Consider the following 72,089-nt stretch of genomic DNA (forward strand, 5'->3'; position numbering starts at 1 on the left):
TCCCACCACCATGCTTGACTGTAGACAAGACATACTTGTCTTTGTACTCCTCACCTGGTTGTACCACACACGCTTGACACCATCTGAACCAAATATGTTTATCTTGGTATCATCAGACCACAGGACTAAGGTTCCATGTCCTTAGTCTGCCTGTCTTCAGCAAACTGTTTGCGGGCTTTCCTGTGCATCATCTTTAGAAGAGGCTTCCTTCTGGAATGACTGCCATGCAGACCAATTTGATGCAGTGTGCGGCGTATGGTCTGAGTACTGACAGGCTGACCCCCCACCCCTTCAACCTCTGCAGCAATGCTGGCAGCACTCATAGGTTTATTTCACAAAGACAACCTCTGGATATGATAGTGGTGGTAATATACTGCGCCAACTTCAATACATTCACAATATAGTAACAGCAGCTGGCACAAATCCTGAATAACAGATGCAAAATAGAAAACAGTAGGTGCAGCACTCATGTAGATGGTGAACAGTTCATAAATTCCACAAGCAGGGGTGAAATAGGAGATCAATAATCAGCCAGTCCCAGCAAAGATGTTAATCCAGGGGCCACCACCAACAATCACCCAGGTGTCAAAGCCTCTTACCGGATATGACCGACCTCCATTACAAAGGTCAGTCAAACGCTTACATTCAAATCCCCAGGAGAATCCACAAGAAATCCCCACCGCGATCCTTGGTTCCCAGCCCGATATCAGACAGTACCAGACCTCAGATCAGATAGAGAAGGAAATACTCCTCATGGTGCAGCATGTTCAACAAACCGTTTTATTAAAGTAAAAGTGGCAACTTACAAAATACCAAATGTAAAATCGCACATCATGTGGTAGGCAGTAACCTTGATAACCTAGAAGATGGACGCCTTGTCCTCCGGTGTGTCGAGCGTCACGCCAGCCAGGTTCCTCCTCGAGGATATCATACTATACAGAGATGTGCATGAGAGCACCGGCTCCCCTGGGTCTCTCTGTCGTCATTGACTCACACAGCAACTGGAGCCATTGGCTCCTGTTTCTGTCAATCACATTCAGTGAGCCAAAGAGGAGAGAGCAAGGGCAGGGCCAAACCATGCTCAGTGTGTGAATGGGCACACAGAGCGCAGCTAACTAGTGAGCCTACTAGAATGCCTCTTTGCAAAAGGCTTGGATGAGGGGCCAGAACAGCTAGCAGGGGACTCAAAAAGAAGAGGATCAGGGCTGCTACATGCAAAGCCATTGCACAGAGCAGGTAAAAATAAAATTTTAATTTTATTAATAATTATTAATAATTTTATACATTTTTTCCTTTAGGATCACTTTAAACCATCAGTTTATAAGCACTTTCAGCAGTTGATTTAGTTACTTGTTGAGTATGCAGCTTCTTTATCTTTTAATTCTTGCTTATATTCCAATTGCTATGACCATTGCCCTAGGTTTCCTGTTTCAAGGTAGATCTTTTCTCTTGCAGCATCCTATGGAGCCCCCCTTGTATACAGGGTCTACAGTTGTGTCTCTCTGCACTCTGTGCCCCAATAGAAACACACAGCACATAGCCAGGATGGCAGAGCACTTCTCAGTTCCTCCTTTCACCTCTCTCTTCCTTCTTCAGACTAACAGACAAGCTTGAGACTGCAATGTCCACTCTCAACTCTTTCCTGTGTAAACCAGAAGTTCCAAAAAGGAGCCCTGAGAGGGCAGATACCAGCAACATTGTAACGTGGTTTGGTAAGAATTTTAGCAATTAGTTTACTGAGGAACGTTTATTTTATTATGCTTACTGTGTTAAAATAAAAATACAGAGGGTTAAATACTACTTTAGCATTTCCGACTGATGATACATGTAATTAAGTAAACATCTATAGATCCTTCATATAAACAATGTACAGAAATGTTGTCTAGAAGATTTTGAAGAGACTCTTTAGCTTGGAGCCAGGTTCGTCTACAAATGTACAGGCATACCCTGCTTTACGTATCCTCACTTTACGTACACTCGAGAGTAAAGACACATAGGCGTCTATGGGAAATCTTGGTAAGCTTGACATGGCACTGTTCCTGGTTTTTAACATTGGCGTCTATGGGAAATCTTGGTCAGCTAGACATGGCACTGCTCCCGAACCATAAGTGACAAAGACACCAAACTTAGGGAGCACTGAGAGGGGACCCAGGACTACAACATATCTGATTTTGGGGTTGGCCAGCTTGCCTAGGTAATCTACCATGTCATAGTCCAGAGTCCCCAAGTTTGGTGTCTCTGTCACTTATGGTTCGGAAGCAGTGCCATGTCAATTTGACCAAGATTTCCCATAGACGTCAATGTTAAATGTTAAAAACCGGGAGCGGTGCCATATCAAGCTTCACTTTAAGTACATTTTCGTTTTACATACATCCTCTGGTCCCATTGTGTACTAAAAATGGGGAATGCCTGTAGAGTGGTGAGCAAAGGAAAAATGTCCAATTGATTTTTATTTTGGTTTGGGTATTATCTGTTGCAGTCATTCAAATCAAATTCTAACGTTTCACCATTCCCACCAACAACAATAATGTCTATGTAGACCTTAAATAACAAAACAGAACTCTTTTAGTATAAGTGAATAGGTTGAGCCGAAACAAGGCAAGCAGACGAAAAAAAGGACTAGCTATCAATTTCCCCATTATTGACTTACCATGCCTTGTTCTGCACTGGTTATCTGTGTGGAGGCAGCCATCTTGAGTAACAAACAGGGCTTTGTTTCTTAGGTCAGAGCTGCAGATAATTGTTGAATTGATGTCTGTTAGACTAATATTCAAGAGGCAATTGGAGAGGTGGAGGAACACTGATCCACTGAATGAATGAAGCAGAGGCAGGGAGATCCTTCAACTACAGGTCATCAGGAACAGATTAGTCTCTAGCAAGGAGCACAAGAGTGACTTCGCAAATTCTCACTCCAAATCTTGTAAAACAAGTCACTGGTGGTAGTACAATTCACACAACACATATACAGCTATGAGGCTTTAGGCACAGGTGCATCTAAGCACACTCTCACGCCAGAAGGTTCCATGTTTCAGGGGGAACTCAAGACAAGAGTCACATTTTTAAGGGTACTAAATAGGTGCAATTAAAATTTCTAAATGTAACATAGCAAAAAAAGCATGTTTTTGCGCTCAAGTCCATATTATTACTCCTAGAAAGTGCTTTTTCTCTATGCCCTCTACATTTAGGACCCATTTAGGCCTGTCAGTTTCTGTGTGTCATGTTAATGCATGTGTTTTAACATAATAGAGTTAATGTGCTTTTTGTTGGGGCAGCCCATTCATTTTGAATGGGCTGTGAACACACAACAATGGACCAGAAAATAAACATAGTACTGTGCTACTGTGCATTGTGGTGCACTAGAACAGTGTTTCTCAACTCCGGTCCTCGGGGCACACTAACAGGCCAGATTTTAAGTATTATCTTGGGGAGATGCAGACTAGAATACTGCAATCACTGAGCAGCAAATTATATCACCTGTGATGTATTTCAGTTTTCTTGCAAACCTGGCCTGTTAGTGTGCCCTGAGGACCGGAGTTGAGAAACACTGCACTAGAATATATGTGTTGGAGCTGCGTCCCCTTAGTACACTAGTGTGTCTTCAACATGTTACTTATATGTTTTGCCCCCTAAAGAGCTAGATAACTCTGTAGGTTAGTAAGTAGGTTAGCAAAGAGAAATAGTAAATTACTTTCCTGAATGGAAGGTAATGTCGGTTACCATAACAACAAGAACAAATAATTGGACCATATACAGTGTCTCACAAAAGTGAGTACACCCCTCTTTTGTAAATATGTAAATATTTTATTATATCTTTTCATGTGGTGTATGGTCTTAGCACTGACAGGCTGACCCCCCCCACCCCTTCAACCTCTGCAGCAATGCTGGCAGCACTCATACGTCTATTTCCCAAAGACAACCTCTGGAAATGATGCTGAGCATGTGCACTCAACTTCTTTGGTCGACCAAGGCGTGTTCTGATGGTACCTGTCCTGTTAAACTGCTGTTTGGTCCTGGCCACAGTGCTGCAGCTCAGTTTCAGGGTCTTGGCAATCTTCTTATAGCCTAGGCCAGTGATGGCGAACCTTGGCACTCCAGATGTTTTGGAACTACATTTCCCATGATGCTCAACTATTCTGCAGAGTGCATGAGCATCATGGGAGATGCAGTTCCAAAACATCTGGAGTGCCAAGGTTCGCCATCACTGGCCTAGGCCATCTTTATGTAGAGCAACAATTCTTTTTTTCAGATCCTCAGAGAGTTCTTTGCCATGAGGTGCCATGTTGAACTTCCAGTGACCAGTATGAGAGAGTGAGAGCGATAACACCAAATTTAACACACTGGCTCCCCATTCACACCTGAGACCTTGTAACACTACGAGTCACATGACACCGGGGAGGGAAGATCTCTAAATGGGCCCAATTTGGACATTTTGACTTAGAGGTGTGCTCACTTTTGTTGCCAGTGGTTTAGACATTAATGGCTGTGTGTTGAGTTATTTTGAGGGGACAGCAAATTTACACTGTTATACAAGCTGTACACTCACTACTTTACATTGTAGCAAAGTCTCATTTCTTCATTGTTGTCACATGAAAAGATATAATAAAATATTTACAAAAATGTTAGGGGTATACTCACTTTTCTGAGATACTGTATACCATACAAGTTGATACACATGAAGGCTATCCATTATCAGGCAGGATGAATAGGCTGCCCTAGATCGAGTTAACATGCATTAAGGCTTGTGTGTTAAATGCAGCACACGCATATGAAATGGGCTCTCAAGGTTTTATACATTTGGCTGAGAACCATATTTTTTTGTCTAGAATGAAGGATATCTTTCAAAAGAGCCTTTTAACCACTTTACAACCGGAGGATTTTGCTGTCTTACGTCCAGACCACTTTTTGTGCTTCGGCACTGTGCGACTTTAACTGACAATTGTGCGGTCATGCAATGTGGTACCCAAACAAAATTTACGTCCTTTTTTTCCCACAAACAGAGCTTTCTTTTGGTGGTATTTGATCACCTCTGCGCTTTTTATTTTTTGCGATATTAATAAAAAAAGAGAGAAAATTTTGCAAAAAAATGAAATTTTCAACTTTGTCTTTTAAAAAATATCCAATATACTCAATTTATGTCATATTTTTTGGCCAAAATATATTTAGCTACATGTCTTTGACAAAAAAAAATTCAATGAGCGTATTTTTATTGGTTTGCGCAAAAGTTATAGCGTCTACAAACTATGGTGTAAATACTGAAATTTTACGCAGCTTTAATTTCTGACTGCCTATCTCAATTCATGAAGTGCTAAAATGGCAGGGCAGTACAAGACCCCCCCAAATTACCACTTTTTGGAAAGTAGACATCCTAAGGAATGTTCTGAGACGCATGTTGAGCTCATTGAATATTTAATTTTTTTGTCACAGGTGTTTGAAAAATGAATAAAAAAAAAAAAATTTTTTTTTTTAACACAAAGTTGTCACTAAAAGATAAATTTCTCACACATGCCATGGGTATATGTGTAATTACACCCCAAAATATATTCTGCTGCTTCTCCTGAGTACAGGGATACCACATATGTGAGACTTTTTGGGAGCCTAGCTGTGTACGGGACCCCGAAAATCAATCTCCATCTTTAGGTTTTCTAATGGCGTAAATTGCTGATTTTACTCCTCACTACCCATCACAGTTTCGGAGGCCCTGAAATTTCAAGATAGCACAAAACCCCCCAAATGACCCCATTTTGCAAAGTAGACACCCCAAGCTATTTGCTGAGAGGCATGGTGAGTCCATGGAATATTTTATATTTTGCCACAAGTTTTGGGAAAATTACAATTTTTTTTTTTTTTTTTTTTTTAACACAAAGTTGTCACTAAAAGATAAATTTCTCACACATGACATGGGTATATGTGGAATGACACCCCAAAATACATTCTGCCGCTTCTCCTCAGTATGGGGATACCCCATGTGTGAGACTTTTTGGGAGCCTAGCTGTGTACGGGACCCCGAAAATGAATCTCCATCTTTAGGTTTTCTAATGGCGTAAATTGTTGATTTCACTCCTGACTACCCATCACAGTTTCGGAGGCCCTGAAATTTCAACATAGCACAAAACCCCCCCAAATGACCCCATTTTGCAAAGTAGACACCCCAAGCTATTTGCTGAGAGGCATGGTGAGTCCATGGAATATTTTATATTTTGCCACAAGTTCCGGGAAATATATTATTATTATTTTTTTTTTGTTTTTTTACACAAAGTTGTCACTAAATGATATATTGCTCACACATGCCATGGGTATATGTGAAATGATACCCCAAAATACATTCTGCTGCTTCTCCTGAGTACAGGGATACCACATGTGTGAGACTTTTTTGCAGTCTAGCCGAGTACAGGTCCTCGAAAGCCAACCCCCACTTTCAGGCTTTCCAAGGGCGTAAATTGTTGATTTCACTCCTGACTACCTATCACAGTTTCGGAGGCCATGAAATGCCAAGACAGCACAACCCCCCTCCAAATGACCCCTTTTCGGAAAGTAGACACCCTAAGCTATTTGCAGAGAGGTATGTTGGATGTTTTGCAGATCTCACTTTTTGTCACAAAGTTTTGGAAATTGAAAAAAGAGGAAAAAAAATGCATTTTCCTGTTTTTTCTTCATTTTCCAAAAAAAATGAGAGATGCAAAATACTCACCATGCCTCTCAGCAAATAGATTAGAGTGTCTACTTTGCAAAATGGGGTCATTTTGGGGGGTTTTGTGCCATCTTGGCGTTTCATGGCCTTCAAAAGTGTGATAGGTAGTAAGGAGTGAGATCAACAATTTACGCCCTTAGAAAGCCTGAAGGTGGGGAGTGGTTTTCCGGGTCCTGTACGCGGCTAGACTGCAAAAAAGTCTCACACATGGGGTATCCTTGTACTCAGGAGAAGCAGCAGAATGTATTTTGGGGTGTCATTTCACATATACCCATGGCATGTGTGAGCATTATATCATTTACTGACAACTTTGTGTAAAAAAAAAAAAAAAAAAAAAAATAATAATTTTCCTGAAACTTGTGGCAAAATATAAAATATTCCATGGACTCATCATGCCTCTCATCTAATAGCTTGGAGTGTCTACTTTGCAAAATGGGGTCATTTGGGGGGGTTTTGTGCCATTTTGGCATTTCATGGCCTTCAAAAGTGTGATAGGTAGTAAGGAGTGAGATCAACAATTTACGCCCTTAGAAAGCCTGAAGGTGGGGAGTGGTTTTCCGGGTCCTGTACGCGGCTAGACTGCAAAAAAGTCTCACACATGGGGTATTCCTTGTACTCAGGAGAAGCAGCAGAATGTATTTTGGGGTGTCATTTCACATATACCCATGGCTTGTGTGAGCATTATATCATTTACTGACAACTTTGTGTAAAAAAAAAAAAAAAAAAAAAAAATAATAATTTTCCTGAAACTTGTGGCAAAATATAACATATTCCATGGACTCATCATGCCTCTCATCTAATAGCTTGGAGTGTCTACTTTGCAAAATGGGGTCATTTGGGGGGGTTTTGTGCCATTTTGGCATTTCATGGCCTTCAAAAGTGTGATAGGTAGTAAGGAGTGAGATCAACAATTTACGCCCTTAGAAAGCCAGAAGGTGCGGATTGGTTTTCCAGGTCCTGTATGCGGCTAGACTGACAAAAAGTCTCACACATGGGGTATCCCTGTACTCCGGAGAAGCAGCAGAATGTATTTTGGGGTGTCATTTCACATATACCCATGGCATGCATGAGCAATATATTATTTAGTGACAACTTTGTGTAAAAAAACAAAAAAAAAAAAACAAATTGTCATTTTCCTGAAACTTAGGGCAAAATATAAAATACTCCATGGACTCAATATGCCTCTCAGCAAATAGCTTTGGGTGTCTACTTTCCAAAAAGGGGTAATTTGGGGGGTGTTTGAACAGTCCTGGCATTTTATGCTCAATTTTAGCAACACATCACCCACTCTTCTAACCACTTGAAAACCAAGCCTTTTCTGTGAGTTTTTGTTTACATGAAAAAATATTTTTTTTTCACAAGAAAATTACTTTAAACCCCCAAACATTATATATTTTTTTAAAGCAGAGGCCCTACAGAACAAAATGGTGGATGTTGCAATTTTTTTTGTTACACGGTATTTGCGCACACATTTTCCAAACGCAATTTTTGCGTAAAAAAAACACTTTTTTTATTTTTAATGCAGAAATACACTATATAATTCCAAATTGTTTGATAAAATTTAAAAGATGATCTTATGCCGAGTTCATAGACACCTAACATGACATGCTTTAAAAATTGCGCACGCCCGTGCCGCGGCAACAAACTACGTACGGTTTTAAAAGCCTTTAAAAGTCTTTACAGGTTACCACTTTGGACTTACAGAGGAGGTCTACCACAACAATTACTGCCCTCGACCTGGCGTTCACGGCGATACCTCACATGCATGCTGAAATTGCGGTTTACATATGACACTAGACCAACGCTTGTGCGCGCATTTGCGCGCAAGCACGGGGGGACAGGGGGGCTTGATTTTTTTTTTTGTTTTTTTTTTTTTTTAATTTGCTTTCTTATGTTATTTTGACACCTTTTCTTTCATTTTTTTTTCTTTAATCATTTTTATTGTTATCACGGTGAATTTAAATTTCCTCTATGATAGCAATCTGTAGTGACAGGTACTCTTTTTAAAAAAAATTGGGGTCTTTTATACTCTAGATCTTTCCTCTGACCTTAACGCATCTGACCATACCAAAATTGGTGTGATAAAATACTTTCCCAATTTCCCAATGGCGCTGTTTATTTCTGGCGAAACAGAAGTCATGAAATGCTCGTAGCCTCCGGCATCTTAGGCCATAGAGATGATTGGAGCCATTCTCATCTCCAATCAGCTCTATGGTTAGATAATTGAACCACCGGCTGCACTCTCGGGTTAACCGGTGGGACAGGAGAGCCCGAGAAAAACCGTGGAAGGCAGCGGAAGGCGGCAGGAGGGGGGGGAGTCCCCTCCCACTGCATGTAAAAGCAGTCTAGCGGCCAATTATCCGCTAGGATTGCTTTTACATGTAAGCCGACCGCTTGCTGTAAAAAACGATACCAAGATGATGCCTAAATCTGCAGGCATCATCCTGGTATAACCACTCAAAGTCCAGCAACGTACCAGTACATTGCTGGTCTTTGTTTGGCATATAGGTTTTTTTTTTTTCATGCAGCCTGTGGGCTGAACGAAAAAAAAGAGAACCTATCAGAAATCAGCACAGGAATAATGCGTAGTATTACTCATCATTAACCGCCCAAACAACCACCCACTGAATTTAATGATGGGTATACACGACACTATCCACGTATACCAAAATAGGATTTTAACTGCAGTGCTGAAATCAGAAAATCACCACAGCTGCTATCAGCAAAGGTATCCATATATGCTGAGCGCAAACGCTGTTTGTGTCAGAATATATAAAATCAATGCATGGTAGCCGACGAGTACCTGCAAGAGAAACAGGTCACAAAAGAATGAAAAAACAAACAAAGTACATTAAAAAAAAGTACATTAGGAAGAGTAGGACATATAAAATGACTGACACAACAAAAGTTTTTGGATTCTCATCATTAACCGCCCAAACAACCACCCACTGAATTTAATGATGGGTATACACGGCGCTATCCACGTATACCAAAATAGGATTTTAACTGCAGTGCTGAAATCAGAAAATCACCACAGCTGCTATCAGCAAAGGTATCCATGTATGCTGAGCGCAAACACTGTTTGTGTCAGAATATATGAAATCAATGCGTGGTAGCCGACGAGTACCTGCAAGAGAAACAGGTCACAAAAGAATGAAAAACAAACAAAGTACATTAAAAGTACATAGGAAGTGTAGAAGAACATAAAAAATGACTGAGACGACAACTATTTTTGGCTTTTATGTATTTTTTTTTTTTTCTTCAAACGTCGAGTTCCAGGTTCCAGGTTCGGGTCTCTCAAAATGACGATAGCCATCGAACATCTTTTGAGACCCTGTGTAAATGTGCCCTAAACTGTGCCGTGCTGTACCCTATGCTAATAATCCACTAGTGTGTGGTAGCGACGGAAACAGTCACCGTGGCAAAGACCAGGTCGGTCAGGACAGTCGGGACAATAATTCCGGGTGTCACGCCTAAATCCGCGCTTGCTGCAGACACGGCATCTTTTTTGGGGGTATCGTTTGGTATCGGTACTCGGGAGGTATTGCGGAAAATGCCTCTCATGCATCCGCCTCACTGCATCTGGATGGGGAAGTTGGGCAGGAGCACCAGCTGAATACAGAAGGGCTCTGATTATCTCTTCTTGGAATTGAAAGAAGGATAATGTTCCAGCAGACGCTTTGTATAAGACAAAAGCGTTGTAAACAGCCAATTGAAATAGGTATACAGACACTTTTTTGTACCAGCGTCTGGCCTTACGGGCAATTAAGTACGGTCCCATCATCTGGTCGTTGAAGTCCACCCCTCCCATTTTACGGTTATAGTCGTGGACACAGAGGGGTTTCTCAACAACAACACCGGTGACCGTAGTAATTTGGACTGCCATGTCTGGGTGAATGGAGGACAGCACGTAAACGTTTCGTTTGTCCCTCCACTTCACTGCAAGCAATTCCTCGCACCTCAAGCAGGCTCTCTCCCCCTGAGCTCAGTGGGGCATTCACTAGCCGTTGGGGGAAGCCCCGGCGATTAGATCGCACGGTGCCACAAGCGCCAATTTGCAATTGATAGAGGTGTCTAAAAAGTGGCACGCTTGAATAGAAATTGTCCACGTACAAGTGGTACCCCTTTCCGAATAAGGGTGACACCAAGTCCCAAACTATCTTGCCGCTGCTCCCTATGTAGCCTGGGCAGTCGGGGGGCTCCACAGTGCTATCTTTTCCCTCATAGACACGGAAATTAACTGTATAGCCTGTGGCCCTGTCACAAAGCTTATACAACTTGACCCCGTATCTGGCACGCTTGCTGGGGAGGTACTGTTTGATAGCAAGGCGACCAGTAAACTTAATCAGGGACTCGTCAACGCAGACATCTTGTTGGGGGGTAAACAAGGCTGCGAACCGCTGATTGAAGTGGTCTATGAGGGGCCGAATTTTGTGGAGCCGATCATATTCAGGGTCTCCCCGAGGACGACAGAGTTCATTGTCGTTGAAATGCATGAACCGAAATATTTGTTGGTATCGAGCCCTGGACATAACAGCAGAGAACACGTACATTTGATGAATTGGGTCAGTGGACCAATATAACCGCAATTCATTCTTTCTTGTAATGCCCGTGTTGAAGGAAAGGCCCAGATAGGTTTTAAACTCCTGAATCGTAATAGGATTCCAGGCGAATGGTCTGGCAAGGGGTGAATTTGGGTTGGCGGCGATGAATTGTTGAGCGTACAAATTTGATTGGTCCACAATAGATCTGAAAAGATCTTCAGTGAAAAACAGCTCAAAAAAGTTTATGGGATTAAAACCAGCTGTTTCCACTTGGATTCCGGGTTGGGCGGTGAATGGGGGAAGTACTGGCGCTGTGGAATCTGTGGGCTGCCAATTAGGATATGCCAGCGCTTCAGGGAGGACACTATGGGCTCTACGGGCCTGTCTTCGGATACGCGGTGGCTGCGGGCCACTACTCGTGCTAGCCACCGCACCAGCTTCAACTGCACTCAGGTGACTCGCCACGTCACCAGGTGATACTGCAGTGCTGGTTGAAGGTCCAGGGTGTACTAGGCCGCTCGTGCTTGCCAGTTCACGAGAAGTGTGAGCGGCACTAGTACTGGCACTCTGCTGCATACCAGAAACCTCCAGTTCTTGCAAGTCAACAACTCCAGAATGGGGTCGGGTACGCCTGACCCTAGCAGGGACCCCTCTGTCGGAGCTATCTGTCAGGGAGCCGCTGCCGTCATCTGGTTCGTATATTGACCCTGATTCTGCCGGTGAGGCTTCCCCATCGCTCTCACTTGACATGGTCATTATACTGTATATAGCATCATCACTGAACGAACGTTTTGTCATTTTGGTAGCTAAATTTACTCGTACAGTGATGCGACTACTAGGTAATAAAAGCACCTGGTTGTCGAGGACTATTTGGTCGCTACAAAGAAAAACTGCTAGTGCTAACAGAGATCAGGCCTGACTCTGCTAACGCAGCGGTTTTGTGTGATGTGTTTTTTGGAAGTGTCAGTAATCTATTGATTACTACACTTGCCTGGGTAAGGTGGGCTGGGCAGGGGGGCTAAACGCAGGTGCTAGCAGGAATCAGTGCTGATTGTGCAAACACTGCGTTTGGGGAACACTAAATTATGAGGACGCTAGTATAGTTCTGATCAGATCAGATATTGATCTGTTCAAACACTATACTAGTAACGGTGGTGTGTGTGTGTTAGTGTACTTGACTCTAACTGACGCTAAGTAACGGTGGTGTAGTGGGACCCTGACGCTAACTAGCTAGCCTAAGTTGTGTCACCCGTGACGCTAATACAGTGATCGGTAATCACTGTATATAGTGAACACTGTGACAGGGAAGTGAAGGGGTTAAACTGGGGGAGATCAAGGGGTTAAACCTTTATAGAGGATAGATGGCGGGTGGCCTAAACCTATTCGGGCCTAGTGCAAGCGCAAATTAGGGTCACCAGTGACACTAAATACAGTGATCAGTAGTTATCTGATATACTGTATATATTAGTGCACTGTTTTATATGGAGTGAAGGGGTTAACTGGGGAAGATCAAGCGGTTAAAAGTTTATTAGGGAATAGGTGGCGGGTGCCCTAACCCTATATGGGCTTAGCGCAAGCGCAAATTAGGGTCACTAGTGACACTAAATACAGTGATCAGTATTTACCTATATACTGTATTTAGTGCACAGAGTAATAGGTAGTGAAGGGGTTAACTGGGGCTGATCAAGGGGTAAAAACTTTATTAGGGGATAGGTGGCGGGTACCCTAACCCTATTTGGGCCTAACGCAGGCGCAAACTACGCTCACAAGTGACACTTATACAGTGATCAGTAAAATATCTGTATACCACTGTATATAGTGTTCACTGTGAGGGGTTTTGGGGGTGATCAGGGGGTGATCAGAGGTGATGAAGGGGTTAAATGTACCTATGTGAGGTGTGTCAGTGTAGTGTTGGTGGAACTCACGTTTTTACTGTGTCTCTGTCTCTCTCCTGGAACCGAAAGGACTCCAGGAAGGACAGTGACATCACTTCCCCTGTCTGTGTTTACATTACACAGACAGGGGACAGATTGCCATTGGTGGGGACCGATCTACAGACACTGACCAAAAATCATTGGTCAGTATCTGATGACTGATCGGTTCCCTACCGAATGACATCGGGATCGGGACCCGCGGCGCGCGGGAGCGCGCTCTGGAGCCGTGATCGCGCATCACGTTAATACTACGTGGCTGAGCGGTATCGTGCCGCTCTGCCGCAGTAGTATTACCGTGCGCGGTATTAAAGTGGTTAAAATATAAATATAGAAGCTACCACTGCTCGCTTGTTGGTAAAGATGGGGCCAACAAACTATGTGGCCATGACCTTCTTCATCTTTACTACTTAGTCATTAAGTATGCATGTCAGGAGTTCAACTCCATTACCAGTACAGATGTTCCACTCAAAAATGAAGCAAAGATATGCACATATAACAATACTGGCACCTTTAAAAACAAGTCATTAGCATCAACTCACATGTTTCTATTTGGATGAAAACCACTAAATATTATAGTGAGTTGAGTAGGATTGTAACATACAGTGCATCCGGAAAGTATTTACTTCACTTTTTCCACATTTTGTTATGTTACAGCCTTATTCCAAAATGGAATAAATTCATTATTTTCCTCAAAATTCTAGGAACAATACCCCATAATGACAACGTGAAAGAAGTTTGTTAAAAATCTTTGCAAATGCATTAAAAAAAAAAAAATATCGCATGTACATAAGTATTCACAGCCTTTGCTAACACACTCAAAATTGAGCTCAGGTGCATCCTGTTTAAACTGATTATCCTTGAGATGTTTCTACAACTTGATTGGAGTCCACCTGTGGTAAATTCAGTTGATTGGACATGATTTGGAAAGGCACACACCTGTCTATATCAGGGCCCACAGTTAACAGTGCATGCCAGAGCACAAACCAAGCCATAAAATCCAAGGAATTGTCTGTAGACCTCCAAGACAGGATTGTATCAAGGCACAGTCCTGCAGCATTGAAGGTCCCAGTGAGCACAGTGGCCTCCTTTATCAATAAATGGAATAAGTTTGAAACTACCAGGACTTATCCTAGAGTGGGCCGCTTGGCAAAACTGAGCAGAGAAGGGCCTTAGTCAGGGAGATGACCAAGAACCCAATGGTCACTCTGACAAAGTTCCAGCATTTCTCTGTGGAGAGAGGAGGACCTTCAAGAAGAACAACCATCTCTGCAGCACTCCCTCGATCAGGCCTGTATGGTAGAGTGGCAAGATGGAAGGCACATAACCGCCCACCTGGCATTTGCCAAAAGGCCCCTAAAGGACTCTCAGAGCATGAGAAACAATATTTTCTGGTCTGATGAAACAAAGATTGAACTCTTTGGCCTGAATGGCAAATGCCTTGTCTGGAGGACACCAAGCACTGCTCATCTCCTGGCCAATACCATCACTACAGAGAAACATGGTGGTTACAGCATCATGATGTGGGGATGTTTTTTTTCAGTGGCAGGAACTTGGAGACTAGTCAGGATCGAAGGAAATAAGAATTCAGCAATATACAGACATCCTTGATGAAAACCTGCTTCAGAGCACTCTGGACCTCAGTCTGGGGGAAAGGTTCATCTTCCAACAGGACAAAGACCCTAAGCACAAAGCTAAGATAACAAAGGAGTGGCTACGGGACAACTCTGTGAATGTTCTTGAGTGGTCCAGCCAGAGACCTGACTTGATCCCGATTTAACATCTCTGGAGAGATCTGAAAATAGCTGTGCACCGACGTGCCCCATCCAATCTGATAAAGCTTGAAAAGGCCTGCAAAGAATAATGTGTAAAGGAAAAGGAATTGGCAGCACTCCAAGTTGAGTCAAAATCCAGATTTATTGACTGGACATCCAAATTATGACAATCGTGACAAGGTAGAAGCGTTACACACACTGACTGTGTGCTTAATCATTACAAAGAAAAATGGATATAACATCTCAATATATACACACACAAAAATCCAATCATCAATTAAAAAACAGGTGATACAAATAAGGGGTAAACCATATTCCTAATTACCAAGGACACGGATAGACCCATAAAACATCTATGTGAAACCAGTGGAAATGGAAAATCAAATGTGAATGCTGTGACACAATTGTGTATGAAAAAATATATAAATGCAAAAAATCTGATAAAATCTAAATATGTATAAACTATGTGTGAAAATTAGATGTATTGTGATTAAAGATATGGATAAAATTACCATTGTTTAATAATATGTGTCAATTATAAAATGAGAATAAAAGCGCACAAAAATGCACAAAAAATATACAAAAATACAAGCAATAGTGAATATATATATTGATATCTGTACAATCCGATTATGTGAATATAAAACTATGAAATAGTTTGTTATTAAATTTTCAATTTTAAAAAAATTGTCAAATATATAAATCTATTCGTGCATATTAGTTGTATTGGTCAGAAGAAAATCAATCGTATAACATACACAGACCAAACGATATATGTACAATAAAAACAATTATTTCAAACAATATGGTTTTTAGGACAAAATAAACACATATGATCCTGTGTATATATGCATCAACCGGTCACCCATAAAAACAATTACAATCATATTGGGGTGACCGGAGAGAGATATATAGTTCGAGGAGATCAAAGCTACATTCATCAGATCATAACACTAGATACCGAACAAGATAGGGGATCCATACATAGTAATATTTAATTGTAGAGAATCCATAATTGGAAGGATATATGGAGGGATAAGGGATCCATACATGGTAAGATCTAATTGTAGAGAATCCATAATTGGAAGGATATATGGAGGGATATAGGCCTGGGAGATGAACAACTACGCAGAGTATATTTAATATTGTGCAGGATGATGGCCAAACATTTAAGCTCATTATATAAATAGAATATAAAGTATATGTAATATAACATAAACTCTGCAGTGTTGGCCATATCATGCTATAAACTCTTAGGGACGGACATCGAGATCTAGTCAGAGTTCAAAGGATCCGAGGGACAAAGCTAAATACACCAGACTACAACACTAGATATCGTGCAAGACAGGGGGTCCATACATGGTAAGATCCAACTGCGGAGAATCCGCACATAAAAGGACATAAATATGGGAGATAAATAACTATGCAAAGTATCTTTAATATTATGTAAGATGATGGCCCAACCTCTAAGCTCATTATATAAATAAAATGTAAAGTATAAGTAATATAATATGAACTCTGCAGTGTTGGCCACGTCATGCTATGAACTCCCAGGAATGGACATCGAGATCCAGGCAGAATTCAAAGGATCCGAGGAACAAAGGATCAATTAATCAAAAGATCCAGAGATCCTGGCCCCCAATTGTGAAAAAACATGCGGCTATGTATATGGACAATTCCTTTTGTAATTGAATGTGGAAATGCAACAAGTTTGGAGGCAATTATGTATCTGGATTTGTTACCCGATGTCAAAGTCCAATCCCAAGCAATGTGTGAAATAAATCATATAGAATATATTTATTGTTATATCGTATCAACACTATTAACAGATTGACATGGGAACTGTAACACTGGAGGTGAGTGCTCCAATGTGTTACATTGGACGGACACTGGATATGGAGGATTCCAATCATAAACGGTTTAAATCCATTTTATGTGAAGGAAAAAAAATACCCTCAATATTTGTGAATATCCGTATGAACCACCATTTTCTATATAACATACAGAACACACATACCCAGTCTGCGAATAGGGCCAGAAATTATATAGAATATCATAAATATATATGTTTGCACAAGACCTAATGGAGGTGGTATCTACAAATAAGGAAATTATGGTTTGGCCTGACCCATTGTGCCGTATGTGTGCAGATCCAAATGAATCATGTCAATGATCGCCGACATCTCCCGATGTATGAACAAAAGAGATTATAATTGTGAATCATCAGTTTATTGTACATAGAGATACAAAACACTGACTCCCTAGATATAGGTCGCTATGGATCATTATCTTTTGGATATGCACACATGTGGCTGATGTTTGGAGATGTAAGAAGGCACCTATTCATAAAAATGGGTTACATCCCATTCAAAGTTCATGCTTTGTGGCAACCTAGTTCACAAGTGGAAGATCCAAAAGACCTCTCATTTGCATAGACGTCAATATGTCACCCCCCCCCCCCCCGTGGTGGTGTTTTAATTTTTTCAATAACTTGTATGTTCATAGCTGTGGTGTCTCCATTGTGGCACAAGTTAAAGGGTTTGGCTACATTAGTTTTTGATTTTTTATTGACACTATATAGGTGTTCGTTGAAGCGATCTCGTAGTCGCCTAATCGTTCTACCCACATATTGTACATGGCAGATTTTACATGTTAACAAATATATGATATAGTTGGTGTTACAGTTAAAGAATTCACTTATATTATATCTTTTGCCTGTACATGTGGAGACAAATTGGTCTCCCATGAGTATGTGGCTACAACATGGGCATCCATTACTGCCACATCTGTAGTTCCCTTTAAAATGTAGCCAGGTAGGGGTTTTTAAAGTATTTCTATGAAAAAAACTAGGGGAGAGTGATTGGCCAAGGGTAGGGGCACGTCTTGGGACTACATTAATGCCTCCCTTAAGTAATTTTGCACATGTTTCATCGGCACCTAACATAGGGAGGTGTTGATTAATAATGTCCCTAATTTCTCTAAATTCAGAACTGTATGGGGTAGAAAAGGTAAGTTTGGTTTGGTGCATGCTCCTGCTGTGTGATCTTTTTAACCCTATAAGATCCGATCTTTTTTTGTTTTTAGCTATATTCCAAGCCCTATTGATCATCCACTTTGGGTAGCCTCTGTCTAAAAACCTATGGAAAAGGGAGGAGGCTTCTCTGTCAAAGTCACCTTGAGCAGTGAGTCCTTGTCTGTTCAAAGAAGAATGTGTGCCAAGTTTGCAGCATCATACTCAAAAAGACTTGAGGCTGTAATTGGTGCCAAAGGTGCTTTAACAAAGTATTGAGCAAAGGTTGTGAACACTTATGTACATGTGATTTTTTTCATTTTTAATTTTTAATAAAGTTGCAAAGATTTTAAACAAACTTCATGCACTGTATCTTATCAGGAGTCAAAAGACATCTGTTTCAAAAAAAAAATTATTTGCTGTATTAAAAAAAATAAAGAACAACAGGCCATAAAATAACTGTAACCTATGGTATACTAAAACAACACTATAGCTGGATTTCCCATGAAAACATTTTGTGCCTGGAGAGTGTTTGGATAATTCCCACTCATACCGATTTGTGGATGTCTTTGAAAAGCCATCTACATGCAGAAACATGAAACATCTGATCATATTCTGTGCCTTAAATCCCCCCATAAAACGGTGCTTAGTGTTAAATGCAGATCAAGACTGCTGCACCCACTATATCCAAAAACAAAATAAGCAAAAATTAAAAAAACAAAACATGGCTCCTGCTCCCCCAAAAGACGTGGTCTGCCACGAAATGCATCACGGGGAGCCTATTTTGTGATGTCATCGTGAACGCCGCCATTGGGCTAGTGTTGTTTTTATACATGCTTGTAAATTTTTATGTTTGTAAGTACCGCACTATTTAATGAAATTATGTTGTGGTGGATATTGGGCAATGGTTTTTGTTTTTTCATTTTTTTGAGTACACTGGCACTTTCCCGGGAGCTGTATTTCTGGAAAGAGGTGAATCTTATTGCTGTCCATATGGGATCCTTTCGATGCAGACCAGGTACCCTGGGGATATCTCGTGCCTACTGTAGATGAGTGATATCATCTTGTTACTCCCACAAGGAAACCATAAAGGTCTTTGAATGGATGTTTTTTTTACCCGAGAGTCACGCAACCTTCATGTAAGATGCACCTTTTTTTTTTTTTTTTTTTTTAAAGTAAATTTCCTTGGAAATCTGTAATGATAATGTGTAATGATAATGATAAGTAGACCTATGCATCATATTAAGGGCTAACAAGCCAAATGTACACTCATGTTTTAAAGAATTAATGGCTGACTAATGATTTTTTATCTAGATTCACATGCAGAAGTGTTGTAGTTTCAAAGAATTCTAAATAATTTCCCTGCTACTACAATATTTTCTAAATGTGTTTATGTATGCTAACTGCTCTGGCCTAATGAGGTCTGAAGAATAAAGCAAAATAACACAGAGCATCTTATTAATTTTAAAAATAAAGCAGCTTGATGCACTTTGATCTTCCTGCACAAATAATAGTATAACAGAATGAAAAGGAAAATAGTTAAAAGTGATCATGAAGTCGTTTTTTTGTGCTGGAGTAGAAAATGCTTAAAGGTCAAGTTCACCTTTTGAATAAAATGGCCCATGCAGACAAGGAGCCCTTAGTAGGCTAAAATGCCTATTATGTATATTTGTGCATTTTGGTTTCATTCAATATAAACGGCACCCCAACGCAACTACCCAGTGCATCTGTGTTGCAGTGTACTATGTTGTGAGTTTATGCACTATAGTAGAGTAGTGTGCTGCATAGCCAAAAATGGTGCAGACGCCTATTATTGTGCATTTTAATTGAATGGGTACTTTTACACTAAGAGGGCCCATACATCTAAAGGGGGTTATTCACTGGCTGAAATTTAGTTAGTCCCAGTAGCCAGCCTTGAACACATTCTGACAATACATCAGTAGAAAAGCTGAGGTGTTGCAAATATATGATCCAGTTTTGGAAATGTTTTCCAAGATAACATTCTTGGGTTTCTATCTTTTAACTACTTGGGTTTCTATCTTTTAACTACCATATGTTTGTTCTTTAACATTCCTATCAAAAAATAAATAAGCACACTACTGTGCAAAAGTTTTAGGCAGGTGTGTGTAAATTAAGAATGCTTTCCAAGATAGATCCAAATCAAATCAATATCTGGTATGACCACCTTTTGCCTTCCAAACAGCATTGATTCTTCTAGGTACACTTGTATACAGTTTTTGAAGGAACTGGGCAGGTAGGTTGTAAAAAATAAAAAATGTTCTCACCACAAAGAAAAAAGGGGAAAATTAGCAGCTATCTTAATGTCTTGGTATAACAGACACAATTGTATTATCATAAAAAATCGTAAAGGCAGCGCTGTATCCCGAATTCTAGTGTAAAACAAATCCATCAAAATGTAAAATATGGGATAATCACTAATCCAAAACATTTTTTTTTTAACATGATGCACAAATGTCAGATATTAGTCCATATATAAAGTGCTTTCAGTTCATCAGATGCATAAATATTGCTCCAACAAAAAAAGGAAAGTGCCCTAGTAGAGGTGAAACAGAATGTGTCTCCCAGAAAAAAATGACCACTGTACACATCCACCACATGTGTAAAAGGGCTGCAGAGCAGCTTACCAAAGGGCTATTACCCTCTGATTAAGAGCGGTCAAGGTAAAAATGCGTGGGAGACTCTTTTTCAACTTTACTTGGACAATTTCCTTTCATTTGTTGGAGCACTATTTCTGCATCTAAAGAACTAAAAGCACTTTATATATGGACTGATATCTCAAATTTGTGTTTCATATGTGAGATTGGGGTGATTAAACTCAAGCGATAGGCTCGTATACAAAACCAAAAAAGAAAAAGATGGGGCTTTGGAAGGCCTTTTGGGAGAGAGAGGACCAAAAATTACAACAATTTAAAAATAAATAATATTATTTTATTAATACATATAAAACAACATATACAATTAGGGACAAAAAGAAAAGTCCCGTACAAAGGTTACAGACAAATAAAAACGCAGTGCAGAAATATATTCCCTAGATAGGGGAATTCTGATACTTATTGCAGATGTTGATGCAAGTCTCAGATGACATATGGTCCAGGGGTCCCAGCAAGCCAACGCGTTTCGCATAAGGCTTCGTCGGGGTCGGAGAGACCAGACAAGACCGATATTTCCCATTGCGTGCAGAGACAAGAATGGCAGGATAGACATAGGATCCCATACCAAGATGAAAGGTCCAGATATCATTTCCAAGAACAAGGTTCTTTTTGGTTATTCCTTAGAGGTGCATGTATATCTCCATTTACCAGTACCTTCTTAGCTTCAGTATTTGTCCTATTTATATCAGACCGGGTGCACAGTAGCTCATTAATTATAGAGCAGGCTATAATGGCCTTATAATGTGCACATCCGAATATACTTTTGCTTCTATGTCTGGTAGATGCCAAAGGTACAGATATAGTGTATGCTCAATAATGTCCCATATAGGATTGAGGCAAGAAAATCCGAGGCGTGCTGTGCAATCACAGACAGCACAGATCCATGGCTGGAGCCCTCATCAGTAGGGAGAGCCTTAACGATCGTGGTCCTATGCGTATCCTGTCCCCAGCGATAGGCTTGTTTACAATGAGTTGCACCAGTCCAAAAGTGTATTGTAGGGCATGGCAGCCCACTTTTATTCAATAAATGGAAAAGCTCATATGTACATCAGTTTCCCACACAGGGGTTTCTTCCACATAACATGCATAAACAAAAATACTGAATCACCTGGCTCACTTGTTGGCAGCACTACTGCTCCTCTTACCAGTCTCTTTGACTGTGTTGTCCAGCTCTTCTGGAAGCTTGGCTCTCTAGCCCTTTTGTCGCAGTGCCCCGCTGCACAGCCCAACTCTGGCCTATGATTGGGGTTCTCCTGACTCCCTGATAGGAGCTGATCTGACTCCTGGAACTGAGACCTGCTGTCTCCCGGCTTCTGGATGGGCCCTCTGACCCCTTGATGAGACCCTTTGTCTCTTGGCTTCTGGCTGGGTCCTCTGACCCCTCAATGAGACCTCTGTCCTTTGGCTTGTGAATGTGGCCCCCCAACCTCGGGTGGGACCTTCTGTCACCCACACTGGGAGCTGTCTCCAAACTGGGAGCCCTGAGCTATCCTCGGACCTGAGTATATAATGAGCCTGCACACCTGTGCAGTCAGTCAGGTTGCAGGCATCTAGCAAAACCCGGACACAGGATGGAATGTTCTGATCCAGAACTACAGAATCTGGAGAAAGCCAAAAACACAGCTTTCTCCACTCAGAAATGAGTGTTCTGAACCTCACACTAACCCTTAATGCAAATCATGTGTGTTTTTTTTTTTACTATTAGTAATTATTTCATATTTTAAATATTGGTGCATTTGCTTTACACTAGAGTTTGAAATATAGCACTGCCCTAACCTTTTCTTGTTCCAAATATCTAAGAGAACTAATCACAGATGTTCTGTGGATGTAGTCTGCCTCAAATCCTTCTATCTCTTCATGTGATCCAAGACGGACTCAAAGATGTTGAGATCAGGGCTTTGTGGGGGCCAAACCATCACTTCCGGGACTCCTTGTTTTTATTTACGCTGAAGATAGTTCTTATTGACATTTGCTGCATGTCTGATGCCATTGACCTGCTGAAAAACAAATTTGGGACCAATCACATGCCTCTCTGACAGTATGGCATGATGGGTAACTATCTGCCTGTATGTCTCAGCAAGGTGGACACCATTGATCCTGACCGACTCTCTAACTCCATTTTCAGAAATTAAGCCCCAAACATGCAAGAAACCTCCACCATGCCTCACTGTTGCTTGCAGACATTCATTATTATACTGCTCTCAAGCTCTCCAGGTGAAAAAACTGCCTCCTGCTACGGCAAAATATAAAAAATGTTGACTCATCAGTCTGGGCTACCAGCTGCCAGCACATCTTAAAAACCCCAGTCTGCTTTGAAATCTCTGTCTAGAAGAGACCTTGCTGATTTTACCCCCTTCCTGACCAGGGCCTATTTTGCGATTCGGCACTGCGTGATTTTAACGGACAATTGCGCGGCCGTGCGACGCTGTATCTAAATGAATTTGGCGTCCTTTTTTTCCCACAAACAGAACTTTCTTTTGGTGGTATTTGATCACCTGTGCGATTTTTTGATCATGCGCTATAAACAAAAAAAGAGCGTCAATTTTGCAAAAATAACAATATTTTTCACATTTTTTGATATGAAATTCCCCCAAAAAAAAATGTAAAATTCAAAATTTTTTAACATTTTAGGCCAATTTTTTTTTTACCATATGTTTGGTAAAAAAAATCTCAAAAAGCGTATTTTGATTGGTTTGCACAAAAGTTATTGCGTTTACTAACAAAGGGAAAGATTTTTGTCATTTTTGTTGTTTTTTTTTAACGCGTAATGGCGGCGATCTGCGATACTTGCTGCTGTTAGAAATCATTGAGCCCCATACAGCCTACCTGAGAGGCCAGCTGAAAGTGACTGAGGACAAAGATTTATCAGTCCCTTTCTCTACAGCCTCAGCTGTGCAGATGAATGAATAGGAAGCACTTTGAGGCTTCCTGCTTATTCACAAACTGATGCATAGAAAACATAGTTTACTATGCTTCAGTGATGAATGGACACAGGGGTGATTGGTACTGATCGTACACTGTGTTTATTTGGGGAAGAAATGGGCCAGTAAATGACATATTTACCAGCCCTTTCTTTCCCCTGCTCTCCATCCTGAAACATACCTGTGTGCCTGCAGGAGCTGCCAGCGGGAGAGGAGGGAAGCCGGCAGCACTGCTAAAGAAAGGGGCACACAGGGGGGCCCGGACAGCAGATGGAAGGGGCACGTGCCATAGACAATCCCCCTGCAGTGCAGCTGGATGAAGGGAGAGGGGGAGAAGCTGGCAGCGCTGCAGGGATCTTATTGTCGTTATTGTAAAGGAGGGATGGCTGTACTGTCTTATCAGTGGCCTTACATGTATTGCAGTGCATTTTTTGGCATTTACATGCATTTGTAGCTTTGAAAAATGCAGCATGCTGTACTTTTTTTTTTCAATGCAGTGCATTGCACTGCAATAGTGTGAACTATACTTATAGACTATTTTGCGCCCTAGGCAAGACCACTTACTTGCATCCCTACCCCCTAAAAAAATAAAACTTCAAAATGAATTAAATAAATCTAGCACCAGAACTCCTGCGTAACTCTAAACTGATGACCTGTAGGGGCTTTGCGTATTTGCGCCCATGAAACGACTAAAAACTTCAGTACCTTATATTTTTTCAAAGGCAACACTTTAAAAGCCACTACAGGTCATCAGTTTAGCATTATGCAGGGGTTCTGATGCTAGAATTATTGGTCTCATTCAGTTGTGCATGGTGATACATAACATTGGTAGGGCAATCGCAGGCGCCAAAGCAGAGTACCTAAGCTAGTGTCGTCTAGGTTCTCGGGTGCTATGCAATATGCGGCTATAATATCTGTTTTCTATGTTCAGACTCGAGGAAGCGGTATACTGATGGAAGCACTCCAGCGTGTTCAGCATACAGGTGGGGGGTGTACAGTATACAGGTGCGGGTGTACAGTTTACAGGTGGGGGGTGTTCAGTATTCATGTGGGGGGTGTACAGTATACAGGTGGGGGGAATGTACAATATACAAGTGGGGGGTGTACAGTACACAGGTGGGGGGAGAGTACAGTATACAGGTGGGGGGTTGTACAGAATATAGGTGGGGGAGTGTACAGTATACAGGCGGGGGGTGTTTAGTATACAGGTGGGGGAGTGTACAGTATACAGGTGGGGGGAGTGTACAGTATACAGGTGGGGGGTGTACAGTATGCACGTGGGGGGAGTGTACAGTATGCAGGTGGGGAGTGTACAGTATACAGGTGGAAGGGAACTGTAAACAGGTGGGGGGGAGTGTACAGTACACAGGTGGGGAGGTGTTTATTATACAGATGGGGAGTGTACAGTATGCAGGTGGGGGGTGTACAGTATACAGGTGGGGGTGTTCAGTATACAGGTGGGGGGTACAGTAAACAGGTGATGGGAGTGTACAGTACACAGGTGGGGAGCTTTCAGTATACAGGGGGTAGTGTATGGTATACAGGTTGGGGGTGTACAGTATACAGGTGGGAAGTGTACAGTACACAGGTGGAAGGGTGTTTAGTATACAGGTAGGGGTGTACAGTATACAGGTCGGGGGTGTACAGAATACAGGTAGGGGAGTGTACAGTATACAGGTGGGGGGTGTTTAGTATACAGGTGGGGGAGTGTACAGTATACAGGTGGGGGAGTGTACAGTATACAGGTGGAGGGTGTTTAGTATACAGGTGGGGGAGTGTACAGTATACAGGTGGGGGGTGTACAGTATACAGGTTGGGGAGGTGTACAGTATACATGTGGGGGGAGTGTACAGTATGCAGGTGGGGAGTGTACAGTATACAGGTGGGGGGTGTTCAGTATACAGGTGGAGGGGAACAGTAAACAAGTGGGGGGGGGAGTGTACAGTACACAGGTGGGGAGGTGTTTAGTATACAGGGGGGAATGTACAGTATACAGGTGGGGAGTGTACAGTAAACAGGTGGGGGGTGTACAGTATACAGGTTGGGAGGTGTACAGTATACATGTGGGGGTGTGTACAGTATGCACGTGGGAGGTGTACAGTATACAGGTGGGGTGTTCAGTATACAGGGGGGAGTGTACAGTATACAGGTCGGGGGTGTACAGTATACATGTTGGAAGTGTACAGTACACAGGTGGAAGGGTGTTTAGTATACAGGTAGGGGTGTACAGTATACAGGTGGGGGGGAGTGTACAGTACACATGTGGTGGGTGTACAGTATACAGGTGGGGGGCAGCATGGGGATTTACAATACACCCCTCCTGGGCACAGTCAGTATGCAGACAGCTGTGTAGGGAGGTCGGTGTCCCCCTGGCAGTAGGTCCTCTCACATACACAAGGCAGTCAGGCTGTGTGGAGAGGTGGCTCACCGTCAGGCAGAGGACGATCAGTGTGATGAGTACGGAGCTCCATACCGGTTCCTCACATCACCGAACACCGACTCCACTCTCCTCCATTACCAACTATACACTCCTCCCTCTTCCTAACCGTCCAACCCGACTCCTCCATAACGCCATACAAATCCGTCCTTCAGAGTTCCTCATTCATTTTCTAATTCAGACAGAACAGGACTCTGCCCCCCAAAGAGGAGTTTCTTACTGAGCAATCTGAGGGAACCTGCGAACGTGGGGGAGAGGGAGGGGGTGACTCTGACTGAAGGAGGGGTACGAAAGGATGTCAGGAGAGGCAGGGTGCGCCATTGATGCGCCGATTATTTTCAACACCCCTAGTGGCCATGGCTGTATCCTAGGTGGCAGTGCACCCTAGGCAGCTGCTTAGTTTGCCTAGTGGTAGCGCCGGCCCTGCCAATAGGGTAACCTGGATTTTAGACTGTCTATGCAGTTTGAGTGCAGTCAAAGATGCATTCCACCGCATCTGGTGTGAATGGGCCCTAAATTATCTTTATCTTCAAGCGTTTCTTGATGTAATTACTACAGTGGACAACCATCCAAGTCAAAATACCAACCTAATCGCTCTCTTCGTTCCTCTCAAAACCTCCTGCTCTCTAGCTCCCTTGTCACCTCCTCCCATGCTCGCCTCCAGGACTTTACCAGAGCCTCTCCAATCCTATGGAACTCCTTTCCCTTATCTGTCCGATTATCTCCTACTCTATTAGCTTTTAGGCGATCTCTGAAAACCCTCCTCTTCAGAGAAGCCTATCCTACCCACACCTAACAACCCTACCTCCATTTTATCCATCTGCCCATCACCCTCGGTTACTGCCTTTTGTTTCACTTGACCCTCCCTTCTAGATTGTAAGCTCTAACGAGCAGGGCCCTCTGATTCCTCCTGTATTGAATTCTACTGTAACTGTATTGTCTTCCCCAACATTGTAAAGCGCTGCGCAAACTGTTGGCGCTATATAAATCCTGTATAATAATAATAACAAGGACATGCACAGAACATGATGTAACTATTGTATGTTGGAAAGAAGATATAATCCAGGTGTGATAGTGGAATAGAAAGGGGAATGGGGAAGGGAAAAACCAGGGGAAGTATGTTTATCAGACCTGGACAGTGGGGATTTGAATGTGCCTCTTAACCACTTGCCGACTGCCTAACGTAGATCTACGTCGGCAGTCAGCCCCTCACAGGCAAAGCGATGTAGGTCTACGTCGCTAGCCTGTGAGGCTCTGGGGAGCGAGCGCGTGCCGCCGGAGGCGCGCTCCCGCTCGCTCACGGACCCCCCCCCACGCGTGAGCCCGGTGGACCCGATGTCCGCCGGGCACTCACGATCGTCCGTTAGAGCGGGAGAAAGGCAGGCGGCTAATGTAAACACAGCCGCCTGTCATTCTCCCCTGTGTAAGAATGAAGATCATACGGTTCTACTATGTAGGACCGTTGATCTTTGTTCTTACACAAGTAGCCACATCCAATCACAGTTAGAAACACGCCCCTAGGACACACTTAACCCCTCACTCTCAAATAAAGTTAACCCCTTCCCTCCCAGTGTAATTTTTACAGTAACAGTGCATATGTATAGCACTGATTACTGTAGTAATGTTACTGGTAACCCCAAAAGTGTCAAAAATGTCAGTCAAGGGTCCGATCTGTCCACAGTCCCGCAAAAAAAATCGCAGATCGCCGCCATTACTCATTAAAAAAAAAAAAACAACAAAAATGACAAAAATCTTTCCCTTAGTTAGTAAACGCAATAACTTTTGCGCAAACCAATCAAAATACGCTTTTTGCGATTTTTTTTACCAAACATATGTAGCATAAAACAAATTGGCCTAAAATGTTAAAAAATTTTGATTTTTACATTTTTTTGGGGGAATTTCATATAAAAAATGTGAAAAATATTGTTATTTTTGCAAAATTTACGCTATTTTTTTGTTTATAGCGCATGATCAAAAAATCGCACAGGTGATCAAATACCACCAAAAGAAAGCTCTGTTTGTTTGAAAAAAGGACGTGAAATTTGTTTAGGTACAGCGTCGCACGACTGCGCAATTGTCCGTTAAAGCAACGCAGTGCCGAATCGCAAAATAGGCCCTGGTCAGGAAGGGGGTAAAATCTTCCGGGGCTTAAGCGGTTAAATATTATGTATCCGCATGTAATATAAAGGAAAAAATAAATATTTTAATTAAATATACATACAATCACTAAATCGGATGCATTCAAAGTTGACAGTACATATACATAACAGGTCAAATGGCCCTAATGTGAATAATGTAATCTGCTGATGGATCAACGCGTTTCGCTGAAATAGCTTCTTCAGGATCCAAACATTGTATACATATCAGATAGATTTTCAAAATATCATAGTATCCATCGATAAAAACAAACGACAGACTTCTTACATAGTTTGTGTCACGTACCTGGAGATGGAGCCTGACGTGGAGAGGAAGGCGATCTCTTACACCCCCGGCCTAGTACCCCTTATAATGCAAACAGGAGGCACAGAAGCCTGGAGTGGCACGAGTGCCTAGAAGTTCAAATGGTAAAGGCTGCAGATGTGAGGTCCGTGCGTACTTGGATGCAGGCTGGATCGTGACGCAGACAGCAGGTACTTGGCAGACTGACTGGTCACAGGCAGCAAGTGCTTAGCAGGCTGGCAGATCACAGGCAGCAGACACTTGGCAGGCTGAAAGGAAGCAGACTGCAGGAATAAGGATGGCCGGCAAGCCGGGTCGTTTACTAGCAGGCACGTCAGTAACAGAGCAGAAGGCAGCAGAGTAGTCAGGTTCAGGCTGGAGTTGGCAAAGGCAGACAGGCATACAGCAGGATAAAGCGGAGACGTTGTCGAAGAGCAAGCTAGAGGTTGGTTCAGGCAGAGTTCAAGCATGGTCAGACAGATCAGGACAGCAACAGAGTTAAACACCAGGAACAGGAAACAGGAACCAGTAAGCTGTAGACCATAAGGCAAGGTCCTAGTGCAGCAGAGGTGTTTATATAGGCCATTTGGTGCCACTTAGTGGTGGGCGTGGAAAGTAAACAGGAATTCTCTATCCATAGGTTTGGCTAAATAGGCTTTCTCCTGGGCTTACTTCTTCCCTGACAGTTTGGTAACAAGTGATATCACCTTAGCACCACCTAGATCAAAAACAAGGGGGGAAATCCACTTAGAAAAAAGACAGTTCTTAAGATGGTCAGTGGGCTCAAGATAGGGAGGGAATATACTACTCCAAGGGCCTGGATATAAAAAACAGGAGATAGATAGAAAATCTCCAATAAATCAATAGGTTAAAGGGGGTAACCCAGATAATCCCCAACAAAACAATCTCTCCCTTCAAAAGCAGAGCACAAAGTGTCATATCAATCTTATCTGAACATGCACAGCACGCGTCACCCGGAAGTGGAATGGATCATTATATCTTCTTCCCTGTGACTATTTAAGGGACGGTGCAATTTATCTGTCATACAGCCAACCCCTCTCCATACAATTTCAATAACTATTGTATGTTGGCCAGTATTTACATCTAAGGGCCCATTCACACCAACAATTTGTGGTATGGCATGAACTATTTTTTGTCAGTGCACCCCAACACACGTTTGTCAGGAGGTGCAATAGGGTGCCATTCATAATGAATATTTCTATATCACACTGCAAAACATAGTCTAAGCAGGCCTTAAATGTTCAGCAGAAATCAGGCAAGGCAACATGTGTTCCCTTTGTTTTAAAAGCTCCTTTTTACTGAATGTTAAGGCTTAATATACACATTCACAAAGTAAACATGAGTTCCTGCATGGTTTAAATTATTAGCCAATCAGGTGGCATCCTGATTAGACATACAGTAGAATAAACAACTCTCATGTTCCTGGCTTACTATCTATGGAGAGATTGGCTAGCAAACATTGTAACATAGATGTGTGTGTCAAGTGAAATCGGGACCTTCTTGAGGTGTGAAAGGCCCTGTGTTTGGATTCTTGTGCATCATAAACAATTGACATGGCTTAACCACTTGCCAACCGGGCAATTCTGACACTTCTCACATATGTAAAAATCAGTGTTTTTATTTTTCTAGAACATTAGTTAGAACCTCCCAAACATTATATATACTGTATATATATATATATATATATATATATATATATATCAGGTATATTTTTTAAAGAGGAAGTAAACCCTCCTCGGGAAGTTGTACCTATAGGTAAGCCTATGATAAGGCTTACCTATAGGTACTGTAAATATCTCCTAAACATGTACCATTTAGGAGATATTTACCTTTAATGCAGCCAGTGACGTCACTGGCGCATGCGCTCTGAAGGAACGGCTGATCGTGCCGTTCCTTCAGAGCCCCATGCCGTGACCGTCGGCTCCCGCGCGCGTGCGCGGGAGTGACGTCACCGTGGCTCCGGCCAATCAGATGGCCGGATGCCGCGATCCCGGAAGACGGGCGACTGAACATGTCGCTCGTCATACAGGTGAGTGAGCGGCACGGCGGGGGCTCGTTCTAAGGTAAGTATTTTATAATGAGCTAGTATGCGATGCATACTAGCTCATTATGCGTTTCTCTTGCAGGTTGTAAAAATAAAAAAAAATTTTAAACGAGTGTACAACCTCTTTAACAGAGTCCCTAGAGAATAAAATGGCGATTGTTGCAATTTTTTATGTCACATGGTATTTGCACAATTTTTTTTTTTAAATACACTTTAATGAATTAAAAAACAAACACACACAATATATAACCCAATTTTTTTTTTGTAAAATATGAATGCGTTAGGCTGAGTAAATAGATACCCAACATGTCATGCTTTAATATTGCACAAGCTCTTGAAATGGCGGCAAATTACGGTACCTAAATATCTCCATAGGCGAAACTTTAAACATTTCTACAGATTACCAGTTTAAAGTTACTGAGGACGTCTAGTGCTGGAATTATTGCTCTTGCTCTGACGTTCATGTCGATACCGCACATGTGTGCTTTGAACACCGTTTACATATGTGGGTGTGACCTATGTATGTTTTCTCCACTGTGTGCAAGCACGGTTATGGGGGTGCTTTAATTTTTTATTTATTTATTTTATTACATTTTTTTTTTATTTTTTACACTTTCCCTTTAACATTTTTTTGATCACTTTTATTCCCATCTCAAGAAATGTAAACATCCCTTGTGATAGAAATAAGCAGTGACGGGTCCTCTTTCTGGAGAGATCTGGGGTGAAAAAGACACACATCTCTCCTTTACAATTTAAAGCATTAGATAAAAAAAAAACATTGATCTAGTGCTTGAAAAAAAAGGTCTTGTTTACATTGGGCCAAAACCGGAAGTGACGTTATGACGTCGCTCCGATCCTCCTGGACCATAGAGATGAGTGGAGGCCATCTTTGCTCTGCTTATCTCTGTCAGCAGCGGCCGCAAGTGCTGGACGGGTTCTCGCATCTACCTATTGCCCAGGTAAGCCCGGGATCCACCATCACTTGGCCCACTTTTTTTGGTTAGAGAATCGCCAGCTGAAAAAAACAATACCCGGATTATGACATATTGCTGCAGCTATAACCCCCTTTATTCCACTACAGACCAAGGACATCTTTTGTCGTAAATGTTTTTTCAAAACTCTTGGGACTAGCAGTCAGCAGTAGCAGTTCCTTACAGAATATCCCACACTTCAGATTCAGCTATGAGGATGTACACACCGGATAGCCTAGGAACTCTCATGCACCAGAATTGGCACTATTATTTTTTTTAGAAGAAATTTAATACGTTTTTGGGGTACTGCATAGGCACACCTAACATTTTAAATGCTCTCCATAACATAGCATTACTTTCATTTTTGAAGTCATGCCTACTTTAACCACTTCCATACTGGGCCAATTCTGGCACTCTGCTCCTACATGTAAAAATCTAGAAAATTACTCAGAACCCCAAAAATATATATTTATATAAAATGAAAGTCATTGCAACTTTTTATGTCACACAGTATTTGCGCAGCAATTTTTCAAGTGCGTTTTTTTGGGGGAAAAAACAGTTTTCATTAATTAAACAAAAAAAGAACCACTAAAGTTAGACCAGTTTTTTTGTATAATGTGAAAGATGATGGTACACTGAGTAAATAGATACCTAATATGTCATGCTTTAACCGCTTGCCGACCGCCGCAAGTAGATTTACTTCGGCGGTCAGCCCCTGCCAGGCAGAGTGACGTTAATTAACGTCACTAGCCTGGGAGGGTCTGGGGAGCGAGCGTGCGCCCGCGGAGACCCCCCCGCGCATGTGACCAGCGGACCCCATGTCCGCCGGTCACTCGGCGATCGTCGGGGGAGAGGGAGAATGTCAGGCAGCTTGTGTAAACAAGCCACCTGTCATTCTCCTCGCTGTAAAGACACTGATCACACGGATCTACTATGTAGATCCGTTGATCAGTGTCCTTACAGCTCAAGCCACAGCCAATCACAGTAGAAAGCACGCCCCTAGGGACACACACAGCCCCTCCCTCCCAAATAAAGTTAACCCCTTCACTACCAGTGTATTTTTACAGTAACAGTGCATATGTATAGCACTGATTACTGTAGAAATGTCACTGGTAACCCCAAAAGTGTCAAAAATGTCAGTCAAGGGTCCGATCTGTCCACCACAATGTTGCAGTACCGCAAAAAAAATCGCAGATCGCCGACATTACGCGTTAAAAAAAAACAACAAAAATGACAAAAATCTTTCCCTTTGTTAGTAAACGTGATAACTTTTGCGCAAACCAATAAAAATACGCTTTTTGCGATTTTTTTTTACCAAACATAGGTAGGATAAAACAAATTGGCCGAAAATGTTAAAAAAATTTTATTTTTACATTTTTTTCTGGGGAATTTCATATAAAAAAATTTGAAAAATATTGCTATTTTTGCAAAATTGTCGCTCTTTTTTTGTTTATAGCACGTGATCAAAAAATTGCACAGGTGATCAAATACCACCAAAAGAAATCTCTGTTTGTGGGAAACAAAGGACGCCAAATTAGTTTAGGTACAGCGTCGCACGACCGCGCAATTGTCCGTTAAAGTCACACAGTGCCGAATCGCAAAATACCCTCTGGTCTTTTAGCAGGAAAATCCTCCGGGGCTTAAGTGGTTAAAAGCGCACACTCGTAGAATGGTGCCAAACTTCGGTACTTCAAAATCTCCATATGAAACACTGTAAAATTGTTTACAGGTTACCAGTTTAGAGGTACACAGGAGGTCTTGGGCTGGAATTGTTGCTCTCGCTCTAACATTTGAGGTGATACCCCACACGTGTGGATTGAAGGCCGTTTACATATGTGGGCGTGACATACGTATGCGTTCACTTCTGTGTGGGAGCACGCGGGGGCGGGGGCACTTTAAAAAAAAAAATGTTATTGTTTATTTTATTTTTATTTTTACACTTTCCCTTTAATTTTTTATATTTTTTATCACTTTTATTCCTATCACAAGGAATATAAACATCCCTTGTAATAGGAATAGTGCATGACAGGTACTATTTATGGAGAGATCTGGGGTCAGTAAGACCTCAGATCTCTCCTACAGGCTGGAAAGCCAGAAATTAAAAAAAAAAAGCGATTTTGGCTATCCAGCAGAGATCGCGGCAGTATTTACAACTGCCAGGCCAGGCGTGATGTCATACCGTCACGCCGGGCCTCTGAGAGTCTTAGAAACTACCAGGGACAATCTGGTCCTCGGTATTCTCTATGGTGTACTTCTGCCACTGGAAGATTCTTTCTCTGGATTGCCAATCGCACAGGCAAGCCGGAAGAAGCACCGTAGGGCGGCGGGACAGCCACTGTGATTGTTCTTATGGTAAAGAGAATGACCATACAGCTGCAGGCATCATTGAGATATCCCCACTCAAAGCCCAGGACATCATATGACATCCAGCGGTATGGAAGTGGTTAAAGTGATTGTAATCCTCAGACATGAAATATGAAAAAGCATATCACTTTATAGTGTCTACTTGTCTCAATCCAGAGAACCAAGTGTTATTTCTGTCTGCTGACCCTTTCCTCTGCTCTATGCATCAGTCCATTCTGACGTGCTTTCCTGACAAGAGAAAAAGGTTGATAGGGGAGGGATCTGCAGCACGCAGTCTGTGATTGACAGCCTCAGCTCTGTTTCTGTGTGCTGCATATGGGGGGGGGGGGGTCCCTTCCCTCAATCAACTCTCTGAGCTTTCCCTGCCCTCTCTGTTTTTGACAGCTCAGGCAAGCTGGTGTTTGAATGTATGTGGTGAAAAGAGGGTAGCAGATAAACAGGTACAACTTATGTAGAAGGATTTGTTTCATCTCTGTGTATCTGTGAGGCAGGTCACTCTGGGTACATGTAAGGGTTACAACCACTTTCAGGGAAAAATCACCATTGTGATCATATGATATTGCATTATGTGAACTGCATATTGTTTTTTAAAACAATAAGCTCTTGAAGTACATGTGCAGAATGTTAAAAGTGTGCAGCTGTGTCCAGCAGTCAACAGAAAATGGACATCTCAGTTTAAATCTCAGTAACTTCAATGACTAAATAAAGAATTTAGTTGCACACCAAAAACTACTCTACAAAACATGTTCTTTGAAGCATAAAATGCATTCAGAAACAAACATAACATACAGATAAATAACAATTCACACGTTAATTACAGAATTTCAAGTTCATTTAATGTTTGGGTTTTGTTTTAATTTAGAATAACAATTACTATAGTACTTTACCTTGAATTTCCTTTAGTCTCACTTTAAAAAACGTTGCTACCCATAGAACAATTTTTATAGAATCAATTAACATAGCAAGTAGATACACAGAAAGAAGCTGCCAGTTCTATATGCTCTTATAGTTTATCTATAATCTGACTGCTAAACTCTTTCCCCCTTTTTTCATAATGCTTTGTTATCCAATGAGTCATTTATTCTAACAGCTGCATACATAATCAAAGCAGTCTTTTGGGAAAATCTTATGGGAAGTACAATTGGACATGCATAATATTTTAGTAACCCTAGTGCCATTGTGGAGTTCAGTAGATGAAAAACACAAGATGATGGCATTCCAATCTGATTAAATGGAGAATTGCTATAAAATGAAAATGCCAGAGCTAGGAAGAACTTTTTTTTTTCTAAACATACTGTATTTGTGATTATGCTCAAAGTATATTATCTAGATAGATACATGGTGTATTTTTATACTGTATTACTGGACACAATTTCAGAGTGTCAGATAATTCCAGAATGAGTTCTACGAGATGGAATGGCATCTGCTGAACTGGGGATAAAAGCTTACCACTGAGACAAGACTTTCACATATCTGTTTCCTGCCACATTCTAGACAACCCTTGGTGTCTCTAGATAGAAACTAAACCTCTTTTAAGGATAGGTTGCAATTTGTGCAAACTTTATATTAACTTCTCCTTGGGGGTCTTCTTTTACCTTGACTTCCTGCCACTGTCACTTTGAAGAGTCACACTGCAGGGCCACTTACAGATCTTGATTATGTGCTGTACATTTTCATTTCTGCAATGTCTAGCAAGTTGCACACAACTAAACAGCTTGCTTTTTTAAAATGTCTGTGGATTATATTGGTTACATGATATGAGTGAGGATAGATTCTGGTAGCTGCTGACTTATTTTGAAAGGCGCAGGCTCTGGGGCTGTCAACCTGACTGTAGGTGGGATACTTTGCTAATCAATTATCTGGAACAAATGCACTGGATAAGAGTTACAACTTTCTGGACTTCTTTGGTCATATGCCTGTCTCAGGTCATTGATAGTGATGGACGAACATCGGCCGGGGCGGTTCGCGAACACCAGCCTCAAATTTTCTCAAAAGTCCGCGAGTTCGCGGCGGGCCCCATTGACTTTAATGGGAGGCAAACTTTGAAAACCTTTAGGTCATATTTGCAGCCACAAAAGATGTACTAGCTGTGCACAAATAGTCCCAGCACATGGACAATGTCATAACAGAAGTATTGCAATTGAAAAAGTTGCCCTAAATGTTTTTTTTTTTTTACAGCAAAAAATATATATATTTTTTTTTCATAAATCAGCCAGAACTGACAGCAGCCGGTAAATACATTGTCTTATACATATAGGGTCCATTCACACATCTGTGACAACCACAGGATACCTGCCCCTATAGTAAAGAGACTGTAATAGACCCTAAAACAACATTGGAGCATTTTAAATGACTTTTGTGGACATTGACAAAGCGATTTGTGTGTGACTGCAGCTGATCTCTAACTGCCCCTACAGCAATCACAGGATACCTGCCCCTATAGTAAAGAGACTGTAATAGACCCTAAAATGACATTGGAGCATTTTAAATTACTTTTGTGGACATTGACAAAGTGATTTGTGTGTGACTGCAGCCGATCTCTAACTGCCCCTACAGCAACCACAGGATACCTGCCCCTATAGTAAAGAGACTGTAATAGACCCTATAACGACATTGGATCATTTTAAATGACTTTTGTGGACATTGACAAAGCGATTTCTGTGTGACTGCAGCCGATCTCTAACTGCCCCTAAAGCAACCACAAGATACCTCTCCCTAAGCTCAAAAGATACTAGACCTATACCGAAAAATACCAGCCCTGAAAAGGACTTTTGTGGATCTTCACAGCGCTACATGTGTCTAGCAAACTCTCCCTGATGAGCACAGCAGACCTCTCCCTACACTGGCAGAAAGCGGAATGTGAAATGGCCGCCAGATCGGGTCTATTTATAGGGTAGGGGGCTGTCCATGTGCTGGAATGTTTCAATTGGCTGTCCCGTTCCACCTGACGGCTGTGTCATGGGTCAAAGTTCTTCTGAATGAAAAAGAAAATGGCGGCGCGGACATATTCGTGAACATCTGCAAAAGTCCGACTTTTTGCGAATTTGCAAACAAGCAAAATTCGCCGCAAACCGACCGCCGGGCGAACCGCAAGGCCATCTCTAGTCATTGATCCCAGAATCTGGATTACATCTTCAGAAACTACAGCTTTGAAGACAAGTCAGCAATGGCAGTGCCCATATGTCTGACTAAAGGTTTATAAAAAGATTAGTCTGCACTTATTTTACGTCATCCTTCCTTTTAGGAAGATAACTTGAGATGAATTACTACTTGTAGCAGTTATGGGACCAGCAAGTAAACAGTTGAGATTTCCTCCTTGCACCTATGCAAGTCTTCTTCTTCTGCTTACATGTTGCTGTTGTTCTGCTAGAAGCTGAACAGTCCACCAAAAAAGTTGGCAACACATTGGATGATTTTGAATGCTTTTGGTGACTGATGTCCTTTAAAGGTCTAACTAGTTGGTTTATCGGCTTCCTAGGAATAAAGGAAAATGTAAGAGCTGTATTACATTGTCCTAAACTTCTCATGGCAGCTCTGGTCCACTTTATTTATTTTAGGTACTTATAAAGAGTCGTCAATTTACATATATAATGTACATTCTAACAGCTTGCATCAGTCCCTGCCTTAAAGGAATTTATAATAAGGTCTCTAACTCAAATTTATACATATATATAGCACCCTACGGGTAGGTTCTAGGTAAAGGTATAGTGGGCCTTGTCTGCCTAACAGCAGGGCTGTGATTTATTTAGTCAGGGTATAATGGTTTCCAGGTGTGCCTGCTGAAGGGGGAGTCTCCCCACTGGCTCCTGTGAGTGGTTTCCCATAGCGCGGTGGAGGAAACCCAATCAGGGGGCACATCCAGGCTTGTAACTACCCCAGAAGGCAGATTGTGCTGCAAAGGATTCTGAGAGTGGATATAAGTTTGGAGGTGGCACATGACACGATGTCTTTGGCGGGAGCAGAGTCCCAGGATGGAGAGCACGGCTGTCTCTCCTCCTGTCTGAGGAAAGAGGATGTCTCAAGGTGTCGCCTGAGAATCCAGAGAGTGCTGAGTTGAGCTGAGGGGATCCGGTGTGCCGAGAATCTGCGGAGAGAGAGAGGGGTTCAGTCCCAGGAAAGCCTACACAGGTCGTGTGTACTGAGGATTGCCCCTGGGGGTCTGCCAGAGTTAAAGGGGACCACTCCAGAAGAGGTTCTGGGATCCAGTGCCAGCTAGCGGAAAGGGGGTACCTACGTTAAAGGACCCTGAAGTTGCAGAGGGGGGTGCATAGACAGTGAACTCCGAAGAATTCAAGGTTCAAGGTTAAAGGGGGCATCTACTATTGGGCCCTGAATTGTACAGAGTGTGCCAGTTGGGATTTACAGTTGTACAACATACTACCTCAAGCCAGAGCAAGGCAAGAGGGAAGTATTCAGTGACTTGTTGCAGTGTAACAGTGTCGGTGGTTCTACAATTTCACAGTTCTGGATCTTTTGGACTTTAAGTCAAGGATTCAGCACTTCTATTAAGCTACAGAGTATTCTCAGAGTTAGTGAGCATTGGCTGGCGCCGGCTGGCGTCAAGAAAGCGCCAATGGGCATTTTTCAAGAACCAAGTCCCAAGTGTACATAGCTGAAGGCTAAAGGAGTATCCCACTCATTCCCTTCTCCTATCCCCTTTATCTACAATAAAACAAGAAAACCAAGATGCATCCAGGACCGCAGCTCACATGGGCTGGAAAGGTAACCGGTAACAGTGGCAGACCCACATAAGGCCACAGGCCTGGAAAACCTGCTACATTTGGGGGCTCGTCCGGGATTTTGCCATTAGTTACCGGGCCAGTTGCCCTTGGCAACGGCACAAGAAAAATCCCCAAAAATCTATTTTTGTGTCCGGAATTGCTATCCAAGCACCAGAACGGGTGTGAGACTGCAACTGCTGGAGGCAGGGAGAGTGGGTTGAGGCTGGAAGCCCACATGAAGGGATGCTTGTGGCAGCGCAAATGCTCTCAAAGAGACTGTAAAGTGACAAAGATTTTTCATATGGACTATGAGATGTATTCTGCTATCAGACAGTGGAGAGCAGGAGGCAAAGGTCTCAGGATGCATGAATGCAGCCACTGTCTAATAGCAAAGGGGTGTGGACAGTCAAGATGGTGTTAAGGGTCCAAGGGAGGACAGAGAAGTGGACGCCAGAGGTCCTAGTGAGAACAGTGAAAATGGAGGCCAGGGGCACGGGGAAAGAGGTGCAAGGGGCCGGTTGGTGGTGCATGCTATGTGGAAGAATGTTGGCCATGCATTTGACATTTATTCTGTATAGTTTCTGCATGCAAACTGTAGGGGTTGGTAGTCGGCCATGCCGAGGCGGGCAGTGGGGCTAGTCCCGGAGCCAGTATGGAAGATAAGAATTGCACGTGTGTGGCAAGGAAGAGGAGTATCGACCGTGCAGTCGGTAGCGGGATGCTGCTCTTGCCGAGCAAGGAGGGACAGCTGGCTTTAGTCGGAAAAAGCGCAGTGGACACCCTAGTGCAATTGAGGTGGGTGGATGTATATCTAGCAAGTGATATACTCTGCTTTGCAGCTACTTCCCAAGTGTTTGCAGCACAGCAGCATGGCAGGGAAGAGTTATAGTACCGCGCAGGAAAGCGCGCCACGAGCAGGACTGCCCACAGGGAGGAGTAACCACCCAGTATGGCGAATGGGTGGAGACCGTGGGAACATCCGGCCAATCAGGAATGGCCCAGAGAACCCTATTAATATCCCCTCCTCTGGGTGCTGCCATGCGGGAGACACGTGTAGGAGAAGGAGGCATGTTGTTCACCAGAGGAGCGAAGAGTGTTCCCGCTATGGCTACCACCATGGCCGAAAACCCTGCGGAGCAGAGCCGAGAGCAGATCTACCCGCCCAATCCTCTGCTAGTTTGGGGTGCCGGACAGTGGACTCATGTTGTGCACCGGAGGAGGTCTGGAGTTCCTTGGAGTGGTATGTCCCCAGTGTGCCACTGTAACTCTGAGGGTGCAGGCGTGGGTCCAATGTGGGCAATGTGGTGATTTGCTACTCAGGGCAGAGAAGAGCGAGGGCCGTCCCAAGAAGCTTACAGTTATGTGGAGACAGGCCTCACTCAGGAGGTGACGGGGAATGAGTCAAAGTACCTCCGCGGAGCAGGAAGAGGCATCTTCAGACTGATGATGCAGATGGAGGCCCTGCCTGTAGTTGGTGGGCTTACAGTCAGTGGGAAGGGTGTTTGGTCGCAGAGCTCCATGGGGAGGGGATCTGTGTCCACCCAAACAGTAGGGGCCCGGCCAGAAGTATCGTCGGTCAGGGCCCTAACGGAATCTGCCCCTATAAGTATTCCCCAGCCTGTCCAGACAGAAGTTGCCCAGGTGTCCTCTTATAACGCCAGTAGTGAGGGTGAGAAGTGCCCTGTCAGAGTGGATTTCCCATCCTTCTACTTGAAACATGGCTCCTTGGAAGAAGGTATGGATGACTGGGGATCCATGGAGGAGACCGATTGGGAATGGGGATCAGAGACTGGAAGCAGCTCCCCAGGTCCTGAAGTTGTTGTGCCTCTAGACCGGGAGGCTCAGAAGGCTATTGAAAGAGGGGAACTGGCCCAGAAATTGGGGTTCTGTGATGCCTATGTCACAAGTCCCAGATCTCACCCCACCGGGGAACATTGCTAGGGCCAGGGACCAAAACACGGCCTATGAGGAGATGATCCAAAGAGTGCACACCCCCTTTTCTCCACCAGGGAAAGTTAACCGGAAAACCCTTCCCAGGTTATCAAGGATGCAGTGATGGATGCAAAAGAAGGTGGCATTGGAGTATGGCTATGACTACCCCTATGATCCCAGGGAAGTCATGCTCCTAGTGGAAAAGTTCAGAGACTGGTGGTGCGATGAACTTATTTGGGACTACCTTTTTGTCCCAAAGCCATACCAGGACTTTCAGGTCCGGGGATTTTGGGAAGTTATTTGTGTGCTAGGTCTTTTGGGCCATCGAGCCAGGGCCTTCTGTGGATTACAAATGGCTGTGTTGGACTTCATCCACAGTCTGTACAGATGAAGATGTTTCTACACGTCACAAAGTTTGTGAGTGTTCAAGAACTTTGGTGTGGGGTGCCCGCTGGACCCCCTTGATGTTTCCCTGACTCAGCAGGACTGTAGGTCATGAAAGACTATGACCTGCCCTGTTTCCTCATCGAAGTGCTCAAAGGGACAACAGAGGGTGCTGTGTTTCACTCCAACAAAGAGGACTCTGTCTAGACAGCTAGTGTTATGGGACAAGTTCTTCCAAGTTAAAGAAGGACCCTGAGTGTCAAGACACTGGTTGGCAGAGGCAGTCAGGGAGGGAATGGAAAGGTCGCCCTTGTATTTTTGAAGGAGGGTCTTTCCATTCAACTGTTCAGCTAGTTAGATATGTGATGTGATTCCTATGTGATGTGATGAGATTTACTAACTTTTGCTTCCTTTCTCTATACAGGTGGGACCACCTTAGAGTTAGACAGTCAGGATGTTACAAAGTATTCTCTTTGTTTTTCCCCATCAAGTGAGTTTATTTGGTGGGGGGTGCATCAGTTCTCATGCACCTTAAACTGTGTATCATATATGTACAGCAGATTGTAAAGAAATATTTTTTCACGCTAATTTATTTGTAAATTCGTTTCTCCCTTTTCCAGGTTTGTGGGATACTCCGGATCTTTGGCAGAGTTTTGATAGGAGGCAGCTGCCTCAGAGTCAGAGGGACCTGACTCATTTGGCGTGGGATGAGTGTAGCACGCTACGGGTAGGTGCTAGGTAAAGGTATAGTGGGCCTTGTCTGCCGAACAGCAGGACTGTGATTTATTTAGTCAGGGTGTCATGGTTTCCAGGTGTGCCTGCTGAATGGGGAGTCTCCCCACTGGCTCCTGTGAGAAGTTTCTCATAGGGTGGTGGAGGAAACCCAATCAGGGGACACATCCAGGCTTGTAATTACCCCAGAAGGCAGATTGTGCTGCAAAGGATTCTGGGAGTGGGTATAAGTTTGGGGGTGGCACATGACATGATGTCTTTGGCAGGAGCAGAGTCCCAGGATGGAGAGAGCGGCTGTCTCTCCTCCTGTCTGAGGAAAGAGGATGTCTCGAGGTGTCGCCTGAGAATCCAGAGAGTGCCGAGTTGGGCTGGGGGGATCCGGTGTGTCCCGAGAATCTGAGGAGAGAGAGAGGGGTTCAGTCCCAGGAAAGCCTACACAGGTCATGAGTACTGAGGATTGCCTCTGGGGGGTCTGCCAGAGTTAAAGGGGACCACTCCAGAAGAGGTTCTGGAATCCAGTGCCAGCTAGCGGAAAGGGGGTACCTACGTTGAGGACCCTGAAGGTACAGAGGGGGGTGAATAGACAGTGAACCCCCGAAGAATTCAAGATTAAAGGGGGCATCTGCTATTGGGCCCTGAATTGTACAGAGTGTGCCAGTTGGGATTTACAGTTCTACAACATACTACTTCAAGCCAGAGCAAGGCGGGAGGGAAGTATTCAGTGACTTTTTTGCAGTGTAACAGTGTTGGTGGTTCTACAATTTCACAGTCCTGGATCTTTTGGACTTTAAGTCAAGGATTCAGCACTTCTATTAAGCTACAGAGTATTCTCAGAGTTAGTGAGCATTGGCTGGCGCCGGCTGGTGTCAAGGAAGCGCCAACGGGCATTTTTCAGGAACCAAGTCCCAAATGTACATAGTTGAAGCCTAAAGGAGTATCCCACTCATTCCCTTCTCCTATCCCCTTTATCTACAGTAAAACAACAAAACCAAGATGCCGGAGTTGTCCATGTTTCAGTCACTACATCCAGCTCACATGGGCTGGAAAGGTAACCGGTAACAGTGGCAGACCCACATCAGGCCATAAACCTGCTACATATACATATGAGGGTTAATTTAGACAGGGGCCAATTAACCTACCAGCATGTCTTTGGAGTGTGGAAGGAAACCTACACAGGCACACTCCATGCAGGTAGCACTGTGGCTGGGATTTGAACCGACGACCATAGTGTTGCTAGGTGGAAGTACTAACCACTTAACCACTGCGCTGCCCTATTGGTGAGGAGGTTGTGTAGGTAAAAATGTTTTAGCAAAAGCCCAACAAAGTTTACCAACACACTTGACTCATGTTGTTTGCTTGCAAATTAGCAACAAGATACATACTTATAGTCAGGTGCACTCCTTTTTTCATATGCACAAATCAAAATGCCAGTCTTGAATCTGATTTCAAAATATATTTTGATTTATGGCTAAAGGGAAAAAGAAAACTAAGTCAGCAGGTGCCTATGCTTTATGCTTGGAAAGACACTCGCTAATAAGAAATATATAATCTATTTAATTTGCTGGAGTACTTTGTGCAGGCTAGATATCTATTTCGTCAGCTTGGCAATATGCTTTGGGGTTTGGATAAGCACAGATGTTTGAGAATCTGACCTCTCCAGATGCAGAGGTGAATGTAATAATAAAATTAAGAGGCCCAAGCAGAACAAAAGCAGAGTTGGCAGAATATCATGGCATAGTGGGGTGAAAGATGAATAGGAAAACAGCTTCATATGTATGTTCTCTGTGTGGGCGCTTTGGATGCCATTGATTCTCTTCCAGAAGGGCTGATCAGGGCACAAGATGAAATGGCTTCTGAAAGAATATGCAAGATGCGTTCTTTGCCAGAAAAACAATATATGGTGGTTCTCATCACTGTGCATATTCATGCAGAGATAAAGGAAGCGTGACAGAAACAATTTGTTTTTGTTTGCTGTACATATTTCCTGGAGAAAAAAAATAATATCAGTATACCATATATGGCTGAAAGGATTGGATGATTTACTGGTGAGGTATATTTTTATAAAAGCCAACACACTTTTGTTTACCTTTGAAGGTTACACAGGTTGACTGTAAAACAAATACATTTTGTGTTTGTGTAACTCAAACAATTAGTGCCGGTTCACACTAGCGAGGCACGACTTCGGGGGCGACCTGTGAAGTTGCGTGCACCGCGACTTCGGCACGACTTGCACGGACTTCACATAATGGAAGTCAATGCAAGTTGCTCTGATGTCACCCCGAAGTAGTACGGGAACTATTTTCTAAGTCGGAGCGACTTGAGTCGCTCCTATTAGAACGGTTCCCGTAGCACTGAATGGACCGCGACTTGTCAGGCTGACCAGTCGCCTGACAAGTCATTGGTAGTGTGAACCGACACTTAAACAAAGCTGCACCACAATCGTGAGATATTGACACAATAAATGATAATAAAATAAAGGTGTATGTAAAAATTTGCGCATGTAAAAAAAAAAATTTGCGTATGTAAAAATCCCAACAAAGGGATACAAATGAATAAAGAAGAGAGAGGTAAATGGCGCTGCCTGATACAAGAGGGACTAAAAACCAGTGAGAAATTTGGTGTATCTGATTTTACTACTATCATCTATTTTTATATGGACATACTTTTTTGGATTTTTATACCATCAATTTTTGCACAGATGTCACTTTTTGCACTTTGCCACTTTATTGATGTTTTTTTCCTTTTCAGCTGAGTTCTAGATACGCTTTAGTCAAAGTACCGCTAGTATTACTTTATTATTTATTACTATTTATATTTACACTATTTATTTGTTGCACTTTAGTACTCTATTTCTTCAATTACATGGTTTGAATATTGATATTTGTTAGATACACTTCGTTTCTCACTGGTTTTTACTCCCTCTTGTATCAGGCAGTGTCATTTAACTCTCTCTTCTTGAAGAAAATAAAGGTTTCACGCTAAATGATAACCAATTGAAAAAAAAGTCCATAGACTAAACCAAAATATGCAATTAGGCTGGACATTCCAGCTTCATAATATCCAGTGAAAAGGATTCCCTATCTCAATCCAAAACTCCCTCCACTGTGTGTGTTCACTGCCACCAAAAAAGGATGTGTTCTTACCGAAAAGCCATGGCCCTCTATTACGGAAGGTCATAAAGGCTATAATGAATCCTCCAGTACTGATCTCAGATAGGAGATTGGGGAGCTGTGGACAAGTGGACGGCCTTATTTGGACACTGGTCTGGTAAAAAAAAAGTTGTCTTGGCAATGTACTGTACAATGGCTGTAGGAGCAACAATGGAAACAAATATTTTGTTGACTAACTGCGACACATTTTTAAAATTTAAATCAGTTTTAGAAAATAACATATTTTCTTTCAAAAGAGTAGAGAGCAAAGGGAATTCTAAGTGCTCTTGCAGTTCAGTGGTATTCAGCTTTATAGTGCAGACTGTAGTACGTTACAAAGTCCTCCTGACAGGTCAGCTTTTACATGTTCCTCTAATGGACAACCACTGCACTCAAAATGGATTAAGGGTATCTGACTAATCTCTAAGGGGATAAATTAAGATGAGATCTTCATGTATACTTCTGTTTCATCTTACACATTCAGAAACAATCTGTGAAATTCATAGAGTGTAGTAATTACTCATTACAAATCTGTCACATTGTAGTGTGACAATTGGCTAGTAAAGCATATATGAGTCTGCAACAGAATTCTTTATGAAGAAAATGTTGCAAACTGATGCAAACCTGCACTGCACTTTTTTCAAGTGAGACACAGCTTCATTGTAAAATAGGTCTTATTTACCTCCACTTTCCTTATCACCAATATGACAGTATTTCTTTATGAATTTGTTGCAATACAAGTGACATGAATTGGTCACATACGTCCATACTTACAAAGAAAATGTTGCACATGTTTTGGGAATTTGGAGCGAGTCTTCCAACTACATACACACTCATAGAAATGTTTTGCAAATGCTATATTGCCCCAATGTCTTCAACAACTTCTATAGAAGACAAGTAATGCCCCGTACACACGTGCAGATTATCTGCAGACTTTTGTCTGCAGACTTACCTTTTCTATGTAGTGCAAGGGCCTGCCGGATTGCATACAAATTGAAAGTGTTTAGGTTTGACCTCATATTATATGGTTTTGGTAAGTCTGCAGACAAAAGTCTGCAGATAATCTGCACGTGTGTATGGGGCATTAGGCTTCATGTACACTGCAGCTGCTAAACAGGACGTGTGACGTCTATAATAGTTGCTGGAAATTCAGATGACAGCGGCCGTTCGTCCTCCCTCCTCCTCGGCTCTGTTCAATGGCGCTGGCGAGGCTGGGTTGGTGGACACTGCGCTGGCGAGGCCGCATTGGTGGACACTCCGCTGATGGGGCTGCATTCATGGGCACTGGTGAGGCTGCATTTGATTTAAAAAAAAGTTCTGAGTTCAAAGCTGTTTATTTAAAATGTAAGCTTTTTTTTCTTATATGCCGATAAATACGGTAATTAGTATTGTATTTATTTAAATATTAACAGCTATACAGTAAAGTACAAAATGCTGCTAATGCACATTGCAAATAGACAGCTATAATAGAAAAATGAATGGAGAATATTTTTGTATAGACCAAAAGTTGCAGTCACAGCACCAATACAAAAAATAAATAAAACTTTGCTTATTAAATGGCTAAAGCTGGTAATAATGTTTATGAATTTTATGGGGTACATGCATTATTGTTAAAGTGATCCTGATACTACTGAGTCAAAGCAAAATAACTCCAGCCTGCAAAAGAAGATGCTATAATAACGGAAAATTTATATCAATACTTACTGTAATTTTCCTTTCCTGATGGACTCCATGGCAGCACACGTATGGGTAGGCTCCGCCTCCTCTCCTACCCTATAGGACCCCACTCCCATAAATCTTTGCTCCATACCAGGAGCCGTGTTCCATAACTAGAACTACTCCAGCAGATGGGAGGGGACTCCTGCTGCCATGGAGTCCATCAGGAAAGGAAAATTACGGTAAGTATTGATATAAATTTTCCGTTTTCCTGACAGACTCCATGGCAGCACACGTATGGGAAATAACTAGCCATACACACCCGGGCGGGTAACTGCTGGTTTATCAGAAAAAGGTTTAATTTGCACCGTCAACAGACAAGACTTTTAAACCAAAGTTGACCGAAGATAAAGAAGCCGGTTCAACACAGTAATGCGACATAAAGGTATGAATTGATGACCAAGAAGCCGCTCTGCAAATCACGTCAGGAGCTACATGAAGAGAAGCTGCCCACGACGTAGAGATCCCTCTAGTGGAATGAGCTGTCACCACCTCTGGAGGAGCCAGTCCCTTGGCTTTATATGCCCACTGGATGGTCTGAACTATCCAACTTGCTATAGATCTTGAGGAAGCTTGTTTGCCCTTGTTTTTTCCACAGATGAGGACAAAAAGATGGTCTGACTGGCGGAAAGGAGCTGTAGTCTCCAGATATAGCCGAAGAGTTTCCCCCACGTCCAAAGGATGGACAGAATTTTCATCTTGAGATTTGAACGTGGGTAGGACAATTTCCTGGTTGACATGGAATACCGACATTACTTTCGGATTGGAGCCAAGCATCGGAACCAATACTACCCGATCAGGGAAAAACATAAGGAATGGTTCCTTGTAACCCAAGGCACCGAGTTCAGAAACCCGTTTGGCCGAAGTAATAGCCACCAGAAAGGCTGTTTTCATGGAGATGTTTTTAAGGAAGAATGGATCCTTCTGATTCAAGGTGAGTGAGGAAAGAAACTCCAAGACCGTAGGAAGATCCCACTTAGGGAACCTGGGCTTTCTAGGAGGTCTTAACCTAGTAGTGCCTCCGAAGAACTGGCGAACCAGGGAGTGTTTCGCCGATGCAGTCCCAGTGAAGGCCGAAATGGCTGAAATTTGGACCCGAAGGGAGCTTACTGCCAATGACAGGTCCAGACCGGACTGGAGGAAGCCCAAAATATCCTGGATTCCTGGGTCAGAGACAGAGCTAGATCTGCTATCCACATAATCCTTAAACTTGGACCAGATTTTTTCATAGACCTTGTTCGTGCCGGGTCTTCTGGCACTCATCATTGTAGCGATTGCCTCGTTTGGACAACCGAGCGCTTTCAATCTTTCCCTCTCAACAGCCATGCCATGAGATGAAGCTGTGCTGGGCAGGGGTGAAGAATAGGCCCTTGGGACAGAAGGTCCGGCCTGACTGGCAGAGGTATCGGGTCCCGACAGCTCAGCTGGAGCAACAGAGGAAACCACGGTCTCTTTGGCCAGAAGGGAAGAATCGCTATGATCTGCACTCTCTCTGTCCTGAGTCTGTGAAGAAACTTGAAGATGACTGGCACTGGAGGAAACGCATAGGCCGTTTGAAAATTCCAATGATCCGTCAGGGCGTCTACCCCGTAGGCCTGGGGATAACGCCACCTCGTGTAGAATCTCTCCAGTTTGGCATTGCTTGGAGATGCGAACAGATCTACCTCTGGATGGTAACCTAGAGACATGACCCATATGAAGGTCTCTGGATGGAGTGACCACTCGTTGTTGTCCAGAGCAGACCTCGAGAGGAAGTCTGCCTGGACGTTCTGGGCACCCGGAAGATAGGCGGCTGACAAGTTGGACAGATGTATTTGAGCCCAATCCATAATAGGTTTCACTTCTTTCAGAAGAGACGGACTGCGGGTGCCCCCTTGTCTCTTGATGTAGGCGACGGCTGTCGTATTGTCCAGTCTTAGGAGGACCGAGGCATCGGTCGCCAGATGCTGAAAGGTCTGGAGAGCACAGAACGCTGCCCGAAGCTCCAGCACATTCGAGACCACCCCGTATGTAGGGAAGTCCCATCTGCCCTGGGCCACCTCCGACAGGCAATGCGCTCCCCATCCCGTCCTGCTGGCGTCCGAGGTCATGACCAACCAGGACGCTGGAATGATTGAATGGCAGTTTAAAAGATTCTTTCGCTGAAGCCACCAGGTTAAGCTGTCCTTCATGGACGTAGTTATCCGAATGAGGACTTCTGGATTCTCGAAATTCCATTGTTGGAGGAATCCCATCTGAAAGGGCCTCATCTTCCACTGTGCCCCCTTCACCATGGGAGCCGTGGAAACCATGGTCCCAATTATCTTCATGCACTGGAACGCCCGGAGATGAGAGGCTGATAATGCCGGACGAATCCTGTTGCGAATTGTCGGAATCTTCTCTAATGGAAGGGAGATAGTGCCTCTGGAAGTGTTGAAGAGGGCCCCTAGGAAGACCAACGACTTTGTGGGTTCCAGATGACTTTTTTCCAAATTCAGGAGCCACCCGAACTCTTGAAGGGTGGAAATTACTTGAGATCTGTGAAGCAGAATTTGATCCTGATGTTCTGACAGAAGGAGCAAGTCGTCCAAGTAATGGTAAAGACGAATCCCTTTTGCTCTGATCAGGGCTACTACAGCCAGTAAGATTTTGGAAAAGATTCGAGGTGATGTGGTAAGCCCGAAAGGGAGACAGGTAAATTGAAGATGCACCTGACCCACTGCGAATCGGAGAAATTTTTGCATTTCTGCTGCGACTGGGACGTGAAAGTAGGCATCTTTCAAGTCTATGGATATCATCCAATCCTCTGGCTGTACCACTTGCCGAATTGTAAAAAGTGTTTCCATCCTGAACCTCTCTTTCTTGATGAAGGTGTTTAGGTGTGTTAGGTCTATAACCGGCCTCCAAGAGCCGCTTTTCTTCAAGACCATGAAGAGCGGAGAGTAGATGCCTTGGAACCGTTCCTCGGTTGGGACAGGCACTGCCGCACCCTGGGCAACCAGGGATTCTACATATGTAAGAAGAGTTGACTTCTTCTCTTCTGAACGGGGTAAGGCCGTAGGAATGAAGCGAAGAATGGGGCTTCTGTCGAAAATCCACACATGTCCGTGTGATACGGTTCTGACGGCCCATTGATCTTCGATCGAGGCTGCCCAGACGTGCGCAAACTGAAGCAAGCGTGCGCCTACCCGCACCGTCTGGACAGGTTCGATGTCAAAAAGACTTCGTCGCCTCTCGGCTTGCTGAAGATTTTCCTTTGGAGAACTTCTGCCCTGTAGACTGAGGGCGCTTCCAGTTCTTCCTGAACTCACGACCGGGCCTGTAAAAACGGGCCTCTCTGGCACGATCAGGATTTTGTCTGTTTTGAGGTCTTCTCTGATCTATCAACCGGCGATCCTGGGGAAGGAAACCAGATTTACCACCAGTGGCACGGGTAATAGCACTGTCCAGTTTATTACCAAAGAGGGAGGAACCCTCAAAGGGAATTTTGCACCAGGCCTGCTTAGAGGCAGGGTCGGCCAACCAGGGGCGCAACCACAAGGCGCGTTTGGCCGTGACAGAGGACAGCATGACCCGCGCCGCCAAGCGGATTATATCAATGGATGCCTCACCCAAGAAAGCCGTTGCCAGTCTCAACTCCTGAATGGCTGAACTCCTGGCCACCTCTTCGGAGACACTCTGAAGTGTAGCCTCCACGCTGTCTACCCAGGCTTCCATTGCCTTGGATGTGGCTGCCAAAGCCAGAGCCGGCTTACACGCCATACCTGCGGAGAGATAAATCTTCTTAAGATCTGTGTCAATCCGCCTGTCAAGAGCGTCTTTGAATGAGACTGAGTCTTCCAATGGTAAGGTTACGTGTTTCACCAACCTCATCAAGGCCGCATCCACCGTGGGAGCGGAGTCTAGATGTTTCACCTTATCATCCTTAAAGGGATACATTCTGGAGACCTTAGATGACAAAGAGTTTCTCTTTTCAACTCCCTGTCACTCGTCTGTAATAATTTCTCCCAATTCCCCATAGGAGGGGAAAATGGGAACGCTCTTTTTTGAGATGTTTGAAGTATTTCTTCTGTTTAGCTGGGGACTCAGCTGGAAGTGTGCTCATGTCGTTTAGACCTGGAGCTAGACCTATGACCAGACTTTGATGAAGAATGGCGATGGGCTGAAGGAGAACGATCCTTTGATCCAGAAATAGGGCGTTGGTCAGACCTAAAAAGGGCTAAATAGGGAAAGAAAAACACACTTAGGCTCCATTCCACCAGCCAACGCAAGCAGGTAAGGGTTAAGAAAAACTAGCTCACCTGTTGCGCAGGGACTGGCCACCGGGGGGTGGTGAAGCATCCATTTGCAGATAGAAGCAAAAGCCTGCACAGGAAGAAAGTAAGCATACATGTACTGACTTTTGTCTCCACACCAACCCTTTTACCCCAAATGGCACCTGGATCAAAGCATGACTCACCGCTGAAGAGCAGAGAAACAGCACGGGGAAGCCACCGCAACGCCCGCAGACATCCCATTGTAAACAGGAATGACAGCTGCTTAAATCTCCCGGGCGCCGCAAAGCCACGCCCCAAACGACGCAATATCGTCATAGGAGATCGGGAGCGATGCGCGCGCATGCGCAGACGATACCAGGGCCAAGCCTCATCCTGGACAACCAATTGAAGGTCCAGCGAGGCAGGGGGAGGAGCCTAAGCGACGATCTGGAACGCAGGAGCGCTCCACCGCACAAACAGGAAATGCAATGAAACCAAAAGAAAGTTTTATACTTTACCACCATGACGATAAACGAACAGTCTCAGGCCTGGATGAATTCATACGTGTGTGACAGGGCACCAGGGCCTATCCGCTCAATAGCAAGGACGTATTGGCCATCAATGCAGCCCACCTCTCATTCAGGATTTACGGCATCTTCAGCATTTTAAAATAATATTGCCCGGGTCCACCCGATAAATATCGAGATTGCTGGACATAAAACAGGAGGCATCCGAGGTAAGACTTCCTTCTCGCAGGAGGAGGACGAAAAAGGAACACGGCTCCTGGTATGGAGCAAAGATTTATGGGAGTGGGGTCCTATAGGGTAGGAGAGGAGGCGGAGCCTACCCATACGTGTGCTGCCATGGAGTCTGTCAGGAAAGTATGTTTCTGGGAGGGAGTTTGAGTGTTAAAACTCTGGGGCATTGCTAATCCACATCATCTACAGGTATCAGACACTACCAGGTGTGTTCAATATCTTCTGCCCACCTTGTGTGAGTATAGCAGCCTTTCCCAGTGGAGTGGCAAGTTAACCACTTTAAGACCGGAAGGATTTCCCCCCTTAATGACCAGGCCCTATTTTGCGATTCGGCACTGTGTTACTTTATTGCGCGGTTGTGCAGCGCTGTACCCAAATAAAATTGATGTCCTTTTTTTCCCACAAATAGAGCTTTCTTTTCCTGTTATTTGATCAACTGTGCAATTTTTATTTTTTGCACTATAAACAAAAAAATAGTGACAATTTAAAAAAAAAAAATAAAAAAACAATATTTTCACATTCTGCTATATGACATTCACAAAAAAAATGTAAAAATCAAAATTTTTTAACATTTTAGGCCAATTTTTTTTCTGATACATATTTTTTGTAAAAAAAAAAATTGCAATAAGCGTATTTTTATTGGTTTGCGCAAAAGGTATCGCGTCTACTAACCACGGGAATGGCAGCAATCTGCGATTTTTTGCGGGACTGCGACATTGCGGCGGACAGATCAGACCCCTGACTGATATTTTTGACACTTTTGGGGGGACCAGTGACATTACTACAGTAATCAGTGCTAAAAATATGATTTGTTACTTTAAGAATGACACTTGCAAAGAAGGGGTTAACATTATGGGTGATCAAGGGGTTAAATGTGAGCTTAGGGGAGTGATTCTAACTGTGGGGGGCGGGGCTTCTGAAATGACCATAGAGACATATGATCCTATATAGAAGGATCACATGGGCTCTATGATCATTGCAGGGAGAAGAACGGTCAGCTGTGTTTACAACAGCTGACCGATCTTCTTTCTCAGCGGGGTCAGCGGGGAGCGATTACGGGTGTCAGGCAGCAATCGGAGCCGTCTGACACACGCATCGGCTTCCCCGCTGACAAGCGGGGGTGGGAGCGCACCACCGTTGGTGCATGCTTGCCCCCTAGCCTCCTGAGAGCGAGCGACATATACCTACATCGCTTTGCCCAGGAGCAGCTGCTTGCCGCAGTATATCTGCGGTGGGCGGTCATAAAGTGGTTAAGGACTGTGGGAATTTGGATTTATCTTGGTGCCTGTCATGTGTCATTGCCTGGTTGTTTTTTTTTTTTTTAGCACAAACCAAGAGAACACAGCCTTTGTTGTGGAAGTGGGGTGCTGTATTAGTTATTTTGTATGCTTTAGCCCACATGATGCCCCAATGTGTTCCAACATTTTCTGTTAAAGGCAGAGAGAGAGAGAGAGAGAGAGTGAGAGAGAGGGAAGAGAGAAGCAGAACAGCTATCTATAGGCTGTTTCATTCAGGACAGGTGACTACAAGTGCTCAGGGCACCAGTAAACCGCCAAGCTTAAGGAATAGTACTAAGACCTCCTATGGAATACAGCTGGAAGCCATTTACTGAGGTTGTGTTGGGCCCTGTTATTGGCAAGTCAGCCATTATGGTGGTTATAGCAATTCAACTTGATCAACAAGGCTTTATGCCCTTCTCTAGTACTTGTGGATGGTATTAGTCCTTTGCTGATTTGGAGTCAGGATGTACTACAGTGCCTAACCTAGTGGTGTACACTCAAATGTAAGTATTGTTTTGAAGTCTGTACCACCAGATTTCCCATCACAAGCAAGGATCAGTGCAGTTAAAATTGTACCGTTTTTAAAGCTTTATTTTACATCATGCTAAAGTTCTAAAGAAAATACCATCTTGGTGAGGTTGGAGCCTCCCTTGTGTTCCCCAGTGTGTTGGGTGTCATGATCATGCTAGCAGTAGAAAGGAAATTAATAGCTAAACATATCCTCTCAAAGCGGATTAAAGTGTAGTAGTAGGAGGCTGGGGGAAGTAGAAATAGAAATGTGACTTGCATAAGCATATTAAACAATTTAATTAGCATTTTAAAAAAAATCTGCCAAACCAACATGTGCAAACTGTGGTGTTAAGGCCTGTACACACGTAGCGATTGTCGGACGTAAATATTCGGCCACCGACCGATCGGCCGATTGTCGGCTTGTTAGTATGATGCTTCTTACAACGGACTCCGACTTTTCGGCCGAACAGAATCTGGTGTGCAGGCTTTAAAATTTTTGTTGGCCAACACCAGAACGGCCAATTGTTCCTCAGTCAGTATAGAATTCGGCCAACAGCAGATGAGCAAGACTGGGCATGCTCAGAGAAGAAAAAAACAAAAAGGAAAGTTAACCATCACATGATATCACTTCTGCAGTCGGCTGTTGTTGGCCGACAAAATTCGTGTGCAGTCTTTAGCACTTTTCAACCGACAGGACAGCACCGGACAAAAGATGGCCGATCGTTCAGCCGACATTCGGTACATGTGTACGGGGCTTTACAGTAGGCTGTAAGAAACTGCAGCATCCCATGTATTCAGATTCACCATCTTACTTGTACATCTGAAAGATATTTGCTTTTCATGCAGTCTGTTTAATGTAAGTAAGACTATTATGCAATTTAAAGAGGGGTTGGGCAACCATAAATCAACTATCAGGAAAGCACTCTCCATAAATTCCTGTTACCAACAGGTGGAATGACATTTTCTGCAGAAGACACTTTCATTGCCAAGCCTGACACGCATGATCATAAATTACATTCCACATCTAGCTAGAGAAGGAGATGGACACCGCTCGCTGCTTCAAAGAGAGAGCAAATAGATTTTTGAATTGGAAAACACTTGCGTTGATTGAATTGAGTGAACAGCTTAGTTTTAGCACAACAGACTACACACTACTCTAATGCCTAATTTACCCCTCAGTTTTTATGCATTTGCACTGCTTGCTCTGCTGCATTATGGGCTTCAGTTATTTCCCCTCTATAATCCTATGTAGTTTTGTGTTTATTTTATTATTCATATTTTACCCTTTAGTAATCAGTAACTGGAATAATGGGGTGGCTGTTTGACTTGTATGACTATCTTGATTGTTTCTCATTGGATCAGTGACAAGCAGCTCTATTATTTTGGTTTGTTCCCTGATTTTCAATGGCACTTCATGCCCTACAACTAGGAATGAGCTCAGGCATATTCAGGTTCGAGTCTGAACCCACTTGAGTGATCCCACCAGGAAGCTCTCACTATCCTTGGCCAATCATTTGGCATTCCTCACCTTGCAAGAACATGTATAGTGCATTGCGAAAGTATTCGTCCCCCTTGAACTTTTCGACCTTTTGCCACATTTCAGGCTTCAAACATAAAGATAAAAAACTGGAAGAAAACCTGATGGAGTCTGCAAAAGACCTGAGACTGGGACGGAGATTTGTCTTCCAACAAGACAATGATCTAAAACATAAAGCAAAATCTACAATGGAATGATTCACAAATAAACATATGAGAGAGGTGAGGTAAAGTGGCGCTGCCTAATTGTAAGTGGTAAATAAAAAGTGATAATCACAAATTAAAGTGCTGTAGTGTTGACTTATATATACAGTAAGTACTCAATCTGAAATATAAAATGTGCATATGTAGAAAAGACTGCAAAATTAATACAAAAATGCTCTCCTCAGCTAAAGTGCTACAAAATGTTTGAGTGCAATAAATAAATACATAAATATTGTGCCAGTGGAGAAAAAAGATTAAAAGCACACTAAATATGGTATATTTCCTAGATACACAAATGGTAATCAGTGCAATAAATGGTGTAATAAATAAATAAAAAATCCAATCTGTGCCAATAGAAATAAGTAAAACTATAAATAGTGCTCATGCAATAAATGAATAATAGTCCAAAAAAAAAAAAAAATCAACAGTCCTTTTGTTGCTAGGTGAATCGGTGATGTAAAAAAATGTATTCACTGATCGGTGATAAAGCAGCTTTTCAAGTGCTAGTAAGGTGATCCCAATACTCTAAAGGTGGTGTAGGTGATGGGTGAAACACACAGGTGCACCCCTCCAATTGCTCCCGCACTCACCGGAGGTGTGTACCCCTACAGGGGTGACAAGCCTCCTTGCAGCGTTCTCTTAGCCAGTGATATGTGGGACTCCAGGGGGGAGGGGGATGTCCCCCTTAACCGGATATTAGGATCTCCTCTTATAATCGGTCGATGATGATATGTAAAGAAGAAGTACTAATATAGTGATGTACCGTTAAAAATAACTTTATTAAGGCAAATAAAAGTCAGGTACTCACATAACATCAATAGTAACAGGCATCTAAAGCAGTAGGGGCCACGAGTCCCTCGTTGGCGGCCGCTTCCGGGACGCTGTGCGGGTCAGCGACCGGATCTGCATTGCAGTGGGACGGAAATGACGTAATCGCGCACGACTCGTTTCGTCAGAGCTGACGTCATCAGGTGCACAAATAAACATATCCAGGTGTTGGAATAGCCAAGTCAAAGTCCAGACCTGAATCCAATCGAGAATCTGTGGAAAGAACTGAAAACTGCTGTTCACAAACGCTCTCCATCCAACCTCATTGAGCTCAAGCTGTTTTGCAAGGAGGAATGGGCAAAAATGTCAGTCTCTCAATGTGCAAATCTTAAGGGGGCTGAATAATTTTGCACGCCCAATTTTTCAGTTTTTTATTTGTTAAAAAAGTTTGAAATATCCAATAAATTCCACTTCATGATTGTGTCCCACTTGTTGTTGATTCTTCACAAAAAAATTACAGTTTTTTATCTTTATGTTTGAAGCCTGAAATGTGGCAAAAGGTCGAAAAGTTCAAGGGGGCTGAATACTTTCGCAATGCACTGTATATAGTATATACCCCTTGTATAAGTCTTGCTGAGGGACGAGGAATGCCTTGGCCACTTATAATTGTTTAAGGGCAGACAGATGGCAGCTTGCTGGCAGGATTATTCAGGTGGGTTCGGATTAGGATTTGAACATGTCTGAGTTCATCCCATACCAATCATCATTTCCACCTGTTTCTGACATTATTCTTTGTGATACATGTATTTTTTTACTGTTATGTTTTTACTTTGTTTTTTTTTTGTTAGTGAGTTCTTCCAGTCCAAATTTCACACTTTTGGTGTGTTTCTTTGCTGGCTATTGAGGGGATTTCTTAGACTATTAGCTATACTGCTACTTACCGGAGAAGTGGACACTGGCAATAACAACAAAAACATGTTAGCCAGGACAGGCTGATTCTGCCCACAACCATCATGTGGGCAAAGTGGATGTGTTTCCTTCAGCTCTTCTACAAGCCTTTCTCATCAGCCATGAAGAGTAGGTTTTCCCGTTACCTGCTCGAGTTCTCTCCCTGCTGGATAATCTGGTCAGTGTTCAAGTTTCACAGGACTCTGACTCTACATATCAGGCCAGTATTATGGGGATTCTGCAAAGAGTGCAATGCGTTGTACACACGCATTGATTATTGGCCGTGAATATTCGGCCAACGTCCGATCGGACGATTTTTGGCTTGTTAGTATGATGCTTTCGACAACCGACTCCGACTCTTCAGCCGAATAAAATCTGGTGTGCAGGCTATAAAATTTTTGTTGCCCGTCAACACAACGGCCGATTTTCGGTCAGTCAATACAGATTTCGGCAGACAAAAATCAGATGAGCAAGACTGGGCATGCTCAGAGAAGAAAAAACACACGGAAAGTAAACCAGCACATGACATCACTTCTGAAGTAGAATTTGTTGGCCGAGAAAATTTGTGTGCAGTCTAGGCACATTCCAACCAACAAAACACAACTTGGACAAAAGATGGCTGATCGGTCGGCCGATAAGGTGTGTAGGAGGCATTACTCCTGGTTAGAGCTGTGGAACAGCTCCACCTATTCCTGTTTATGTTTTCTCATTCTTAGGCCTCATGCACACTGGACGTTTTTACTGCTGTTCCTAGGGGCAACTGGCGTTTTGTTTTTTTTTCCTGACTCCTGCATGTTAGCCTATGTGTCCATGCACACATAGGCTTTTAGTAGAGTTTGGTGGCAGGAGAGTTTCAATGCAGGAAAAAAAATAAAATAAACTTACTGCTAGTGCATTCAGGAACAGCAGAGATTTGGCAGAACAACCCTTGGTACTGCTAAACGCGTCTAAATGTGCCTACATGCTAGGTGTGTTTAGCACTTCAGCATTTATTCATTTCAAAAGCCAGAATAAAAAAAATTCTGGCCAATTAAAGAAATAAAGGTCCAAATACCACATGCTGCTAAACTCTGCTAATCTGGTGTGAAATAACGCAGCTTAGTTTAGTTTTTAACACTGATTCTCCTGTCAGGAAAACAGAATTTTACAATAAACCAGTGTGCATGAGGCCTTAGAGTGAGCTGTTGAACCCTATTCTTTTTGTGTCAAGTGGGGTAACCCTTCTTTTTATTTCACTAGAGCCTTTGTGTGTGTGATTAGCACAGCAGCTGAGCGCTGTTTTTTTGTGCTGCAGTTGCCATTACATATCATCTTCTCCTATGCCTTACTGCCATTTTAGCAGTTTGGTGATGTCAAGGCTGAGGGGGCAGCTTTTGTGCATAGTGTCTACTGTTTTATGCCCATACAACATCCAAGCCAGTTATATCGCAGTTTAGACGCATTGGTACCTTTTAGGTGGATGAGCACTATTAGGCTTTAACCATTAGTTGTAAAATTGCAGTCATTTTCTCTTTGGCCAGGACTGTAATGCAGCTACCTCTTGTGCACACATCTCTGAAAAATTGTTTGCTCAGTCAGTTGGGAACCAGAGACATGAGTGTGACTTGCCTCACTCACCAAGACAACTGCACTACAATAAGCCAGAGGATCAAGGTAAGGTTGTTGAGATCTGGCACACACCAAGCAGCCAGGCAGGAAGCAGACCCAAGCCTTGTTTCCCTCAATTGGGCCAGGGTCTGCTGACAAAAGATCACATTTCCTTACAGCAGCACTATAGAGATTCCTCTGTGCGCAGAAAGGCAAAGGGGCAAATGTCTATGTACACACAGGGCTGTTACCATACACAAAGCAGGGCAATGAGAAATTCTCTCCACTCATAGTGTCCACTCCATCCCTTCATTCCATGCAGCTCATTGTTACCCTGTGACTCCAAAGGATCTGAATGTTGATCTCTCTGTGCTTTGTAGACCACTGTTTGAACCCATTAGAGACAATGTTGTCTCTCTTTCTAGGTTTGCATAGGGACAAGGTAGTGTTCAGGCCCAGGATTTTGCTCCTGTTTAAGGTTGTTTTGCCTTTTACCTAAGGACATTGTCTCCAGTTCACCAAAAGTCTTGATGTGTTTTGTGGCTGTCAGAGTCTATCTTTCAGCTGCATTTTCTTTCAGGAAAACATTTCTGATTCACTTTTGTGATCCCAGATGGACCCTGTAAGGGTATGCTGGCTTCTTGTGCCATCATCTCTAGTTGGCTCAGACAGACCAACACCTAACTTTATAATCTCAAGAATCAGGTTCAAAACTTTCCTGTCAAGGTGGACTTGAATTATGAGTGCTTCTTGGTCTTCTGTTTTAGTTTTCTATGTACTACCAGGCAGATATCCAAACATCATCTGATGCTAGTCTTTCCGGTGACAATCTGAGTTGCAAGCACTGCCCAGTTTTCTGTTATTTTTCTTGGGTTGTTAGCATTTGTTGCTATGTTTCCAATCCTGCCATTGCTCTGCTTTTGGATGTCCCGGCAGTCAAATAATTTCTGTGTTTCTCATTGGGTGAGAAAAAAAGAAAAATAGGATTTTTGTACTTACCGTAAAATCCTTTTCTTAAAGTCCATTGAGGGACACATGTCAGTCTCCTCTGTGTCTATTTTTGTGCTCTTAGAACTTTTAAACAGAACTGAGGGATGATGGTTGTGAGTGGTAATAAAATTATATTAAGGGGATAGACCTATGCGCTACAAGTAGGTATAAGACGTAAGAAAATGAAGGAAATGGGTAAAGATGTAATGGAACACCTAGGATCAAGCAGCTAATTCAGTAGTGTCACCATGTACCACAATATTTTGTAAGCTAGAGGGAATCAGCGCTCTAATCCTTAAAAGCGATGGACCACCCAATGGTAAAAAACTTTAAAAAAATTGAAGTTCAAAAATGTGCAAAGTTGATCATGGGGTGATATACTAAAAGTATACTTTAGTATATCACCCCATGATCAACTTTGCACATTTTTGAACTTCAATTTTTTTTAAGTTTTTTACCATTGGGTGGTCCATCGCTTTTAAGGATTAGAGCGCTGATTCCCTCTATCTTACAAAATAAAATTGTATTGTTTTCATTATTGTGTATATTCTAAAGAACCATCAAAAACAATAGTTCTAGCTGGAAATAAAGTGTAGTGTCTTGAGTCAATTTTAATTGTTTTGGGCAAAGTGCATTATGGATTGACATAATTTGTATTTGTTGCTATGGTATAATGCATTCTAAGTGCAATATAAGTAAGCACCAAAGTTAATGTTCTCACTTTTAGAATCACACAGGTGGCTCTTCTGCTGGCATAGTCATCTAGAGACTAAACGTAACTAACACATTTATTAACTGAGTTTAAAAAGGCATATGCTTAAAAATAGTTGACTGTTAGCAATCCCAGAGGACAACAGATGAGGAACACTGTAATATATCCAGTAAAAAAGTCACTTACTATAACAACATTAACTCCGAAGAGCAGTTACATATAACTGTTTCTTAAAATAATCACCTTCCCATAGTGCACTTCTGTTGGTGAATTTACACTGTTATTCTATCTAGTATATAAATATTTCAGGTTTTCAGATAAATGAAATATTAGCTCTATTTGTTATTGGACTTCATAGCACTAGATGGTAATTTATTGCACAAAACCAGGAATATATATGAGTGATGCGTCCCCTGTGCCTAATGCCCCATGCTGGTGATGAATAAACAGTGATGTATTTCAGTTGAAAGCCTAGTCCCAATTAATTTGCTTGCAGCACTGCTCTGCTCAGAGACTAATAAAATATTGCTGGTAGTGTGGACATTGTTTTTCATTCTTCCATGTTGCCACTAATCTAGAAACAGCAAGCAAATAATCAAAAAACAAAGGTTAAAATGGTTAAGGCTAAGTATGGAATGTGACTTATCCATGTCATGTGTTTGATTATTTATTTGCATATTGATTGTGGATGAATATTTCAGCAAGTCCTGGGATACTGGGGATGGCATTATTGAGGATCCAGAGAGCTAAAAAGCTTTCTACAGTTTTTCATTCATCCATCTTGCTAAACTTAAACCTGAGATAAATAGATAACATTCCAGTTTTATTCAAATACAGTAATTTGAGGATTGTAGATGATACACTAAACAGTACATGCGGGGTTAAGGGAGAACTCTGGATTAAAATTGTTTCCAAGTCATCAGATCCTTTCATTTCTGGCTACCTTAAAGGAAACCTGAACTGATCAGAACTGCATTATTGTTGCTTTTCCTTGGTTCACTCTCCAGGATTTTGATCTTTATCCTGACTTTTACTAGTTAGTGAATCACTGACCTGGACAACGTATTTGGGATGGGAGTTCCTGACTTTTTAGGCTTCACTGCAGTATTCTTTTTTTCCAGACCTCATTGCATCTAATGAGGTTGGATCTCTCTTGTTCTTACCCAAAGAATATAAAAGAACCAAAGCCAAAAAATCATTATGACAGCAATTAGTTTGTGGCCCAACAGTACATATAAATCCCATTAAAGCTTTTGCTCACATGCTTTTAATCTGTAAGATGTCTTTTTATAATACATATTAGAAAAAAATCAATAAAAATAATGTATGTTTTATTTATGGTAATATATAACAATATTTTTAGTTTTGACTAAAGATTTGAAAAGTGAAGTTTTCAGAGTTGTTGTGAACTTGGGGACCAATTGTACATTTGAGGACAGCTGATTTAGGCCTCCAGGCTAATGTTAATAACATCTTGTCTTTTGTTATTTTAGCAATAATTGTGTTACATGGTTCCATATGTAATTTTCTTTCTATACATGGCTAATATCAAAGCTAGTCAGCAGCAATAAGGTATTTCTTATTTTTAAATGTTAATTCCTAAAGTAGAACTAAAGCCTGCAGATGTTCATCTCTGCACAAGGAATGGTGGGTCTTTGGCTGTTTTGATTGGCCGGAGTGGAATGATATAACTTCCGTGTGCCCAGGAGTCCAGTCATTCTGGTACCAAGGCATGCCAAGAATGTACACTGAGCTGTGCATGCACAGCTTGGTGTACATTCTAAAGAAGACTGCAAGCAGGCTGGTATGCTTATTTAAGAAGAGACAAAGCAATTCTCGTTTGCAATTAAGAGCCTGCTCTTTTGAATTTTTTACTTTAGCTCCACTTCAAGCAGGGTAATCTTGAGTGTACAAATTAGTTCCTGAAATCCTCTAAATGAGCTCTTGCAAACAGTCTGGTTAACTGTCACATGGTTTGACTTCTCTCAATAAAGGCTTGAAAAAATGTATTTAACTATCAGATTGTTTAAAAAGGAAGGTAAAAATAAGCCCAGGAGCTGAATATTCTGTAACTTATAGAAGTGTATCAACCCTATGACACCCCAATGACAGGATAGCACCTCCAGAGGCAGTATTTTACCACAGGACTGAGACCATGGCTAAAATGGGGGGACCAAGAAAGGATATTGGGCGCCAGTCACTTGTTGTCTTTTTACATTTTTTTTTGCAGAACGGTTAAGGTGTTGAGGGTTGCAAGCCCTCAGATACTGTAACTGTGCTTGTTTTGGGGGATTGGTTTGGAAAGTGACATATTTGTGTCATTGGGGAGCAAGCATTTTATTCTGGTCATATTTATTTCGCTCCTTGGGTGATCTCTGGCATGTTTCTTCACCCCCGGGATGATCCCATGTGGTGACCTGATACATATGTGCGTTAAATCAAAACTAGGACCTAGTGTTTTTTAATTCCTTTGTGGCCTCCAAATATCTCTGTCCCACTCTGTTGGTTTTGATCCCCAGGTTGTGGAAATCCTATAGGAGCCCTCCTCTACCAAAGATTTCCTAATATGGCCCTTACCCCACGTTTTCTGTTATGGTTTTAATAATTATACCTTTGTTGGTATTTTAATGCTTTGTAAATTAAATAAAAATGTTTTTTTTTTAATATATATTCTCAATTTTTGAAAGTTGGGCATTGTTTTTGGCCCCTTTAAAATCCCTTAATCTCTTAATGTTTTTAAATGAGAAAGGTAAAGATAAGTCCAGGAGCTGAATATTATGTAACCTAAAGAAGTGTAGCACTCCACTGACACCCCAAAGGCAGGATAGCACCTCGAGAGGCAGAGGCAGCCTAGCATTTCACCCAAGGGCTGAGTCCACGGCTAAAATGAGGGACCAAGAAAGGATATTGGGTACTAGTCACTTTTATGTCTTTTTAACATTTTCTTGCGGAACGGTTAAGGTCGTGAAGGTTACAGGCCCCAGATACTGTAGCAGATCACTTACAGACTATCCAGATACTCCTTGGTACAGCTTTCTTCAGACCAGGCAAGACGGCTTCAGGACCACTTTAGCACATGTTAGGCCCCAAAACAGGCTATTGGGCTTAACAGCAAAGCACCATCTAGTAGCACCTCCTCTGGCCTCAGCTGGAGACAAGAAAGCAAGCACATGGTCTATCTCATATATTTTTAACCTCCCCTAGCATACACCTCTGGCTTTAACCTCTTTCCCATTGGCTGAAAAAAATTAAATATTTATAACTTAGTGTGTTTGGGAAATCTCATAGTATGACCAGTGATACAGTGACATCTACTGGCGACAGTAAGAATCACAAGCCAACTTCAGCTTAGGGAAAAACCAGGTGAAAGAACTATACAATCAGTCAGAGCTAACTACAGTCCAGCCAAAAAAGTTGACATAGTAGCTCCTGTTTAGGACAAGGGGGCTACAAAAAGTTTCATGTTAGAAGGCCTTGATCTGGTATTGGTCTGACTTTGACAGAATACATTTTAAAAGGGGTATTCCACTTGAACTAAATTATAACTGTAATCAAAATGACATATATGATGCTGTCCCTCAGTAGCTTTAAAACAGCAGTTTTTGTTTTTCTGGCTCCCCTGTAGTAAAGTTTTATTAACTGGTGATCCTGCCATTGGATTCAATAATTCTTCACTTACTCTAACAGGCCAAGCAATCCAGCAAAATTGACATTTACAGAGCTTGAGACAAACCACAAAGCACTGATAGGGGCTTACAATGGTCAGTTTTTTTTTTTTTTTTTATACGGTTTAACATTTATTTTTTCTGGAAGACCAAAATCTATTGCTGTAACTGCCTAAAACTATTAACTGGAGTTGGGTTTTAATGTGCCTGTCTTTATTTAAAGACCATCTAAAACTAAAAGTCTGTTTAGGAACACCTTATCCACAGGGTAACAATGCTGCCGCTCAATTTTATTTTATAGTAAACAGAGTTTTCACCCTGTGTGTCAGCTGCTGGTGTGACCAGATATGTGTGGACTGCCACAGAGAATGTCAGGCATAAATATAGTGTAAAATAATCAAATTTATTTCAAAATAAGTGAAAAACATACATGGAACCATACCACCAGTATACCAAACTGTGTAAAACAAACCAGAGAACCAAACAAATAGTGACACACAATGCACAGCTGCCCAAACCAAGTATATACAGCAAGCAGGGAATACAAAGCTTAATCATTACACAGCCAGGGTCATATACAGGAGATCAAGCTGAGGGAACTGGGAGCAAGACACCTAGGTCTCTCTGAGGTTACCCAACCTGGGTCCCCTAGTGCATCCAGAGCTGTGGCAATAATACTCTGCCATTTCCTGGGAGCTTACCATGACCAAGGCTATGAAGGCAAATGTCACTACTAGTTACCAAGGGTATGTCTGGACCACCAGTCTTTGGAGCCATAGGAACAACACACTGCCAGAGGGGTCCAACTGAGGCAACCGTCAAATAAATCTCAGGCCAAGCAGGTAACCCATATAAGGCACGTGAGGACGCTTTCAGACCCATTAGCAGGTGGACAATTAGCCTTTGCATGACAATCCAACTGAGCAGCTGGTATTGAGTCAGTAGAATCTGGCTGGATGGTAGGTAGAAGTTAACTAAGATCAGGCTGCACAATGGTAAGAGGATCATCAGAGGCAGGCCGGACATCGAGTATGGGACCATCAAACTGGACATCTGGCACCGGATCATCAGAGGCAGAGGAAGGCAGGTTGTAAGACAGCAGAACATCATGGGTAGACTTGCCATTGAGCATTTGGTTTTAGCCACTGAGGTTCTGCATGTGAACACAGGGCGGTGAATGTGTGTGTGTGGGGGGGGGGGGGCAGCTGATGGAAGAGAAGAGCTGAGGAATGGTGAAAAAGAGGGAGCAGTTGCTAAGGAGGGTTTTTCTGGGATTGTCGCAGCCAGCATTGGAGAGGTCATCTTCAATGGGTTAAAGGCAGGGTAGGGGCAGCAAATGGGAACATGGTACTGACACATAGTTGGTAGCAGGGAATACTGGGCTGCAATTGTGGTTGCTGTGGGTGATGAAGAGGGACATACTTGGGTATCTAGCAGCAGGAATGGTTTGTTGCAAGCTGACTAAGGCTGAGTGCAATATATCTGACCATGCTTGTAATGATGGTTGAACAAAATTCAGTTTACACTCTGCCTGTCTGACAAGAGACTACACTGCAGTAATACACTCCGCTAGTACCTGTTGGGAACATGCTGAATAGTGCTCAAATAAATATGCCGAATCATCCTCCAATAACGATACCAGTGATTCCACCTGAGCCATACTAAAGGGGGGAGAAAAGTCATTACTGCCTTTAGAAGTACTGGACAAAGCCAACTCTGCACAAACTTGTATCAATGGCTGAACATCTCCAAACAACATCCTGCCCTGATCACCTAGGGAATGAGCAAGACAAATTCATTCTAATAGCTGATCTGTGGCCCACTCCTTCAGTATCTGGCAGCAGAATTCATTTTCATTCCTCTGTAAAAAGCCTACTCAGGATGCATCTTGCAACAAATAACAGGAAAGCCAAGATGGCTTCCCTGTGCAGCCAATTCTGGTCAGGATTGGCCTTGGTGTTAGGTCAGCTGCTGGTATGACTAGAAATGTGTGGAGTGCCACAGAGAATGTCAGGCACAAATACAGTGTAAAAGAATACACATTATTTAAAAATAAGTGAACAACATACATGTAAACACACCACCAGTATACCAAACCAGAGAACCAAATAGTGACACACAATGCACAGCTGCCCAAACCAAGTATATACAGCAAGCAGGGAATATAAAGCATAATTGTAACAGAGCCAGGGTCATATATGGGAAATCAAGCAGATGGAGATAGGAGCAAGACAGGATAGGGATAGGTTAACAGGAGACAGGTTGGAAGGGATCAGGCTACAGGGTAAGGATCAGGGTCAGGGTCATGGTCAGGATCAAGGAAGCAGGATACTGGAATGCAGGTCAGGGGCACATGGAGACAGAACACCAAAGCAACATGAGAAGGATAGGCAGGACTTAAATATACTTCCTGCAATGAGCATCAGGTGAGTACATGAGATGATCTTTTGGCTGCTGAGACACCAGAACTGCAGCCTATGGATCTGGAAATCACAGTGCCACCAGCAGGTGAGCCCTTTCCTGACACCCTGTCACTGGAAGTGTAAAATATAATGGCTCTATTGGCAGGACCAACAGGTAGTAAATTTAACCACTTACCGCCCGCCCGCCGTCATATGACGGCGGGACGGTGCGGCTATTATCCTGGGCGGACGTCATATGACGTGACCCAGGAAATGCACGGCAGGCGCGCGATCGCGGGCGCGCCGCCGTGCACTGCCGGTGTCGGGGTGTCCCCGGGACACCCCCCGTCACCGGCAGGGGGGAAACAGCCACTGGGCGTGGCTGTTTCCCACGTGATCGGCTGTGTTCCAATGACACAGCCGATCACAATGGAGGCGGCCGGGAGATGACCGCGAATGCGCGATCGGGAGCGCGCAGCGCGGTCATGTCGGTGGCACTGTGTTCCGTAGGAACACAGCTGTCACCGGCAGTAGTAAACAGTCACTGATAGTGACTGTTTACTATGTGATCGGCTGTGAATCCATTCACAGCCGATCAGAAAATGTAAACAAAGAGCAGTAACTCAGTGTTACTAGCTCTTCTCTCCTCATACAGTTTCCAGTATGAGGGGAGAAGAACTAGAAACAGTGAGTTACTGCTCTGTGTACCTGCAAAAGTAAAATCACACTAATAAAGGTCCCCCCACACAGTCCTCAGCCCCCCCCCAATGTCACCTGTCACCCAACAGTCACCTCATCAGTGCCCAGAAATTGACACCCATAACGTTCACATGTGAGCGCAGCGATCGCGGGTAGAATCACCGCGATTCTGCCCGCAATCCGGAAATCATTGCAAATTGCGGGACGCCTGTGCGTTGCCCGTTTTTTTGCAATAGCACCCCAAACGCTGTGCGATGTTGCCGCCATTTCCGCCTGCCGAATCGCGGTAACATCGCGCAAACATCGCATGACGCCCAAAAAATGTACAAGAGCTTCTTTGGGGCGTCATGCGTTGTTTGCGTGATGTTACCTCGATTCGGCAGGCGGAAATCGCAGCATCATCGCACAGCGTTTGGGGTGCTATTGCAAATCACGGGCAACGCACAGGCGTCCCGCGATTTGCAATGATTTCTGGATCACGGGCAGAATCGCAGTGATTCTGCCCGCGATCGCTACGCTCACATGTGAACGTAGCCTAAAGTTCACCGGTCACCAGAGACTGCCATCAGTACCGCCGTGCACCATCGCCCGTCACCTGTCACCCATCAGTGACCATCGCCCGTCACCTGTCACCCCATCAATCACCGTCACCTGTCACCCCATCAGTCACCGTCATCTGTCACCCTATCAATCATCGTCACTTGACACCCCATCAGTGATCGTCACTTGTCACCCCATCAATCATCGTCACATGTCACCCCGTCAGTGATTGTCATCTGTCACCCCATCAATCATCGTCACTTGTCACCTCATCAATCATCGTACCCTGTCACCTCATCAGTCATCGTCACCTGTCACCCCATCAGTCATCGTCACCTGTCACCCCATCAATCATCGTCACCTGTCACCCCATCAGTCATTGTCACCTGTCACCCCATCAGTCATCGTCACCTGTCACCCCATCAGTCATTGTCACCTGTTTGCCATATGCATGCAATCACTTACTGACCGCCTAACGACTATATGCGTCGGCCATTAAAAGCTAAATACTGGGGTTATGGCAGCAGATAGCCCCCATAACCCCGGTATTTTTTGAAACGGCGGGCGGTCGGCTTTCAGATAAGGGTGGTCCCAGTGGCGGATTCGCCGCGGAATTACCCTTACGGTGCAGGGGAAGAGGTGCCCCCCCCCCCTCCTGCCGCGTCCCAGACGTTTTCCCAGCTTACCGGACCCGCCGGCAGCGGGGAAAACTATCCGGTCCCGGTTCCTCAGAGACAGGAAGTCGAGTGAGGGCAAGATGGCCCTCACTCAACTCTATGGTCTTGGAGGACCGGAGCTACGTCAAAAGACGTTGCCTAGCAACCGGTTTAAAGGGCCGCTTTTTTTTTTCTTTTTTTTTTTCCTCTTTCAACAATTTTTTTTTTCTTTTCTTTTTTAGTGTAGTTGTGAGGTGTGAGGTCTTTTTTACCCCAGATCTCACAATAAAGAGGACCTGTCATCAATGTTCCCTCTAATTTTTTACTGTGCTGAGCAAATAAAAAAATTTCTGAGCGCAAATCTTTAGATTGAGCAATGGGGGGGGGGGGGGGGGGAGACGTCAATGCAGAGTGACCAGCTTGCCCCAATCAACTGCAGAGTGCCACAGCATTGCCCCCAATAAACTGCAGAGTGCCACAGCAATGCCCCCAATAAACTGCAGAGTGCCACAGCATTGCCCCCAATAAACTGCAGAGTGCCACAGCAATGCCACCAATAAATTGCAGAGTGTCACAGCAATGCCCCCAATAAACTGCAGAGTGCCACAGCATTGCCCCCAATAAACTGCAGAGTGCCACAGCAATGCCCCCAATAAAATGCAGAGTGCCACAGCAATGCCCCCAATAAACTGCAGAGTGCCACAGCATTGCCCCCAATAAACTGCAGAGTGCCACAGCAATCTCCCCAATAAATTGCAGAGTGTCACAGCAATGCCCCCAATAAAATGCAGAGTGCCACAGCAATGCCCCCAATAAACTGCAGAGTGCCACAGCATTGCCCCCAATAAACTGCAGAGTGCCACAGCAATGCCCCCAATAAAATGCAGAGTGCCACAGCAATGCCCCCAATAAACTGCAGAGTGCCACAGCATTGCCCCCAATAAACTGCAGAGTGCCACAGCAATGCCCCCAATAAACTGCAGAGTGCCACAGCATTGCCCCCATAAACTGCAGAGTGCCACAGCAATGCCCCCAATAAAATGCAGAGTGCCACAGCAATGCCCCCAATAAACTGCAGAGTGCCACAGCATTGCCCCCAATAAACTGCAGAGTGCCACAGCAATGCCCCCAATAAAATGCAGAGTGCCACAGCATTGCCCCCAATAAACTGCAAAGTGCCACAGCAATGCCCCCAATAAATTGCAGAGTGTCACAGCAATGCCCCCAATAAACTGCAGAGTGCCACAGCATTGCCCCCAATAAACTGCAGAGTGCCACAGCAATGCCCCCAATAAAATGCAGAGTGCCACAGCAATGCCCCCAATAAACTGCAGAGTGCCACAGCAATGCCCCCAATAAACTGCAGAGTGCCACAGCAATGCCCCCAATAAATTGCAGAGTGTCACAGCAATGCCCCCAATAAACTGCAGAGTGCCGCAGCAATGCCCCCAATACATTGAAGAGTGCCACAGCAATGCCCCCCAATAAATTGCAGAGTGCCACAGCATTGCCCCCAATAAACTGCAGAGTGCCACAGCAATGCCCCCAATAAATTGCAGAGTGCCACAGCATCGCCCCCAATAAACTGCAGAGTGCCACAGCAATGCCCCCAATAAACTGCAGAGTGCCGCAGCAATGCCCCCAATACATTGCAGAGTGCCACAGCAATGCCCCCAATAAACTGCAGAGTGCCACAGCAATGCCCCCAATAAACTGCAGAGTGCCACAGCATTGCCCCCAATAAACTGCAGAGTGCCACAGCAATGCCCCCAATAAATTGCAGAGTGTCACAGCAATGCCCCCAATAAACTGCAGAGTGCCACAGCATTGCCCCCAATAAACTGCAGAGTGCCACAGCAATGCCCCCAATAAACTGCAGAGTGCCACAGCATTGCCCCCAATAAACTGCAGAGTGCCACAGCAATGCCCCCAATAAATTGCAGAGTGTCACAGCAATGCCCCCAATAAACTGCAGAGTGCCACAGCAATGCCCCCAATAAACTGCAGAGTGCCGCAGCAATGCCCCGAATACATTGCAGAGTGCCACAGCAATGCCCCCAATAAATTGCAGAGTGCCCACAGCATTGCCCCCAATAAATTGCAGAGTGCCCACAGCATTGCCCCCAATAAATTGCAGAGTGCCACAGCAATGCCCCCAATAAACTGCAGAGTGCCGCAGCAATGCCCCCAATAAACTGCAGAGTGCCACAGCAATGCCCCCAATAAACTGCAGAGTGCCACAGCAATGCCCCCAATAAACTGCAGAGTGCCACAGCAATGCCCCCAATAAATGCAGAGATGCCAGCTTCTCTCCTGCGTTAACATGCTGGTGGAGCAGGAAGTCGGCATTGCGGCCCGGGTAAGGGATGTGCTGCATTCTGAGCAAATGAACAGCTTCTGACCTCCTGAGTGGATCTTCTGGTGTTTGACCAGCCGTGGCATGGCCCCCCCACGACCCCGTGCACTTACCTCACGGACGGTCACGGTACTCTGTCTTCAGTCCCCGGCTTCCAGCTTCCCGCGTCTCCATCCTCCCGAGTCCCAGCGCCTCCTCCTCGGCCAATGGCATGAAGTTGGCCTTTCGGCCAAACAGGAAGCGGGAGGACCCGCTCCCTGATTGGCCAGGAGGAGGATCCGTATGACAATAGCGAATTTTCATTCGCTATTGTCACACGATGGGCGTGCTCTCGGGGCGCACGCTCTGCTCCCTGGCCGCCCTGTCTGCGGCTGCGCCGTCTAACTAGGTACTTGCGCGGGACGTAATTTCCACTGCGCGTCCGCGCACGTGCGCACCTTAAAGGGAACACTGCCTGTCATGCCTATTTCTATTACAAGGGATGTTTACATTCCTTGTAATAGGAATAAAAATGATCAAAACATTTTTTTTTAAACTGTGTAAAAATAAAAAAATAATAAATAAAATAAATAGGAACAAAAAAAAAAAAAATTAAAGCGCCCTGTCCCCGTTAGCTCGCGCGCAGAAGCAAACGCATACGCAAGTCCCGCCCACATATGTAAACGGTGTTCAAACCATACATGTGAGGTATCGCCGCGATCGTTAGAGCGAGAGCAATAATTTGAGCCCTAGAGCTCCTCTGTAACTCTAAGCTAGTAACCTGCAGAAATTTTTAAAATGTTGCCTATGGGGATTTTTAAGTACCAATGTTTGGCGCCATTCTGTGAGCATGCGCAATTTTGAAGCATGACATGTTGGGTATCTAATTACTCGGCGTAACATTATCTTTCACATTATGGAAAAAAATTGTGCTAAATTTACTGTTTTCTTATTTTTTAGTTCAAAAAAGTGAATTTTTTTCAAAAAAATCGCATCTGGAAGACTGCTGCGCAAATATGGTGTGATAAAAAATATTGCAACAATCTCCATTTTATTCTCTAGGGTCTCTGCTAAAAAAAAAATATATAATGTTTGGGGGTTCCAAGTAATTTTCTAGCAAAAAAAATGATTTTAGCTTGTAAACACCAAGTGTCAAAAATAGGCCCAGTCTTAAAGTGGATAAATGGACAACTTTGTGTAAAGCGCTACTTGGATGTTAGGCCTATGTGTGTGGCCAGGCTGTGAAAAAGTGTTACACATGTGGTATCGCCATACTCAGGAGGAATAGCAGAATGTATTTTGGGGTGCAATTTTTGCTATGTACATGCTATGTGTTAGAAATATTGCATAAATGGACAGCTTTGTGTAAAAAAAAATGTGTTTTCATTTTCTTTCCACATTTTCCAAAAACTTGTGGAAAGCAATGACATATTCAAAAGACTCATTATGCCTCAAAAATTATACGTTAGGCTGTTTGCTTTCCAAAATGGGGTCATTTTATGGGGGTTTCCATTGTCCTGGTGCTCCAGGGCCTTCAAAAGTGCGATAGGTTGTCAGGAAATTATATGTGTAATTTATGCTCCTAGAATGCCGGACGGGGCTACTTGAATGTTAGGCCTCTGTATGTGGCCAGGCTGTGAAAAAGTCTCACACATGTGGTATCGCCATACTCAGGAGGAGTAGTAGAATGTGTTTTGGGGTGTAGTTGCAAGTATACATGTGCTGTGTGAGAGAAATAACCTGTTAATATGGCAATTTGTAATTAAAAAAAAAAAAAAAATCTTCAATTTGCAAAGAGTTGTGGGAAAAAATG

This window comes from Pelophylax lessonae (genome assembly GCF_965119305.1).
Source record: "Pelophylax lessonae genome assembly, chromosome: 1".
NCBI lineage: Eukaryota > Metazoa > Chordata > Amphibia > Anura > Ranidae > Pelophylax > Pelophylax lessonae.